This window comes from Prionailurus bengalensis, chromosome B1 (assembly GCF_016509475.1).
Source record: "Prionailurus bengalensis isolate Pbe53 chromosome B1, Fcat_Pben_1.1_paternal_pri, whole genome shotgun sequence".
Taxonomy (NCBI): domain Eukaryota; kingdom Metazoa; phylum Chordata; class Mammalia; order Carnivora; family Felidae; genus Prionailurus; species Prionailurus bengalensis.
Genome location: NC_057344.1, coordinates 16,332,776 through 16,404,864, shown reverse-complemented (window position 1 = coordinate 16,404,864; position 72,089 = coordinate 16,332,776). Strand labels below are relative to the sequence as shown.

The following is a 72,089-nucleotide window of genomic DNA, read 5'->3' as shown; positions in this document are numbered from 1 at the left end:
AAATGTTTTAGGAAGTAATGCCGCTTAAACATGAAGATACCACCCTTGAGTCAGGAAAGACAGAACCCTGCCTATAATAGCTGTGATTTGGAGAAAAATTTCTCTGTCATCACTTGATAAACAAGCCACACAAAACCTCTAGGAAATCGCAGAAGTCTTCAACATTAAAAGAGAAATAAATGGAATCTAGTCAGAGAGAATTCCTGAGAGCAGAAACACTATCACCTGAAAATAAGTGACACTATATTTAGACTGTTGTGAGCACAGTCATTATCATGTGGATACAACTCAAATCCCTTTGTTACCCTCATATAATGTAGAGCATGGCAAGATCTTGAGTCCTGCCGATCACTGGTAGAGGAAATAGATGTCACCTTCCATCAACACATCTATCTGCATTTCAGTCATTGACATTGCTGACTGCTGCCTTTCCCCATGTGTCACTTTGTAACCATATTCCTACAAAGGGGCAGAGGACCTAGAAGAAGAAGGGATTAGGAGCCTGATCCTTTCTGTTTAAGGGCCAAAGACTTCAAAATATACGTAATGAACTAGTATGATCCTATGTGAGACAAAGAACAGAAAAAGACAATAGAGACGTTTATCGTGATGATGAGATCAGGCTTCTGGAGGATGGACCCAGACACAATAGCAGGGCATACGTAGAAGAACTGTCAACCCTGGGCCAAGTGTGCAGCTGATGCTGGCATCGCATGTTCTAGTCGCTCTGTCACAGTGTATGTACTAAAAGGCAAATGGCTTTACATGGTAATGGAAAGAGATGCGCCACCAAAAGCTATTAGGTTTGGGATCTGAGAGTTTTGTTGTGGGATGTTCTTGGCTGAACGTGAGCATGGGAATAGAAAGTCCATTCAGTGCCCTTGCCCACCTGTAGGGAGGCAGGGACACTGGTGACCAGGGAGACCTGAAGGTGCAAGGCCAGATGTGAGCACTTGCGGCTCCGAGGCTCCATCTTCCCAGAAGCCGCCCCATGGGCTTCCCTGTCATGCAACTGTATCACCTAAGTAGCACTATCCCACTAAGAGGAAAACAGAAGCAGGTGCGCTCTCATCACCTGTATCTGGGCTACCTTCATGCTGAGAGGCGGAGACCCCAAAAGAGCAAATTGGGAAGATTAGTCCTATTGTGCTGAGTGTTAGTGTCTGAGGGAAAGAGACCCAGACCTATTGGAAAATAAATAACGTGGAAAACTTGCAGCCTGTCCTGCTCCCTGTTCTCCCAATGACAGAGGGCTGCTGCCATTTCTATCTAATTGGCTCCTCCCTGCAGCACATTCATGCCAACAGGGAAGGAAGGGTCCCAAGGTGCCCCAAACCAGGGAACCAAGGCACAGTCACTTCTGTACTTAGCATCAATACTGATTTCCCAAGGAATCTTGTGTCAGTGAAAAGTCACATATATCAATTAATTTTTAATACTGCATACTTGGAGTTTATGACTTTATTCTTGACTTATTCACAAGTACAGTCTGTGCTTAGCTGGCCGAGTAGGGGAAAAAAGGAATGTATGTACTTTCCAGCTTGGAAAGGAATGTGTACTTTGTGCACATTAGTCTTATTTATCATCTTTGCTCAGTTTTAAGCTTTTTGCTAGAAACCATAAGATGGGTTTAAATAAAGTAAAAAGGAAATTGGGCTCCATCCGTCAATACACTAAAACACCACCAAAATTAAATGTCATAAGTTTATGCCATTTCATCACTTGTAATTAATACTGTCTGTGTGGACCCCTTCTGAGAAAACATGTGTATAATGTTTAATTTCCTACAAAAAAAATTCATCTTCTGGCTTCCCCACAAACTGAAAAATTACATAGTGACTGGGTAAAAGAGAAAACTATGATACTCTCATTGGCTAATTTTAAAGTGACATTTATTATAGAAAAATATTCTCTCATGTAACTAGTCAGAAAATGAATTGTTTTGGGAGCTTTCTACTTTTAAAAAAAAAATGTCTGACTTGAGACTAGCTATAGTTTGTATATAGCCATGTAATTGTGCTTCTGCTCAAATCAAAATTCAGTGCTAATATATCTATCAGGAATAATTAAAAGAAAATGACTGAAGCAGTTTTTTTTCTTTTTCACTAGAATTTTTCAGGTCAGAAAAGATAGTTTTTGTTATGTTTCCCTCCTTCTGTGTCTTAAGTAGGGTCTTTTGATTCATTCAAAAAATTACAGCATTTAGCAAGGAGAGACCCAGGGACTGCGCAAAGATCCCAGGGAGCTGGAATAGAGCTCAAGAACTGAACGATGCTGGTGCCACCATCGTCCTGGGAGTGGCGGGCAGAATTCTAAGATGGTCCCCAAGATTCCCACCATTGGTGTATACCCACTGTGTAACCCCTCCCCTTGGATGTGGAGACACTGTGAGGATAGCGGGGTGGTTGCTCCTTGATTACGTTGTTCTAGAAGACACCACAGTAGAAAACTGGAATGAGATTCCCTGTTGGCCTTGAGCAGAGGACCAAGCTCAGCCATGGTTGGCCTTCTGACCCACAGAAATTGTGAGATAATAACCTTGTCTATCTTAAGCCACAAAGTTTGTGGTCATTTGTTATTCAGCCATAGAAAATGAATACATTGGGTTACCTTCTTGCCTTTCAGGGATAAAAATGTGACCATTCCCACCACTCTGGTGATAAACAGTTCACACCCTCCCTTCTCTGCCTTTTGGTTCTTCATACTCATGGCTCCCTCGTGGTTTCCTCAGGAACCTCCTGCTTCATGTCTCTGTGCTATTTCTATTTATGTTCCCGCTAATAAGTGAATGCCTCTCTCTGCCTCATAGAAGCCGGGCAGACAAATAAATAGATGTCCTTATAAGCAAATTACCTCGGTAAAGTATCTTTTTGGTGCCACCTAATCCTCACAACAACGCTTTGAGGTAAATACCAGTATTATTCTTAGTTTTGTGATAAATTGAGGAGTTAGGTGACTTGAGCAGGGAAGCCAGCCCCAAACCCAAGACACCCTGCGTTGTGTCTTCCGCTCTTTTCTCCTCTTCTGCACGGCTGCTAGCTTGAAATAACACGAGGTTCCCATGAATGTCACCCAGACAGCGAGAACTCTACCCTGGAGAGTACTGATCATATATCTTCAATCCTTTCCTCTTGAGACGAACCAAGGATAAACCCCTATGAAGCCATGTCCAGCTCCCCTAATTAGGTTGCTCTTGTTTCCCCAAGTAAAATCAGAGTCAAGAAGAGCTGAGTACAAAGATGTGCTGGCTCTGTGACCTTGGGCAAATTAGTTACCTCTGTGAGCTTTAGTTTTCAGCTGCAAAATGGAGATGTAGCAGTGAGTTGTAACTTAGTCCTAGGGATGCCACATAGAAGTTCACAAAATGGCAGTTTTGGTGCTGGTGGCACTGGTTATTCATCAAGGGCAACTATCATGTCTTATAACTCTATATCTTGACATTGGAGCAACCTCTAAGTAGGACTCAAACGAATATATTACTTAGTTAAATCATAGACTAATCTGAGTAGATGTCCATACTAGTGGAGGATTTTCCACAAAAAAAAAAAAAAAAAAAAAAAAAAGGAATAGCTCTTTTTTCTTACAGGAAATAATTTTTGAAGAATCGAAAAGCCTTCAGAAGTCCCTGCATGCTTACCAAGAATGGATTTACTCAAGACAAATGGCAATCTTGCTTTTTGGAACCCTCTGAATGGGCCAGATCATCACCAGGAGAAAACTGCCAGAAGTTTCAACATCATATGCAAATTCCACAGAATGAACCTGCAGAAAAAGGGTTAATTAAGACAAGAGCAGAGACTTCGGGTATCATGTCCTGGTTTGCTCATAAGTAAAATGAGGGTACTAATGATGTTTTCACGGTGTTACGGAAAGCATTGAATGAGTTCATATACACCCACAGTGCCTAGAACAATGTCTGGAAAGAATGTGATAAGCACCGGTAAATTTGACAGTTTGTATATCCAACCGAAGTTGTTGAGTTCCTACTATATACCAGGCTCTGTGTTGAGCACTGTGGATATGAATGGTGAGAAAAGAAGAAGAAAAAGCTTAATGTTTACTGAGTCTTTATGAATGAATCACTCTGACAGTTGTTTTACACACATGATCTTGGTTTTTAATTAGTAACCTTATTAGGCAGATATTATTTGCCCTATTTTATAAATGAAGTAAAGAGAGATTAACCATGTTTCTAAAATTCACAGAGCTAGGAAGTGGTAAAGCAGGGATTCGAAGCCAAGACTAGGCTCAATCTTGCTTTTGCTATAAATAAAACACAATCCCTGTCCTTGAATGAACCATCTACAGAGGAAATCCGCACATAAATGGCGAACTATGATAAGGTAAGTGCCAAAGTCGAGTTATATACAAAGTGGAGATAATTACCTATAGGAGTGAGGAATTACTCTGGGTACAAGAGAAGTGACATGTGAAGGATAAATAAGAGTTCTCCAGGAGAACAAGAGCATTCGGGGGGTGGAAGGGGATGTGAGGGAAACAGTCACAGATTCAGAGGCACAGAAAATGCCTGAAGCATTAGAGGATGCAAAGAAAATGACCAAGAATGCCAGCCCATGAGTGAGAACTTTGGTGGGCGTCCAGCCGCCTTCCCACACAGTTTTTCTCCAGCAACCCAAAACTAGGTCTGCTGCACACCTAAGCTTCACGGCGTCTTTACAGTACCTCTGCCTCCCTCCTTGTTCACTGGTGCCCATTGAAGTTTTTGTGACTGCATCTAGTCTGTTCTCATTGTGTCTGGATTGTTCTACAATAGCTTCTGTAGCCTACTCCATCAGTTTCATCTGCTTCCGATTTTTTTCCATCAGTTCCATCTGCTTAAGAACATATATTTTTCCAAGGTTTCTTAGCCTTGCCTCCATTCCAGGCAAAATTAATCCTTCTGCTTTGTCACCAGGCTACTTTCTACAGACCTCTTTAGAGCCATTATGTTATAGGGCTGTTTATGTGCCCCTTTTCCCTAATGTGACTTCCTTAGGGCATCAGTCCTGTTCATCCCCAATGTCTAGTCCAGTGCCAACAACTTGTATCAACAAGTGAATGAGTGAGTGATAACCCAAAGGCCCTTGAGAGACAGTTAAGAGCCTCCATCACATGGGTCCACACAACCTATCCAGTGCTTCCTTCCAACAACCTTAACAAGAACATTTTAGGCTGGTCTTATCTTTACTTGGTCTTTCTCCTACCACTCCAACCATTATCCAAGCTCCTCACTGCTTCTTCCTTTACCATTAATCCATACAGGGTGCTTTTTTCTACCTACATCGTTTTGCTGATGTTGACCAGCCTACAAAGCTAAATCCTCTCTTCTCTGCCGACTAAGATCAAACATTTTCTTTATCATGTGCAGAAAAATCAGACATCCTTCCCTGACTACTTCCCACCCCTGCAATTTTTTTTTTCAGAATTGTCTTTAACTTTTGAAACTGCTAACCCCCATTCTACCCGCGTATTACCTCAAGTTATTTTATACAAGCATGTCTTGTCTTCTCAAAGCCAGGGAATGTCATTTCTAGTTTCATTTTTATCTGCCATTACACAATGTTAGACACACAGAGGTTTATTCAGCAAATAAGTGGGAAGCTGGTAGATTCGTAATGGCTACTTAAGGGCTAATCTAACGCAATATTATCCAGAATATTTCTAGTAGTAATAGCAAATTACTGTTCCTATTATCATTACCACCACGTGTGACATATGGACAGGGAGTTTTATGAGAGACCAGGCTAATATTCCTCTGGTAGGAGAACTGAGATGTAACTGACCTTTGCCATGTGTAAGGATTTTCGGGGGATATGATGTAACATGCCTAGATCCAAGGCTGTGTGATTGTCTCATGATTGGATTTTGCTGGCTTGAGAGCTCAAAGTTTGAACCTTTACCACACAGAGTCCGAGTCTATAGGTTTCATCTACACTCCTGGGTCCACCTCACGAGGTGCACGTACTGCAGCCTTCGTTCTGATCCCCACAGCCCTGGCAGACAGCCACACTGTTCTCATCCAAACCTCATCTGGAATGAGTAGATCCATCTTTGCCAGAACAGGCTTTAGCCCTAAACCAAAGAGGGCAGCTGTTCGCCAAACTTGGAGATGACGTTTGATTCTAATGATCAACGTGGAGCTGAGCCACTGAGGAGTAAATGACAGAATGGAAAGTAGTGATGCTCAATTTCCAGAGTTAACAGCCACCATGTATTTTTAAAGGATCTGTCCAGTTGGCTCTGGCCTTTAGGGCTTTAATAAAACTCATCCTCATTATATTCCTTGCACATTTGTGGGAAGAATGCAAACGGAATGCTTACTTATACAAAGCTTCTCTTCCTGCAAAATTAAGCTGGAAATCTTGAAATAAAGGGAATAAAAAAAAAATCTTAACGTGAATTAAGAAACATGGAAAGAAAACCGAAAGGAAAGGAGTGCTTTACAATTCTCCTTTCTTGGTTATTTATTGGTTTCCTCTAAACACCTCACACTTCAAAACATCAGAATTTAAGCTGAGTATCTGGTCCAAAGTAATCAAATCTCATTCTCAGGTTGTCCTAACCTAGGATAAAGAGAAGGTCACAATTAAAGGCTAAAGACTGCAACACTGGCCCTGCCCCCCCCCAATTCTGGAGGACCTCCAACTTCCCTTGAATTTTCTAATTCTCCTCTACCTCACCAGGGGTATTTCACATGCGCTCCACTGTGCCCTCTTGCATGGCCCAGCTCCTACGACTGTTTACACCGAAAGTGGCAGCGTATGCCAATGACACATGATGAAGTCAAAATCACCAGGGCCCAGAGAAGCTGCCGTCACTTCTGTCTATGCCCACTGAAGTCACTGATCCTGAGAACAGTTCCCAGGAGAGTGGGCAACGGAACTACACCAATGGGGTCCCTCCCAGAGGCAATGATATTGCTGCTAATCTCTACTTACGTCCCAGGGCCACCAACCCCAGAAGCTAGCCGTGCCCAGGGTTGAGGGTGCTATTGGCTAAGGAAGTGGTCCTCTTAAGACACCAGTTGCTAGCACTAGAGTAACTAGCAGTGTGTGCGCTTACATCGCATAGATATTTTCATGAAATCACTCCTTGCCTTAGGCCTTAGATCCATTGATATGACCAATCTGGAATGATAACCACTGGATATACCCCTCTCCTTTTAAAGTGGTCCATCGACTCGCACCAGCTTTTGAGTATTTACCCAGCCTCTTACTCTCTCTTCCCTTACTATCAATTTCTTCAGAAGGGGTCACTCCTGTAACTGCTCTTCATTTAAACAGTCACTTCATACCCAGTGGGCTCACAAGCCCTTCATTCACCCTTGCCCAGATAATCATGAATTCCAAGGCATGCCTGCTGCAAATATGTGCTTTCTCTTTTATTGAGAGTATTTACTTCCAACACAATGAGAGCTGGTCTTATCGTTATTCATGCCACGTGGTAGAGATACCTAGAAAAATTCAAAACTTGAATGCAAAAAGCATAGGCGACCAGCTCTATTTGGGCTACTTGAGTGCTTTGGTTTTCTTTGTTTTCTTTGTGTCCCTAGAACGAACTGCATGATCTTCTTTAAATAAAGTAAAATCTGTGCCCTAACCCTGAGAGAGAGAGCCCATTAAAACCTTAGTAGAAGATGGTACAGGAGTCTAACATCAATAAAAGAAGTTGCCTGTTCCTGACAATTCATTTAAAGCTGCAGTCATTGATCAAACTTGAATTTCCTAACTGGGTAGAACAATGTAAATATCTTAAGACTCTCTAGACGCTTCTGTGATAAAGACAACTTTTCTTTCGAGGGCCCCAGTGAAAGACTCCTAAGAAGACATACCACTGAGGGCTCTGAAAGCACTGGTTGCCACTGTTCTGGCCTCCACATCACAGCTGGATGACCAGGCAATATTAAAGCTCCTAGACAGACTAATTCTGTGTCTTCTATTTTAAACTCCTTTGTAAAATGGACTCGGACATGCCTGCAATTCTAGGAATGCCTGCTAAGCCTCCCACCAACCTCTTGAGTCAATCCCCATCTCATCCACCTTCAAAAAATACTTAACTAAGAAGATATCTTGCTTCCATTGAGGCCCTGTGTTATTAAAAAGCACGTTTTAGGTTGGGAGGGAGGCTAAATTTAACCCACGAGAGAGACAAGACAGCATTTTCCTGGGACACAGGAGCATATCTCCACACATAGCACATGAAAGGCAGTCAGTCTTCATAGGCACTTCTCCGTGACGCCCATAGATACAAGTTTTTCTTTTTAATCTTGGCTTCTTTTAAATATCATACCACCAGGTAAATGTACAACTTATTATTTATGTTTCACTTGCCAATTAGCATAACGTTCAAACTATTTTGCTTATATTTTTAGGCAGCACACTACCTTCAGTTGTACATAACTAACATTTTTCAAAATATTTGAAACATCTCAAAATAGGTTTTAAATCATTTTACAGTCTAACTTTCAGGAAATTTGTAATTTGTAGCAGGTCAATTTTCCACTTGGAGAATGAATATTTTAAAAATGCAAATCAGGGGCGCCTGGGTGGCTCAGTCGGTGAAGCCTCCAACTCTTGGTTCTGGCTCAGGTCATGATCTCACAGTTTGTGAGTTCAAGCCCCTGTCAGGCTCCGTAGCACAGAGCCTGCATGGGATTCTTTGTCTCCCTCTCTCTCTGCCCCTCCCACACTTGTGCTTTATCTCTCTGTCTCACACAAATACATTTTTAAAAATGCAAATCAAAGGACTCATATTAACAAGCAGGTTTCAACGCATTTCACGCCCTCAGACCACAGCCATGAACCCAGTCAACCACCAAAAGGATTCATGTCCCTAGGTGGACATCTTTTTTGACAGACATTCATTTTTGCATCTAAAGGAATGTATAATTTAATTTCTCTACCTTTTCCAATTTTCTGAGAAGAGAGATGACCCCAAGAACATTACTTCCTCTCACTATCCCAGGAATTGAAAACACATACCAACTTCGTGTCCCCAGCTGACTTTCAGACAATCAGCTCCAAGAAGATATCACTCCATGACTGTAGCAATTCAGAAAAACTTCAGAGAAGACTACAAATTCCAGTTGAGTATCACAGTCATGAGCTTATCAAAACATGAAAGAACTCTGCTTGCCTTGCTGGACATACTCTGTAAGTGAATAGTTACATATGAATTATGGATCCAATTTCTTCCATGATTTAAGCTAATTTTTTTATTGTGGTAAGAACACTATGAGATCATCCTCTTAACAAAATTTTAAGTGTACAATACACCATTGTTAAATTAAATGTTTTATTGCAGATCCCTAGAATTTAATCATCTTGTAAAACTAAAACTTTATACCCATGGACGAATAGTATCTCATTTCCTCCTCCCCGCAGCCCCTTGCAATGACCATTCTGCTCTGCTTCTATGAGTTTGATTATTTTCAATACCTCATATAAGTGGAATTATGGGGGCGCCTGGGTGGCGCAGTCGGTTGAGCGTCCGACTTCAGCCAGGTCACGATCTCGCGGTCTGGGAGTTCGAGCCCCGCATCGGGCTCTGGGCTGATGGCTCAGAGCCTGGAGCCTGTTTCCGATTCTGTGTCTCCCTCTCTCTCTCTGCCCCTCCCCCGTTCATGCTCTGTCTCTCTCTGTCCCAAAAATAAATAAACGTTGAAAAAAAAATTAAAAAAAAAAATAAGTGGAATTATGTAGTATTTGTCCTTCTATGACTAGTTTATTTCCCTTAGCATAGTGTCCTCAAGGTTCATCCAAATTAGCACATATGGCAGGATTTCCTTCATTTTATTTTTTGTTTTTTAGGAAGACAGATTGAGGGTGCACAAGCGGGGAAAGGGGACAGAGAGAGAGAATCTTAAGCAGGCTGCACATGGAGCCTGATGCAGGGCTCAATCTCACGATCCTGGGATCATGACCTGGGCCGAAATCAAGAGTTGTATGCTCCAACAGCTGAGCCACCCAGGCGCCCCTCCTTTTAACAGGCTGAATAATATTTTGTTGTGTGTATATACCACATTTTCTTTATCCATTCGGCTGTCAATGGCCATTTAGATTGTTTCCATGACTTGGCTGTTGTGAATAATGCTGCAGTAAACACGGAAGTGCATATATCTCTTTGAGATCCTGATTACAATTATTTTGGTTATATACTCAGAAGTGAGATTATGGGATCATATGGTAGTTCCATTCTTAATTTTGGGAGGAACCACAATACTACTTTCCATAAGGGCTGCACCATGTTGTATTCTCACCAATAGGGCACAATGGTTCCAATTTCTCCACGTTCTCACCAACATTCGTCTTTTTTTTTTTTAATAACAGTCAACTATTTGATAGTAAGTTAACTTTTGATAGCAAGGAAGATTTGTAGACTTTATCTTCTCTGACTCTTTTGTAAAGAAAGGTGTTCAAGTGGCCTTTCCTCAGTTGCCTTCCACAGAGAGTGAGTGGGCTCTCTGGTATATCCTATCAAATCAGAGTCCCACCTATATAATCACATTTCACATTAATTACTTCCTTACCTCAAATACAGTCGTATTTGGGGTTAGCACTTCAATAACTTTTCTACTGTAACTGTGTATTCAACAAACATTTATTAAGCACCTACTGTGGGTCAGACATTGTACCAGCCATGGAAAATAGAAAGCAATTAAGATTGGCCTCCCATTTAAGCAGCTTAATGTCTTTAGAAGCCCTGCATTACAGTACATTACAATAGTATGAAATACAATGTGTATTTGGAATGCAGTGGCTTAATAATTATTAATCACTTAATAAGTGATTGCAGTATGGTTGGTATGTGCTAAGCAAGGAGAATGCACGTGGTCCTATAGAAAAACAGAAGAGAGGCACCCTAGAGAGTGGGGATGGTCAGGAAATACTTCCCAGAGAAAGTAATACGGAGCTGAGATTTGAAGGCTCTGTGGAGTAGGCTAAATGAGCCATAAAGATGGAAACAAAAATAGCACCTGCATTATGAGGAAGCTCATTAGAGAAACATATTTGGTTTGTAGTCGAGTGAACTTGCTAATACATTATGAACCGCCCCCCCCCCCCCCATCTCACCCTTATCTTGGCACTGACAGTGCTCCAGGGGAAATTTGGGGTCTACAGAATAGGATTACTATCTCACACTGGGCCTGACAACAGAGGGAAGAAAAGGCACAGGATCCCCAATCCTTAGAGTTTGTTAAGAGAATAACTCCACCCAATTAAGAAATGTGGACCAACGCCTTCAAATGCCATTATGGGAAAAGGAAGAGTAAGGGGTGGGGTAGGAAGACAGGGATAATAGAGAATCTCTCCTCACGAAAATAAGAAGGGCACAGGCTATGTATTCCTCTCTACCACCACCTTAAGACCAAATATCATCTCTCACTTGGATTACTGTACTAGCTTCTTAGCTAGTCTCCCTATTTTCACTAATCCAAGTTCCACGCAGTCACCAGAATATTTTTTCATTGTAAACATGCATAATGCTATGGACTGAATTGTGTCTCCCCGTTGCATTTATACATTGAAGTGCTAACCCCAAATATGACTGTATTAGAGGTAAAGAAGTAATTAATGTGAAATGCAATTATACAGGTGGGACCCTGATCTGATAGGATATATCAGAGAGCCCACTCACTCCCTCTCTGGAAGGCAACTGAGGAAAGGCCACTTAAGCACATGCAGAGAAGGCAGCTGTCTGCAACCCAAGGAGCGAGCACCAGACATCAGCCCTGTCGGCACCTTGATTTTAGATTTCCTAGTCTGCAGAACTGTGAGAAGATAAACTTCTGTTGTTTAAGTCACCCCGTCTGTGGTATTGTTATGGCGGCCCAAGTTTAACACACATGGGATAAAACTTAGCACCTTAACCATTTTTAAGTATACAATACAGTGGCATTGGGTGCATTCACAATGTTGTGCAACCATCACCACTCTCTAGTTTCAGAATCTTTTCACCACCTCCAAAAGGAAATCCCATTAAATAGTCTCTCCCCAGTTCCCACACCCCAAGCCCCTGACAACAACTATCTGCTTTATGTCTCTGTGGATTTGCCTACTCTGGACTTTCATATGAATGGAATCATACAATATGTGATCTTTTGTGTCTGTTTTCTTTCACTCAGCATATTATGTTCAAGGTCCCTCTATATTGTAGCATTTATCAGTACTGTCTTCGTTTTTAAGATGAAATAATATTCCATTGAATGGATATACCATATTTTTTTATTCATTCATTAGCGGATAGACATTCCAGTTGTTTCTATCTTTTGGCTATTTAAATAGTGCTGCTATGAACAAGTCATATACAAGTTTTTGTCTGAACACCAATTTTCAATTATTTGGGGTGTATACTTAGGAGTGCAATTGCTAGATCCTAAGGTAATTCTGTGAATTTAACTTACTGAAGAACCGTCTGTTTTCCTCCAGTGGCTGCACCATTTTACATTCCCACCAGCAGTGTGTGAGGTTTCCAATTTTTCTACATCCAGCCAACAGTTGTTATTTTAGAGGAATTTTTTAAAAATACAAACCTGATATCATTCCTCTGTTTGTAAAATAAAAGCTAGACTCTCCATCATGGCCTACAATGTCGAACACTATTTTGTGTCTGCCCCCTCTTCTCCCTCATCTCTTGTCATTCTCTCCCTCAACCTCTGAACTATAGCCACTTTGGGCTTCTTAATATCCAGTGAAAATGCCAAGGCCACTCTCACTCAGGACCTTTACACATGTTGTTCCTAGACCTAATGGCTGTTCTTGCCCAGCGAAGATCTGTGTTCAAATAGCCCTCCTCAGGAGAACATGCCCAGAGAACCCCATGTGAAGAAGTCCCACACATTCATATATACATTTTAGCACTTGTTTTCTCATTCCCTTGCTAGCTCCTTGCCTTCATAACTTTCAAAAACATCTCTAATTCATTGTCTATTTTATACTGTCTTCTCTCAATAGAATGTCAGTTTCATTAGAGCAGGATCTTTCTCTGTCATGTTCATGTTCACTGCTGTGTCCCCAGGAAGTGTCATGGTGCCTGGTACAGAACAGACACTCAACAGATATTTGTTGAATCAATTATTTAATCTTTGAATGAATAGATGAATTCTAGGCCAAAGAAGCATCATCGTTAAAGACTCCAGTGAGTTCTGCTAGCCATAAGAAGTGTTACTTGGTTGGAGAAAGCATGTCTGGTCGGGAGTATGGAGGTTGAGGACAGAGGTCTGGTTTGAGGCAGAGCATCTAGGCCCTGTGGGCTACGCTAAGGAGTCTGATATTTATCCTGGAAGCTACTGGAGAGTTGCTGAGGAATTTTTTAACAGATAAATAAGGGACATGGTTACTCTTACATTTTGGAAAAGATCACTTTAGCAGCAGTGTGCAGAATGAATTGGAGGTTATAAAACCAAGGACAAGGAAAGAAGTGAGGAGAGTTTGCTAGTCATGCCGGGAGGAATGTGGGGTAACTGAACTAAAGGAATGGACCTAGAGACAAGGGGCATGATATAAGAGCTGGTAATGTACTGAGGCAATCCATGAGATGTGGTCAGCAGTCATATATTAGGGGTGCTTGAGGGCAGGAGTGGAAGAGAACACTCAGACTTGAGCCTTCAATAACTGTCACGGTGGTGATGCTGCTCTTCACCAGAACAGAGGGGAGAGGAAGGAAAGAAGAAAAAGATTTGAACTTTGGACAAGTTGAGTTTGAGTTTCTCAGAAAGAAAAAGTTGAATAGACACCGGATCTCGTGTCCAAAAAATAAAAAATAGTAATAATTGGTAATAAATTTGATCGAGGGAGGTAGGCTTTAATTTCTCAATTTTCTTAAGTTTTTATTTATTCATTTTGAGAGAGACAGAGACATCATGAGTGGGGGAGGGGCAGAGAAAGAGAATCCCAGTAGGCTCCGCACTGCCAGTGCAGAGCCCGATGTGGGGCTTGAACTCATGAAGTGTGAGATCATGACCTCAGCCAAAATCAAGAGTCGGATGCTTAACTGACTGAGCCACCCAGGTGCCTCAGTCGGCTTTAATTTTGAAGCAGAAAAAAGCTTTGGGTTTTAATAAAAACACGTAATGAGATTCCAAAACATCACAGGAGAGTGGGAATCACTGACATTTAAGAGCAGCTATAGAAGAGGCCTTTTGAAAGAACTAAGAAGGAGCATTCCCGTGATCCATGTCAAAGAACAGCCAGAAATCTGTGGAATGACAGGATCCAAGGGATGAACGATTTTAACAGAATACCTAGGCTCAGAATCTTCATGGAGTTTGGTTTCAATCTGTATCATGAACATCCAAGGTTATGTCTAAAACTTAGCGATTTCATTATTCTAGGGGAACAGCAAGAGTATCTTCCTTGCAGATAGTTTCCTGTAGAGTGAAGACTTTCCCTCCAACCACTACCACCTGGGCCAGGATTTAGAATCTATAATGTTCATTTTCTTCCTGGTGTCACCAGAAAACTGAGGAAAATAGGGCAGAAGTACTATTTTCCTCCACTCCAGAATGTGTCTCCCATAAAAAAGGAGGCTCAGGATAATATTTTCCACATAATTTAAATATGGATTACATAAATTACTCATTAGTTGGTTATCCCTACTTTTCACCTTAAGTTAAAGAATTTTTTTTATTTTTTTTAACTTTTTTTTTATTTATTTTTGAGACAGAGAGAGACAGAGCATGAACAGGGTAGGGGCAGAGAGAGAGGGAGACACAGAATCGGAAGCAGGCTCCAGGCTCTGAGCCATCAGCCCAGAGCCCGATGCGGGGCTCGAACTCACGGACCGCGAGATCGTGACCTGAGCTGAAGTCGGCTGCTTAACCGACTGAGCCACCCAGGCGCCCCTAAAGAATTTTTTTTAAAAAAAAGAAAGAAAGAAAACTAGACACCATTAAGATGACTATACATGGGACCTAGTTCTCTCTTGACTTAATTGACATGTTGAGTACAGAACACACACGTTTTATTTGTTAGGAGACCAGCCATGACTCCCAGTGGTGAAACAGGTGGAAATGCTCAAGGAGATGGCCAAGACGTCTGTGATAGATTACATTCTAGCATTAGTGCTTTGCTTCAAACCTCCTGAGTGACTAAACCCAGGCCAGGCATCCAGCCATCCAAATCTACAGCTCCCTGTGCAGTCCCCAGGGTTTCCACTGACTCCATTCTCGTCTGAAATGTTTTCATAGTGATGATAAACTGACTCCAAATAGAAAAGCCCCAAAACACATGTTCTCTGTTACTCAAGAATGAGTTCGGTTGTGTTTTTATCGTAAATATGCATCCTGGCTCTTCTGACTGCTCACTAGTGTCACTAAAAATATGAAGGTACATCTACAGAAAACTGAGGGCAGTTAACTGTATCAAGTAAAACACCATTCAACTGAAGATTAGGTCTTTGATTTCCTGAGATGCATTTAGGCAGGAATTTCTAGGATCCTGAAAACAGCATTAACAGGCTATAGTGAGCAAGACTGATTTCAGTTTCTGGGGAATCTTTTTCCACAATGCTTTGTGACCTTACCTTAGTCCCCATGGAAAATGAAACTTCAGGGTGAACAGAGCTGCTGGCTTTTCAGTGACCTCAAAAGTGCACCCACCAGTCTAGAGAGGTTGTCAGACGCTCTCTGGGGTCAATAAACCTTAGCAAATGTGCCTTAAAGGGAAACATGGAATGGCAGAAGAATCAGGAAGACACAGAAAGAGGCAGATCCAGGTTTGAATCCAGTTCTGCCACTTACTAGATGTATGATCTCGGACAGATTCCATATCTTCTCACAGTCTCAATAGCCTAGGATAATAATATCTATTTTGCAGGGTTGTTTTAAGAATTAGAAATAATTGGCATGTAGGGGCACCTGGGTGGCTCAGTCAGTTAAGCCTCTGACTCTTGATTTTGGCTCAGGTCATGATCCCAGGGTCATGGGACTGAGCCCTGTGCCAGGCTCCACACTCTGTCTTCTCTAATAGAGATTATCTCTCTCTCCCCCTCTGTCCCTCTCCCCCACTAGCTCTCTCTCTCTCTCTCTCTCTAAAATAAATAAACCTTTTAAAATTTAAAAAAAGAAATAATTGGCACACGAAATGTTTAGCACAGCATCTGACACATCATGGTAGCTCTTCTGATCAAGTTCACTTTCCCAGAATAGGAAACAGGTAATTAGGGCATGAAGAAAGAAGCATCTTACTCAACCTGCCAGCGGCAGGAAGCAACATGCCCTCACTTAGTTTGAAGTCCACCCAGGAGACAATCCAGTAAGGATGAAAATGCCCACGTTAAGCTGCTTCTGTGGGAAAACATTTTTAAGATCTCCCTTACACTGACCAACAAATTCTCTCTCTCCCCTCTCTGTGTCTCCATCTGTCTCCATGACGCCGCGATTTGCAAAAGCACTAGCACTAAAATGGCAGCCACGGACAGTAACAGAGGCTGGTGCCCGAGAGAGTCCTTTATTTGATGCTCAGCCCACACTGCCTCAGTTCATGTTTCCAGCATACTAATGATTCCCTTGACTGTTATTAGTTAATTCAGTGCAAACAGTGGGAAAACTCAGTGACATTTCAGAGGGGAATACCAAATGAACTTGAGCTGAACCATCACATCGTCCCAAGGAGTGTGACGACGTGGGAATGAAACAATATAGGCTCCTGCCAGCACTGAGGGCAGACACAAAGCATGGAATTCAGTGTGGCTAATTCCCCAGAAGAGATTTCACAAGGGCCCAAATCCTCCAAAGCATGAAAATCACACGGACTCCTACCAAAGAGGAAGTCAGACACAAAGCGTGGAAGGGCTTGGGAGCACTGGCTGCCTGCCCAGGCCCTTGGATGTGTGGCTTTGCACAGCCAAACCAGCAAGTACATGCAAATACAGCCATAGCAAGGTGAAGCTGAGGGAGATAAAACTGTAAACAGTGGGCATAATGGCAATTGTCAAGGAAGGTGCTTCAGGGAGGACTACTTAGAGGAAAGGATCTGGAAGGAAGAACTAGCTTCCCCAACCGAACAGATCTCAAGACCAAAACCTGTTTCTACCTACCAATAATTACTGACCCCCTATTCGGTGCCCAGCACTGGATGGCAGTTGTGGTAGATTTTCAATAAATATAGCCCGTGTCCTAGAGGAGCCTATGGTCTGATGGGCAATGCAAAAATAGCTCCCTGAAAATGCCATCCTTGTAAGATTATGTGCCTCCCAAAGTTCAGATCCACGTTCCGTTGCTTCGTGTGACCCCAGCAGCCATCACGCCGTCTGGTGCTCGGTTAAACCGGAGAAGAGCTAAGTTTGAAATTGGGATATATCGACCAGAAATAAGAACTAAGTAAAAAGAAACTTTGATACAGATGCAGGTGGTCAATCATGTCTTCCCAGAAAATGTGAAAAGAGAGTGGGATGGGATACAGAAGAGAGAACATTCCAGAAAGGAAGAACAGCACATATAAAGATATAGTAGTTAATTACTTTTTCTAAACGTGTGGTCCAGACACCACCCACAATGGACTTGACTCCAGAAACAGAATTCAAATCTCTTGTGAGTGGAGCCCAGATTTGCATTTCTAATAAGCACCTAGGCTCTTTTAACGCTCATCAAAATTCAGAACCACTGACTAAGGTAATCTCAGATTTAAACAAAGACATATTCTTTCTTTAACGACAAGCATAAAGGAAGAGAGGTAGGGAAGGAAGAGAGGGAAGAAGAAAGGAAGGAAGAAAAAGAAAGGAAAAACAGTGAAATGTAGGAACCAAGACGGGAAGTGGAGTCAGAGTCCACTCGCCTGGCTCTGCAGTGACCGCTGTGTGATGAGGAAACCAAATCTGATACAACCACGCACATGTCACACGATAAAAGGCCCCTAAAGCCCTTCAGTAGCAGAACTGGCCTCTGTCCTAGGGATAATAAAGTGCTGTTGCAGGTTCCTAACCAAGACAGCGACAGTATTTCAATCCGACAGTAGTCTGCGAGGTGGAAAGAACGGGAGAGAGTTTTGGCAAGGAAGCAATCTCAGAACACTTGCCACAGTCGAGGTGAAGCCACTGAGTGCCTGAAACACTCAGGCAGAATTCTAAATGAAGACCTCAATTTATGGGAGCCCCGTCTACTCTCAGAAGAAAAGGGGTCTGTCCTCTTCAAGACTTAGACCTCCAGTGTCAATCCCCCGATCGACATTCCTCTCGGTTCTTCCAAATCTTCTTCCCTCTAACTTCAGCAAACATCACTAAGCTTTCCTTTTTTTTTTTTTAAAGGTCTTTCTCTTGGACTGCATCCCCCCAGCTGACCACCCAGGTCTCCCCGTTCCTTTTATTTAACAATTCCTTGACGAGAGGGTCTGTATTCATCACTCTTCCCGTTATTCTTCAAGCCACTCAGTCTGCTTCTGTCTCACCATTTCTGCTCCTGCTCCGATAATCTGGAGCATCACAACCACCAGATCTATCAGCACTCGCCATGGCAACTTTCACTCCACCTCCCAGTGATAGCTGCCTGCTCCTTGAATTCTTCTCCTCGTGTATCTTCCATGGCACTTTTAAGTGGTTTTCTTTAAATGCTTTATAAGAGCAAAACCACTTTTTCCTACTCCTGCCCCTTCATTGCTGCTGTTTCTGCTGTTCCTCAGAGTTTAATCACTAATCGTCTTTGCATTGCTTCACACACCTAATTTCCTTGGGTGATTTCACCCCGTATCAGTTACTATCGCCGTGTAACAAATTATCCTAAAGTTTAGAAGCTTAAAATAACCATTTTATTATCATGCATTATTTATTAATTTTTATTATTAATGTTAATAATTGTATCGTTTATTATTTATCACAGAATCTGTGGCCAACAATTTGGAAAGTGTACAAGCGAGGATGACTCCTCTCTGTTCCACAATGTCTACAGCCTGAGCTGGGAGGACTTGGAGGCTGGGGGTGACACAGCAGCTGGCGGCTGGAAGGAGGAATCCTCTTTTAAAAATCTTTTTTAAATGTGAGCATAGTTGACACACAATGTTACCTTAGTTTCAGGTATACAACACAGTGATTCAACTTCTCTACTCCTGATGCTGAGCTCGCCGCAAGTCTAGCTACCATCTGTCCTGAAACCTCACTTGCAAAATCATTGACGATATTCCTTAGGCCATGCCTTTTACTCCCGTGATTTAGCCATTCCGTAACTGGAAGCCTGTATTTACCACTCCCCTTCATCCATTCTGTCCTTCCTCCCTCTCTCCCCTCTGGCGGCCAGCAATTCATTTTCTATATTTGTAGGTCTGATTTTGCTTTTTGTTTGCTCATCTATTCATTTGTTTTTTAGATTCTGCATAGTGAAATCACACAGTGATTTTTTTCACAGTGTGAACACACACAGTGTCTTATCCAGTCTATCCTTTTATTTCACTATCTTCTAGGTCCATCCGTGTTGTCACCAATGACACGATCTCATCCTTTTTATGGCTGCCTAATACTCCATTGTGTGGGTGTGCATGTGTGATGTCACACACACACACCATTTCTTCATTATCCGTTTGTCTATCAGCGGACACTCAGGTGACCTCCGTATCTTGGCTATTATAAATAACACCGCAATAAACATAGCGAACACATATCTCTTCAAACTGGTGTTTTTGTTTTCTCTGGGTAAATATCTAGTAGTGACATTATTGGGTTATATGGTATTTCTGTTTTTATTTTATTTATTTTTTTTTTTGAGGAGCCCCCCATACTGTTTCCGCAGTAGCTATATCAGTTTACATTCCTACCAATAGGATATGAAAGTTCCTTTTTCTCCACATCCTCACCAGCATTTTATTTCTTGTCCTTTTTATTTTAGCCATTCTGACAGGGGTGAGGTAATATCTCTTTGTGGTTTTTGACTTGAATTTCCCTGATGATGAGTGATGTTGAGCATCTTTTCATGTGTCGGTTGGCCCTCTGTATGTCTACTTTGGAAAAACGTCTATTCAGGTCTTCTGCTCATTTTTTTAATCAAATTATTTATGGGGGGTTTTTTTGGTGTTTAGTTGCATGCATTACTTACATATTAACCCCTTAACAGATATATCATTTGCAAATATCTTCTCCCATTCAATAGGTTGCCTTTTTGTTTTGTTGATGGTTTCCTTTGCTGTGCAGAACCTTTTTGGTTTGATGTAGTCTCAATAGTTTATTTTGGCTGTTGCTTCCTTTGCCTTAGGAGACATATCTAGAAAAATGTTGCTATGGCCAATGTTAGAGAAATTACTGCCTGTGCTCTCTTGTAGGATATTTATGGTTTCAGATCTCACATTTAGGTCTTTAGTCCATTTTGAGTCTATTTTTGTGTATGGTGTTAGAAAGTAATCCAATTTTGGGGGCACCTGAGTGGCTCCCAGTTGGTTAAGCGACAGACTCTTGATTTCATCTCAGGTCATGATCTCATGGTTCATGAGTTCGAGCCCCACATTGGGCTCTTTGCTGACAGTGCAGAGCCTGCTTCTCCTTCTCTCTTTCAAAATATATAAATAAATTTTTTTAAGAAGTGATCCAATTTCATTCTTTTCACATAGCTGTCCAGTTTTCCCAGCACCACTTATTGAAGAGACTGTCTTGGGGTGCCTGGGTGGCTCAGTTGGTTAAGGGGCTATCTTCAGCTCAGGTCATGATCTCACAATCTGTGGGTTCAAGCCCCACATCAGGTTCTGTGCTGACAGCTCAGAACCTGGAGCCTGCTTCGTGTTCTGTGTCTCCCTCTGTCTCTGCCCCTCCCCTGCTCATGCTCTGCTCTCTCTCTCTTTCTCACTCTCGCTCTCTCAAAAATGAATAAACATTTAAAAAAATTTTTTTAAAGACACTGTCTTTTCCCAGTTGTACATTTTTGCCTCCTTTGTCATAGGTCAACTGACCATTTAAATATGGGTTTATTTCTGGGCTGTGTACTTGGTTCTATTGTTCTATGTGTCTGTTTTTGTCCCAGTACCATACTGTTTTGATTACCACAGCTTTGTAGTATATCTTGAAATCTGGAACTGTGATGACTCCAGTTTTGTTTTTCTTCCTCAGGGTCTCTGTGGTTCCATACAAATTTTAGTATCATTTGTTATAGTTCTGTGAAAAATGCTGTTGGTGTTTTGACAGGGATTGTATTGAATCTTTAGGTTGTTTTGGCAGTATGGACATTTTAACGACATGAATTCTTCCAATCCATGAGCATGGAATATCTTTCCATTTGTTTGTGTCATCTTCAATTTTTTTCATCATTGCTTTATGGTTTTCAGAGTACAGGTCTTTTCACATGTCCTACTTCTGGAGGCTTGGAAATGGAATTTCTTTTTAAATTTCTCTTTCTGCTACTTTGTTATTAGTGTATAGAAATGCTACAAAATTGGGGCACATGGCTCAGTCAGTTAAGTGTCCAACTTCACCTCAGGTCTCGCGGTCAGTGAGTTTGAGCCCCACATTGGGCTCTGTGATGACAGCTCAGAGCTTGGAGCCAGCTTCAGATTCTGTGTCTCCCTCTCTCTCTGCCCCTCCCCCACTCACACTCTGTCTCTCTCTGTCTCTCAAATATGAATAAATGTTAATTAATTGAAAAAAGAAATGCTACAAATTGCTGGGTATTATTTTGTATCCTGCAAATTTACTGAATTTGCTTATTAGTTCTAACAGATTTTTGATGGAGTCTTTAGGTTTTGTATGTATAGTGTCACAGTCATCTGAAAATAGTGACAGTTTAACTTCTTCTTTATCATTATATATGTCTCTTCTTTCTTTTTCTTATCTTATTGCTGTGGCTAGGACTTCCAGTACTATGTTCAATAGAATGGTGAGAGTGGACATCCTTGTCTTGTTCCTTACCTTAGGGGAAAAGCTCTCAGCTTTTCTGCATTAGGGATGATGTTAGCTGTGGGTTTTTCATAGCTAGACTGTATTATGTTGAGCCCACTCTAAGCCCACTTGGTTGAGAGTTTAGTTTTGTTTTTTATCATGAATGGATATTGAATTTTGTCAAATGTTTTTCCACATCTATTGAGATAATCACATGATTTTTAGCCTTTATTTTTAAATGGTATATTACATTGGATAATCTATGAATATTCAACCATCCTTGCATCTCCAGAATAAATTCTGCTTGATTGTGGTAAACGATCTTGTTGATTTATTGTTGAATACAGTTTGCTAATATTATGTATTTTTGCATCTATATTCAAGGATATTGGCCTGTAGTTTTCTTTTTTCATGGTGCCTTGGTCTGGTTTTGGTATCAGGGTAATGCTGGCCTTGTAGAATGTATTTGGAAGCTTTCCTTCCTATTCCATTTTTTGGAATAGTTTGAGGAGAATATGTATTAACTCTGTGAATACATCTGGACCTGGACTTTTATTTTTTGGTAGTTTTTGATGACTGATTCAATTTCATTACTAGTAATTAGTCTTCTCAGAGTTTCTATTTCTTCCTAGTTCAGTTTTGGAAGATTGTTTCTAAAAATTTATCCATTTTGGAAGATGGAATCTTAACTCACTTGTCTGGTGCCTGGTCTGGGACTACCAACAATAGCACCAACATGTGACCTCTCCATGTAGCTTGGCCTTCCTCACAGCATGGCACCTCAGAGCTTTCACATGGCAGCTGAAGGTGTCGGTCCCAAATGTTAGAATCAATAAGACAGCAGTTAAATCACCTTTCCTGACCTAGCCTCAGAAGGCACACTGTCATTTCCACCATATTTTGTTGGTAATCTAAGAGTTATACATCTGTACAAGTTCAAATGGATGGGATATAAACTCCACCTCTCAAAATGAAGAATGTCAGGGGCACCTGGGTGGCTCAGTCAGTTAAGCAACTGACTTTGGCTCAGGTCATGATCTCATGGTTTGTGGGTTCAAGCCCCACACTGGACTCTGTGCTGACAGCTCAGAGCCTGGAGCCCACTTCGGATTCTGTGTCTCCCTGTCTCTCTGTTCCTCCCCTGTTCACTCTCTGTCTCTCTCTGTCTCTCAAAAATAAATAAACATTAAAAAAATTTTTTTAAATGAGGAATGTCAAAAATATTTGCAACCATTTTTTTAAAAACTCTAGCATTCATAGCTACATAGCTCTAAAATATTTATCTCAAGCCCAGATCTCTAGACTTTTATATCCAATTGCTCTATATTTATATATCAATTGCGTATTGTACTATCATCACTACTAATAATAGCAAATGAAGAAGTAAAACTGTCACTATTTGCACATGATATATATTACACATAGAAAACCTAAAAGACTCCATCAAAAAACTGTTCAAAGTAATAAGCGAATTCAGTTGTTACAGGATACAAAATCAATACACAAAAATCTGCTGTATTTCTTTACACTAATAATTTGAACGATCAGAAAGAGAAATTAAGAAAATAATCCCATTTACAATCACATCAAAAAGAAGTAATACTTAGGAATAAATGTAACAAAGGAAGTGAAAGACCTGCATATTGAAAGCCACAAGACAATAATAAAAGAAACTGAAGAAGACACAAATAGATGGGAAGATATTCCATGCTTGTGGATTAGAAGAATTAATACTTTTTAAATGTCCATACCACCCAAAACAATCTAGAGATTCAATGAAATCTCTATCACAATTCCAATGGTATTTTTCACAGAAATAGAATAAACAAATTTTAAATTGGTATGGAACCATAAAAGACCCGGAATAGCCAAAGCAATCTTGAGAGAAAGGAGAACAAAGTAAGAGGCATCATATTCCTTGATTTCAAACTGTATTACAAAGCTATCATAATTAAAACAGTATGGTGTTGGGGCGCCAGGGTGGCTCAGTCGGTTGGGCATCCAACTTCAGCTCAGGTCATGATCTCACAGTCCGTGAGTTCTAGCCCTGCTTTGGGCTCTATGCTGACAGCTCAGAGCCTGGAACCTGCTTCAGATTCTGTGTCTCCCTCTCTCTCTGCCCCTTCCCTGCTCATGCTCTGTCTCTGTCTCAAAAATAAATAAAAACATTTTAAAAAATTAAAAAACACTATGGTGTTGGCAAAAGAAACAAGCACATAGATCATTGGAACACAATACAGTCCAGAGATAAACCCATATATGTATGGCCAATTGGCGTACAACATAAGAGCCAAGAATATACAATGAGGAAAGGACACTTTCTTCAATAAATGGTGCTGAGAAACCCAGACAGTGACATGTAAAAGAAAAAAACTGGACCACTACCTTAAACCATATACAAAAATTAACTCCAAGTGGATTAAATGCTTGAACACAAGACCTGAAACCATAAAACTCCTGGAAGAAAATATAGGCAGTAAGCTCCTTGACATGGATCTTGGCAATGATGCTTTAACCAAAGGCAAAGCAACAAAAGCAAAAATAAACAAGTGGGACTACATCAAACCAAAAAAACTTCTGCACAGCAAAGGAAACTATTAGCAAAATGAAAAGGCAGGCTACTGAATGGGAGAAAATAACTGCAAATTATATATCTGATAAGAAGCTAATGTCCAGGAGCACCTGGGTGGCTCAGTCAGTTAAGCATCCAACTCTTGATTTCAGCTCAGGTCATGATCTTACAGTTCCTGGGATTGAGCCCCACAATAGGCTTCATGCTGACAGCACAGAGTCTGCTTGGGATTCTTTCCCTCTGTCCCTCCCTCACACACACACACACACACACACACACACACACAGTCTCTGTCTCTCTCTAAAAATAAATAAATAAACATATAAAAAAGAAGCTAATATCCAAAACATATGAAGAATTCATACAACTCAATGGTAAAAAAAAAAAAAACAAACAAGTAATCAAATTAAAAGTGGGCAGATCTGAAAGGACATTTTTTTAAAAGAAGACATATAGATAGATGGTCAACAGTTCTATGAAAAGATGCTAAACATCAATAACCACCTGGGAATTACAATTCAAAACCACAGTGAAATATCACCTCACACCATTCAGAATGGGTAACATCAAAAGGACAAGAAATAACAAGTGTTGGTGAAATTGTGGAGAAAAGGAAACCTTTGCACACTGTTGGTGGAATGTAAATTGGTCCAACTCTTAAGTGTGTAGGTTCCTCAAAAAATTGAAAATAGAACTACCTTATGATCTAGAAATTCCATGTCTGGCTATTCATCTGAAGAAAACAAAAATGCTACTTTGAAAAGATATCTGTACCTCCATGTTCACTGCAGCCTTATTTACCAGAGCCATGAGATGGAAACAATCTAAGTGTCCATCGATGGATGAATGAATAAAAGAAATTGTGATGTGTGATGTGTGTGTGTGTGTAATATTATTAAGCCATAAAAAATAATGAAACCTTGCCATTTGTGACAAAATGGATGGACCTTAAGAGCATTATGCTAAGTGAAATAAGTCAGAGAAACACAAATACCATATGATCTCTCTTATATGTGGAACTGAAAGAAAGAAAGAAAGAAAGAAAGAAAGAAAGAAAGAAAAGGAAAGAAAAGAAAAGAAAAGAAAAGAAAAGAAAAGAAAAGAAAAGAAAAAGAAAAAGAAAAGAAAAAAGAAAGGAGAAAAGAAAAGAAAAAAGAAAATCCAACTCAATTTGGTGATTGCCAGAGGCAGGGAGTGGGGAGGTAAGGGAGAACAGATGAAATAGCTTTGGGTGTTTTTTTTTTTTTTTAAGTTAAAAAAAAAATTAAATGAAACAAGTGTTAGAGACCCGACATGTGCCTAAACTTCCCAGCAATCAGGACAAAATACAAATTAAAGAGATAAAAGGTTAAATGCATTAATCTCTTCACCCTGGGTTCCAAAGGCTGAAGTTGGGAATTTAGGTGAGCTGGGGATACTGTGGAATGTCCTTAATTATTTATCATCAGAGATGTGCTTACTGCACATGACTACCTCTGCGACATGATACACACCATATTTCTATATTATATATAGTCAGTTCTCATTATTCCCATTAGTTATGTTCTATAAAGCTGCCAAAAACACCAAATACTGGCAGCAAATACTGAACCATTGTTCCTAGGGGAGATACAAGGTTAGGTTCCTATGAGCTTCTGGTCACAACATTTTCATCAACCAATCAATACATAACCTTGTAAAAACCTAATAATAGCAAATGATGATATGCATTTAACATGTGACAGGAACACTTGTAAGCATTTTATACTTGTTAACTCATATAATCCTTACAATAACTCTAGGAGGCAAGTACTATGATTGTCATCATTTTAATAAAGATGTTAAATAATCTGCCTAAGATCATGCAGCAAGGATATAATTCAGGCAGTCTGGCTCCAAATTTTAGTTTTATACCCAGTACACTATACAGCAGATATTCTATAGGTATTTCAAATTCAGCATTACCAAAACTGTGCTTTAATCTGCCACAGCCTCATTAAAACAAAAATATCTTACTGTACTTCCTATATATTTCCTCCTTGTTAATAATTTCAACATCCACATAATACCCAAATGAAGAAGTCTCAGAACCATCCAATCTCCTAACCTCACTGATTCCCCATGTGAGATCTGTCCTCAGACTGTGTCAATTATCCTTCTAAATGATTCCTCTAACTTCCCCATTCGTCTCCACCCCCCACTGCCCAAATCAACATCTTCTTCTGTAAGTTTTAAACCGACTCCCTGTTTCCTATCCCTTACAACTGTGATTCATCCTCCCAACGCCCAAAATAATGCTTGTAAAATGCAAATATGATTATTATACATGTTGCTTAAAACTCTTCAAAGGTTGCTGACAAGATAAAATCAAAATGTTTGTGTAACAGACAATATCCCTTGATATAGTCCCTGACTACTATGTCCCTTGTCTCCTGTTCCTACCCAGTGTGCTAATATCTATCCACACCAAATTACTTGCCCATCTGTTTCTTGCCTCCCTGCCACTGCACATCCTATACACGTTTTTTTTTTTTTTCTACTTTAAATGTCCTCCTTCCTTGTCCCCTTTCAATTCCCAGTCACCTAGAAAATTCTTATTTACCCTTCAAAATCCAGCCCTAATATCCCTTCTTCTGGTAACACTCCTTGACACCTTCCCCAAGAAGACTTGATTACCTCATTTTTCATCAGTGTATAGAATGCTGACTCGGCACTCATCACATAACGCAATCACATTTCACATCTCCAGGCTCCCTTGTTTATTAGTGGCTCCTAGAGGACAGAAAGTGGACCTTGTTTATCATTGTATTCCCAGTGCCTGGCATGTCATAGATGCCCAGTGAATGCTTGTTGAATGAACAAATGAGTGACTGAATAAAACCACAATACACAGTGACATTTGACATATAGGAAATAAAGAAGAGGCAAAATTTACAGCATCTATCCTACAAACCATTTACAATAGTAGACAAATGAACAGAAATGAGGAAATTGGGAGGCATAGGAACGAGGAAACCAGCTTAAGGTGAGTAAAGAAAATGATGGATTTGGGTTTGAATAGGTTGGATTGTATATGTACCATTAAGTGGTTAGAAAAACAAGATCAGAAAATAGATGAGAGTTCTAGGTTAAAATTATAGGTTTGAGAATTTAAAAAGAAGAGATAATTTTTTTTACCAACAGAAGAGTTTTCCAGTTATGTAAGAGGAGAATGAACAATTTTACCTACTTTCTCTCTTTTTTTAAGTTTACTTATTTTGAGAGAGAGAGCGAGAGAGAGAGCACATGCACAAGTGAGGAAGGGGCAGAGAGAAAGAGGGAGAGAGAGAATCCCAAGAAAGACAATCTGATAGCACAGAGTCTGATGAGGGGCTCGATCTCATGAACTGTGAGATCAGACCTGAGTCGAAATCAAGAGTCGGATGCTTAACCAACTGAACCACTCAGGTGCCCCTTTACTGACCCTTTTCTAAAAAGAAAATGTTAAAGGACTCTCTAAACATGGTTTATAACAATAATCACAAAAGTCATATTTAACAGAACCATAAATAGTTTATCATAATTTTTTTTCCAACTGGTTCTTCTGTTTTTATCTCTACTATCATAATCCTTTAAGAAGGGAGATACAAAAAGAAAATTATGAAAGGGTCATCCAGAAAGCACTTTTCTTAGAATAGGACCCAACCAAAAGCAGAAACCTCTAGGAGTGATTAGGGTCAGGCCACTGCTTCTTCCTTAGAATTGTCCCTCACAGCTGTTCTCAGCCCTACTCTGACAGTCACCTCTGAACACTTCCTCACTGACCTCAGTAAACAGTAGGATAGAGAAAAACTGCCCATTTCATGTCCCTGCTTCCCATTTTATCGGCCTTAAGAACTAATGAAGTATTATATTGATGTCGTACAGATGTTGCTTATATCTAAATGATGCCAAAATGACATGTAAAAAGGCAGAAAGCAAAAAGCGTATAATCAACTGGTTATATAAGCCAACTCAGCAGGTGAGGTATAAATAATTGGTTATTACAATTACACTATGCCAAATATCTTGTGTGATTTTTTTCTTTCTGAATTCACTGCTGGCTGTGTGGGCGTACCATGCAGACACAATCAGTGACTGACAGAGGAAATGTGATTTGCAACAACATAGCCAGCCCGAACCAGCAAAATCAACAAGAATATATGATGCTTATTTCCCGTCTAACCCAATATAGGTGGGGCCCTGGAAAATGTTTGAGACCAGAAAACACCTATCCCCTGGGACTTTTTTTTTTTTAATGTTTATTTATTTTTGAGAGAGACAGAGAGAGACAGAGTGCGAGAGAGGAGACATAGAATCCAGAGCAGGCTCCAGGCTCTGAGCTGTCAGCACAGAGCCCAACGTGGGACTTGAACTCAAAACCGTGAGATCATGACCAGAGCTGAAGTTGATGCTTAACCGACTGAGCCACCCAGGCGCCCCTCCCCTGGGACTTTTATATAATTCACCACAGTGGGCAGAGTAGTGCCAATGCTGGTTTTGTGGTTTACACTATCCCCAGGCTGCTATACTTGGCTTATAGCTTCCTGAATCTCTTCGTTATCAGTCAGTCTTCAAACCACTTCCAAAGAAACTACTCTATTAAAGGTAAGGTACTGCTCTGGTCTCCAGGACTGATTATGGCCCTATCATATTGGGCATGAAGTCCCGGATCCTCATTCTCACGTTTTTAAAGCATTTCATACTTGTCTGCCCTCCTCCCTCTCGCCTGCCTTGTGAATGGGAACATCCTGGGTTCTAACGCCAGAAACACTCAATTCCACACTGAGGAAGGAAACTATGCCTGGACCCTCCCCAGACTCTCCTGGCCTTGACATCTACACCAGGCAGACAACGGTGGCAGGCGGACCTGGGTTTGTGATCTTACACAAGTTACTCAACTTCTAAGAAATTTTCTTACCTAAAAAAAAAGAAAAGGAATTATAAGAACATTCTAATGGATTCGGCCTGAGGACGAAGTAAGGGCACGTCAGTACAGCAATCACTACAGCACCTGAACCCTGGTGATATTCCATGAAGGTTTGTCCCCACTTTTCCTCCATGCAGTTTCATCTGGCTTGGGGATCCTCTTGATCCACGGCACTCCACTCAGCACCCTCACTCTGGCTGCAAAGCCCACACAGGACACTCTCAATTCCTAGGTTTCTATTATACTCACCTCCTACGTGTGTCAAAAAATAAGTGTAGAGACCTCATTTGAGGGAGTTGACAACTGCTCCAGTCAAAATTAAACTATATTTTCAGTATAGTGATGAATCATCTTCTCGTGTATACTCTTAAATATTTATTTTCGAGAGCGAGTGGGAAAGGGCAGCCTGCACTGTGAGCACAGAGCCCTACAGAGGGATCGATCCCATGAACCATGAAATCATGACTTGAGCCGAGGTAGGGGCTTAACTGACTGAGCCACCCAGGTGCTCACATATACTTTTAAACGCTCACTGGACTGAGTATGTTTGCATGACATTTTCACTTGTATATTTCTTTGTTTTAAAAAATAGGTTTTGAATATATGTGTATATATGTTAATGTATATCATATATACCCATCAATAAATGTGACTATGTGTACTTAATTGCAGAAATGCTTAATAATTATTGATGCTGTGCCAGCCATTAGGCAGAAATAGCTTATTTAATTCTCAAGATAACTTGAGAGAAGTACAATTATGACTCCTATTTTACAGATGAAGAAACTGAGACTTAAGGACGTTAGGTAACTTAACCAAGGTCACACAGCTAATAAGTAAATATTAGCGCACTCAAAATTGCTAAACAACTAACTGCATTTATGAAGCTTTTGTTTCACTTTCACTGGAAGCCTAGAAGCTGTGCTTTAAGTGCGTTTAACTCCGAATGAAGCGCACTGCTGAGCTCCGCGTCGAAGATAAACAGGAGGACAGGTGTTACTTTAAGAGACCACTGGAGGTTGTAACCCGAAGCCTCCTCCAGCGCCGGCCAGAGTGGTCTGGGAGGCTGCACCCAGCCGGTGCGCGTCTGTAAACTCCCGCGGGTCTGGCGCGTCTCTTTCTTCCAAAGTTGGAGCTCTCCTTGGTGGGAGGGGGTGGGGACGCGGGTAGGCCAGTGACGTCACTCGGGAGCGGGGATAAAGCTCCCCGGCCGCAATCGGGGCGAGGGCACTTTCTGGGGAGCGGAGTGGCTGTCCTGCTCGGGGACACTTGCCGCGGGCAGGGCCACCCCTCGCTGCGCCCCGGTCCCTGGGAGCCAAGGCCACCACGCTAAGAGCACCATGCCCCAGAACGTGGTTCTTCCGGGCCCCGCGCCCTGGGGCTTCAGACTCTCGGGGGGCATAGACTTCAACCAGCCTTTGGTCATCACCAGGGTAGGTGTTTTCGGTTCTTTCGCTGCGAGTCGGGGGCTGGCGTGCGGCGGGTTGCCCAGGAGCGGAGAGTGGCCAGCAAGCCCCGGGTGTGCTGGGTGTGGGTCCTCCGCTTCGGGCTCACAGTTCGAGGGGCGGCAGCAACTTGGCAAAGCAGGTGGGAGGATGCAGGGCAACTCAGGAGAATTTACAAAGTCCGCTCCTATGGTCTCTGCATCCTCTCGGTCCCCAGCAACTTTCCAGGAGAGGTGAACTGACAGCGTGATTCCCCTGGGCTCCGAGAAGGCTAGGCTGCGAGGGGTGGGGGCGTGGGGGCTTCTGCTCTCGAACCCCCGTTTCCTTTCAGCAACAAAAGAAATGAGGTCCCAGGAAGGAGGGAGGGATGACTGACATTGGCGGTGGTTCCTCAGAGCCAAACGCGCACCTGAGCGCTTTTCTCCTATGGATGAAAACTTAGGCACAGCGCTGATCGCAGGGCACAACCTGGGTCGGCCAAGTTGGAACCGCTCATATCAGCCCAGACGGGGAAAATATTATGAATGTGTTTTCCTAGGTTTCCAGGCATTTTGAATAAATATTTTCCAAAGCTGGGAATTTGGCTTAGGAATCATCACCTTATAACTCAAACTACAAAGAAAACCCGTCAGATAGTTTAGTTTACCTGATGGAAAGTCACATTCAGCCTAGTAACTCTGAAAATAATACTTTATTATCAGAGCCCAGCTTTCCTTACTTAATATTCCCTGGAGTATTGTCTAATTTGAAAAAAAAAAAAGAAAGAAAGAGAAAGGAAATTTGGGGATTTCTGCCCTGTCAGTAAATAAGTGATTTGTCTAGTTGATTTTTTTTCTAACACAAGTGTCTGTCTTAATAGAAAATTATTACTTCAGTTACCAATATAAGGTATATTAAACATAATCAAAAAGCATAAACTTTCAGAATATTATACTCTTCTTATGTTTTCTTCTTTACTGCTTATAGTGTATTTTATAAACGTATACTTTATAATCTGACTTACTCCTATAGAGTTTTAAACAAGGTAATACCTTTTAAATTCTGCTTTACTTATATATCTATGAGTTTTGGGAACCAATGTCTTTTTAAAATATCTCACAACATGTACCATACATATATACATACGCATACCATGGAACATTTCAAGCTTTGTTTTACATTGTTTGAAAACATATAAACACATCTGACATGTGTTTTTGTATGAGACATGAAAACTTAACATACCTCCAAAAAAGTTCCTAAGTAAATTAAGCAGAAAATGGTTCAGTGATCTGGGCCAAGCAATGAATGCCTTTTATGGATTTACCAACCAAAACGGTTTCCATTATCTCTACTAAGAAATATTTTTAAACTTTCTGAAGCAGTTTTCATTTGTTTAGATGAAAGGAAATAAGCTCTTGAATCTTAACAAAGGATAACTCATAGTAAACACTAAAGAAATAATTTCGTCACCAAAATCTTTTAAGTGATTTATAAAAGAATTATCTTGCTATTACTAAGTAACACATCAATATGATTAATCTTATGTTTGAAATTTTGCATTGTTGACATTATAAATAACGTTTATTTTAAAGCAGTACTTATATTTTGCCACTGGACTACAGGAGCTATTGGCAAATGTAGTTGACATGACAATTATTATTTGGGAAGCCAATTCGTACTTGAATTTTTGATTCATTACTAATTTGTATCACTCATTTTCACGTGGCTCAATAACAATGTGTGACCATAAATGATTATTTCATTTGACTCTGCCTTTTGTCTTCAATTAATTTAATTCAAGAATAGCAGGTAAAATTCAGCTATTCTGTATTCCAAGTGCTCCCCAAACCATGCACATGACAGATTCATATTGAGTAAATGAAAATATATTCACTTGAAATTTTTTGCCATCATGAACACCTGAGAATATTTCCATTAAAATTATAAGAACAGTAAAAATCACTTGTAACAACACTAAAAGGTATTACACAAAACGAATTATCAGTGTTCTAATTAAACAGTAAAATTCGGGGTGCCTGGGTGGCTCAGTCAGTTGAGCATCCGACTTCGGCTCAGGTCATGAACTCACATCCCCTCATCAGGCTCTGTGCTGACAGCTCAGAGCCTAGAGCCCGGTTTGGATCCTGTGTCTCCTTCTCTCTCTGTTGCTCCCCTCCCCCTCAAAAATAAATAAAGATCTCAAAAAAAAAAAAAAACACAGTAAAATTCTATTGCTTGTATCATTTTTGTATTATACGGACAGGTATTGGTATGATTGTATGTGTGTTAGTGCACTCCTTTGCTTCCTGGGCATGCTCCTTAGCCCTTTATATGCACTAACTCACTTAAATCTCATAATAATCCTGTAAGAGAAGTAGTAGTGATACCTTTTTGCACATGAGAGAATGCAGCTTCAAGAATTTCATTAACCTGCTGACGATCACAAGTGGAGGGAACTTGACACTAGCCCTGCCTGCCTCCAAAGCCTGCATTCTGAAGTCCACACATTTAAGAAGAATCTTGCTTGTTGTGCAGATCTTTGCCAACAGGTGTTTTGCGCCATCCGCTTCATTGCCTGGTCCTACTGGTTCCCAATCTTTAACATCTACCATGTCCCTTTTTTTCCACCACTGTCCCTCTTCAAGCTTCCATGACCTCACACCGAGCTCTTTGTCTCCCCTCCCAGACTCACTCTGTATCTTCCTACCAGCTGCCTTGGGGAGGGCTTCTCTCTTCGCCCTTCTTAAAAATCCTTCAATGGCGACACCAGTTTAGAGAGAATAAAATATGTGGTCTTTGCTCACATTCCCGGCCTCCGCCCTCTTCCCAACTCAAGTTTCCAACTTCATTTCCTCCCTCTCTCTTCCTTCTCTCTCCCTTTCCTCCTCGCCCTGCATAGGTTGACCGGCATTTGTGTCACTGCCCTGGACGACGTAGATTTCTCTACCACATCTACACCCATCATTTTTCTCCAGATTTCTCCTCCTCACTCTACCCCACTGTCCTCTGTGCCTATGGAAACCCAATCAAATACCACTCCCATAGTATTCTTGTAATAACAAGCATTTCATCCATTTGATTGCCATAGCTTTTGCCCTACAACCTCTCCTTTATATCATGCTTTGTGCCACAGATGTTTCAGTACATCTGTATCCCACAAGTTGCATGCTCCCCGAAGGCAGGAACTTCTAAAATTTAGGGGCCACTCAGTGCTGAGCACGGAATATAGACATGATATGAATGATTGTTTCAATTGTTCGCTTTTTATGTAACTATTATTATCACAATAGATGCAGATTGTATGCTCAAAATATTCTACAATAAAGATAAGTGAGAATTGTTTTACTGTTAATTGTTCTGTCTGTGTGAGATAAGTTCTTGAGTATGCAAAGAATTGAGAAACCAATGCCTAAACTTAATACCACCAAAATTCCTATAAATGAGACACGTGCCTCAAGTCAAATCGGCTTTTGTCTTGCAGCAAGCTATGGCCTTCCCTCCTTGCTCCGCACTCTGCAAATGCAAATGCCCCTAGACGGTGGGCCTCTACTCCACTAGAGTTGGGGCAGGGGGTTTACCAATGTAACTCTCTCTAGCAATTGATACTACAATTCACAGAATTAGGTAGGGCAAAGGGTCCCCACTCCAGAAATCATTGGCAATCCAATTAGTCAGCCGGGTTGATTTGTATCATAAAAGACATCAGAAGTAAGGTAAACCAAACTCCAGGCATTCTTGACAAAAAATTAGCAGTGGGTTGTGATATGCACAATTTGTAGGAAAATAGTTTGTAGGCAATAGGTGTGCTATACCAGGTGCAATATGAATTTCCGTTGTGTATGTGGAAGGGTTGTTACTGCAAACACCATACATTACTGGCCTCTGCATTTCACAGAATAAATCTGAGGCTCACATCTCTAAGTGAGCAGCTTTTGTTTTTCTGGCAAGAAGATTCTAAGGAGTCTCTTTCTTTTTTTAAATGTTTGGACCACCCAGAAGGTGGATCTGCTGTCACAGCCAAGTTACAGATGGTTTGTTTGCACAAATGGTCCAATTTGGAATAAAGTACAAGTTTCTTTTGTGTATGAGATGTAAAATTATTGTATACATCTGAGGCTGGTATGTCCTTTCCCACTCAATGCCTCTCCCTCCCCCTCCTCCTCCCTCCTTCCTATTCAGAGCACAGTCCGGCCAAGATCACGGCTAACTGAGAACACTATATGGACGTGGGTACCAATAGAGAAAATGTTACTATATTCTTAAGTTTTGCAGGCTTGAACATAGAAAAGTATGTTACTCCAATATAAACTATGTTTGAAATTTGAGTTGTTAGAAAGAAATTTTTACAGTTGAATGCAATCCTTTACCAGGATTTCAAGTGCAGTAGGAAGGTCAATGGGAAAACCTGTTGAATTTTATTCTACCAAAGACATGTCTGCATGGAAGTGCTGGTTCATATGTTCATAACATTCATTATTAATTATCTATTAATTGCAGAAATATCTATTAATTGCACAAATATCCCACAAATATCTATTAATTGCAGAATGTACTGTATGTGGAAGGCACTGTGGGGGATACAGTTATAACGTAATGGGTTTCTACGCCCCTGAGACGCTCGAATAGGAGAAGGGACATATACATACATACCACAGCCTGTCCAGGATTCTATGACACAGCCTGTCCAGGATTCCATGCGAAAAGTATGGCCAAGGGTAGGAGGAGTCAGGGCAAAGACTGCCTGCAGGAGGGGCCTTGTAGGATGGTGAGAGAACTTGAGCTACAGAGTTAGACCTACCAGGAATTACAGATTTTCACAGGATGTGTGGCCCTAAGCAAGCTTCTTCTACTCTGAGAGCATCAGTTTTCTCATCTTAAAAGAGTGTCTTGAGAATTCAGTGAGATAATAGTTCTCAGTAATACGATACCAATAATAGTTCTCAACCCCGGCTGCACAGTAGATTCACCCATATAACTTGTGAAAATACTCATGCCCAGGCGCTATGTATAGAGGTTCTGATGTGATTGGTCTGAGGTATGGCCCTAGAAATGTAGATTACAGCCAGGCACCAGAGGGCTTTAGATGCCAGGTAGGGCACTGGAGTTTATTTGTAGGCAACAGAGAACAACTGAACAATGGGCTCTCTCACTATTTTGACTCATACCCCACAGCACAGCCCTTTAGTATATACTTGCCTTGTTCATAACTATTTTAATCATTTTTATTCTTAACATAAACGTGTCACCACGGCCATATCTTGTGCTTCCCTCCTGTCTCCTGCAGTAAGTAGAATATTATAGATGCTTTACCTGTGATTTAAATTCGTTTTTTTCCAAATGGACCCAAACAATACATTGATATGAAGAATGGAAATCACCCGAGGCATTTGTTGAAACACAAATTCCCTCGTTCCTCTCCTAGAGTGCATGATTTGTGATTCCAGGCATTTAGGGTATGATGGGAGTCTTTATGACAAGCAAGAACCCCAGGTTCTAACATGTTTTAACTCAAAGAAAAGACTTCTGGTCTTAGGAGTTTAAAAATAGATAGTACTGATTTTGACAAAGTATAGCTAGAGAAAATTAAAAGTTTAATATTATTTTTATCCCTGCAAGTCACACTAGGGATGGAAACTTTTATTCTTCTAACAGTTCTGGGTCTGGGAGAATTTCCAAGTGGAAAACAGCTATGAAATGTCTCCCAAAGGCTGAGATCTCATAATCCCCATTGTCTTCACCAAGCTTCTATTAACTGTTCCTATCAGAAAATGATGACAATCACTACAGTGACATGATCACAGAACTGAAGTGAGTACAACAAATATTTTAGTGATGAGACTGAAGATCTCAAAGTATGAGAATTTATTACCTCAGCAATTTCATTTATTTAGATGAAACTTGGATATCCCTCAGAGCAACAATGTTAAACAGAATTGATAGCTAGATTAAGTAAATAGAGAAAAAAAATGAATTAATGACTATCCTCAAGTAAAATATTAAGAACAACCTAGTTTATTCCTGGAGCAGCTAGAGGTTTAAGTCAAGTCCTACGCATTCTTCTGCTCTAAACAGTGGAAATTTGCAGATGTAACAATGATGGGTTGACATTAATAGCTATAATCTTTGGTTCTGTAGAGAGTAGGTCTTTTTGTTCCATGAGCTTATTTAAATATCCACTTCATTCATTTTTAATTATCCATTAATTCTAAACACCGGAATATACACTGCAATGTATTAGAAATATACATGCTACTATAGATATTCTCAAGAACTTCCAGTCTGGTTGCCAAGACAATACACAAGTAAATAAACAAACATTAAAATACAAATTGTCTTCAGGAAGGAAGTGAATAAAATGTAATGGTGGAGAATGATGGGGGAGGGTCTGGAGAAGCTACTTCAGATGTTTGGGGAAGTCTCTTTGAGAATGTGATATTTAAGTCTAGACCTAAAGGATGAGGAGAAGCAACTGGGTGAAGAGTGGGGGAAACACTTTGGGCGAAAAGAACAGTGCATGTGAAGCCCTGAAGAGGGTACACCCTTGCCCTATTTGAGGAACTAAAAGGAAACTGCAATAGCTAAAGCACAGTGGGTGACGGGAGCAGGAATGGTATAAGATGATGTTAGAGAAAGAAGTAGGTAGGATAAGACCAGGTAAGGACTATTAGGTGGTTGTAAATAATTGGGATTTACCCAGAAAGATTAGGAGTAGGTATAGCAATCAAACACCGAATACTCAACATGGTAATAATTTCAAATTTGCTATCTCTTAAACATTTCATAACCATATGTTTCCCATTAAGTATTCCTTTCATTCCCCCCCCCCCAGCCCACCCTCCCAAAAAAGAAATCCATGTGGGTTTCTTGTAGACAGCATAAAACTGGATATTTTTTTTTTACCTAGTTTGACAATCGCTGTTAAAATATCCGAATATGGTTAGACCATTTACATTTAATGTAATTACTGATAAGGTTCAATTAAAATTTAGCATCTTGTTAGTTGTTTTCATTTGTTCAATCTGTTTTTCATTCATGGAGAAGAGATTGTTTATGGATGCAAACTTCCCTGTGTCTGCCATCCCCAAGGGTTCTCGGATCTCAATGCTAACTTTAGTAATTTGTTCATAATTTTGGCTGAATTCTTCTTTATGGCTAAAATGGTGGTCCCATGTTCCTCTATGCTCTGATACAGTGATACGAGTTGCTTACTTTCCGTGGACGCACCTGTCTTTCCTTGGATCCCAGGCCAGTTGGTTGCCCTGCAGCTTTAGCTCTCTGAATAGTTCATTAAAGGTTATAATTTTGTATATTATATGGCTTCTTCTTATTAATGCAGGAGTCATTCTCTTTCTAGCTTTCTATAGCCTAGATCCCCCTTCATGTGAATTTCAAAGATCATTACTTACAGGGATGCTACAGTAGTTTCAATTCAAATATAAAAGCTCCCTAATTTGGGGGAGTTGTATTCCCAAATAGAGAGTTATGGGTGAAATAATACCTAAAGAATGAACTGTTTAGTTTAAAGCAAAGAAAATATGATTCAAGCAGGGATTTAAGGAAGATGTTTTAAAAGAGAATAAGAGAGGTCATTATAGATGACATGTCATTAGTAAAAAACAAAAATATTTAGCATGGTGGAAAAACAGAGCTAACACAATTGACCAATTAAGAGTTATTTTAAGTTAGATTTAAAATTCCCTGCCCAGCTTGTACCCCAATGTTTATAGCAGCACTCTCAACAATAGCCAAATTGTGGAAAGAGCTTAAATGTCCATCAACTGATGAATGGATAAAGAAATTGTGGTTTATATACACAATGGAGTACTACGTGGCAATGAGAAAGAATGAAATATGGCCCTTTGTAGCAACGTGGATGGAACTGGAGAGTATGATGCTAAGTGAAATAAGTCATACAGAGAAAGACAGATACCATATGTTTTCACTCTTATGCGGATCCTGAGAAATTTAACAGAAACCCATGCGGGAGGGGAAGGAAAAAAAAAAAGAGTTAGAGTGGAAGAGAGCCAAAGCATAAGAGACTCTTAAAAACTGAGAACCAACTGAGGGTTGATGGGGGGTGGGAGGGAGGAGAGGGTGGGTGATGGGTATTGAGGAGGGCACCTTTTGGGATGAGCACTGGGTGTTGTATGGAAACCAATTTGACAATAAATTTCATATATTAAAAAATAAAATAAATAAAACAAATAAAATTCCCTGCCCAGTGAAACATTTAAAATGTTACCAAGCTGAAAACATAAATGTCAGTCACAAAACTCAAGATAGTGCAGAATGTTGGTTTTTAAATGATGCCATGATTTCTTCCAGATTACTCCAGGAAGCAAGGCGGCAGCTGCCCACCTGTGTCCGGGAGATGTCATCCTGGCTATTGATGGCTTTGGTACAGAGTCCATGACTCACGCGGATGCACAGGACAGGATTAAAGCAGCAGGCCACCAGCTGTGCCTCAAAATTGACAGGTGCTCTTTAATTAATGGTGTTAAAATATGATCTGTTTTGCAGGAGAACCTGAACTAGAACTAGAAATGATTTCATCCTCCCAGTGCAAAGGAGTGTCACAGGGCCTAGAATTTTGACTGGCTTTTTTTAAACATATCAGCTACTTTGGTCTGTTCTTCACTGATGTCAGTCAGCCTAGTAGTTGCTAACAAACTATTTCTGAAAAGAATTCTTTGGAATGTCACAATAACGAAAGAAGCTAAAAGAATTCTTTTTCCTGTTAATAGCACCATTAAAGGTACTGGCCACAGAAACAATGTACAGGACAGCTACTTGTACTGTTGTTCTAAATGCAGTAGAGAATGGGATGGAATTTAAAGATTCTCCAGAAGAATCTCTTGACTTACCAAAATGTGATCATGTTGAAAACCAGTTGCTAATACCCTGTATGCCATTGGCTGTTTTGTACAGAATTCAGCCCAGAAGAATCTGACCAGGTATAAGAGTGCCTGTGGAGTGAGAGCATTAGAGAATGAGACATTTCTAACAACAACAACAACAAAACAAAAAAAAAAAATTAGGAAATTGAACCTGATCTCTTGCCATAACCCATTGTGAAAATAATGTTTTCACATTAAATAGTGGTTGTCAGTGTGTGTTTATCCTGCTGTTATTGTATTCCCAACTTTCCCTGCTGTGGTTCAGAAGGCACAATCAATCAGCCAATTGCCATTTCAGGGGTGAGATTGACTCTTTTCCTATTTACCCACGACCTGTGTTCCTGCCAAGCACACAGTCCCTTAGGAGCACATGGTCCCAAACAGATACATGAGAAGGACATGAGATTGGACAAAGCTCATTTCCTTGATGCCAACAGTAAATCCCCCTGGCAAACCACTCAGTGTCTCCTGCAGTGGCCTGGGTAGGAAGGAGGGAAGGAGGGAAACCTAGAGCATTTGCCCTGTGGTCATCTGCCTCCAGGGTCTTCCTCTCCTGTACTGTTGCCTGCAGGTACTGGCAACCTACTTTCTCCAGAAACTTTACAATGTCTTTTCCTTCATTCAGGCTCCTATAACAAAAATACCATAGATTGGGTGGCTTAAACAACAAAAATTTATTTCTCACAGTTCTAGAGGCTAGAAGTCTGAGACCAGGGTGCCAGCACGGTCAGGTTCCTGATTATATCCTCACATGGCCTTTCTTGGTGCATGCACACAGAGACAAGAGATCTCAGATCTCTTCCTCTTTATGTAAGGACATTGATCCTATCATGACAGCTCTACCCTCATGACCTACTCTAATCCTAATTACCTCCCAGAAACCTCACCTACAAATACCATCACACTGGGGCCTGGGGCTTCAACACGGGGACTTGGGGGGGGGGACCCAAACTTCAGTCTATAGTAGTCCTCCATGCAATTTTTATCCACTCAAGTTTCCCCAAAAGTATGCAAAAAACTAATTAGATGGGAGAATACAGAATAATGACCAGGGAACATTGCTTTTGCTTAAACTATCAAGGTTTGATAGTATCTCGATAAATATTATGGGAGATTAAAGTATACTATAACTGAAAGTACCATTAGAATTTGGAGCTTACAAAATTTCTTTTATTTACAGGGCAGAAACTCGCTTATGGTCTCCACAGGTATCTGAAGATGGGAAGGCTCATCCTTTCAAAATCAACTTGGAATCAGAACCACAGGTATGAATTTTAGAGTAAATGATATTCACATTCTATTTCCTTTTAAATGATGTGGACACCTTCCAAGAGGAAGAAGTGGCAAATACAAAAAACTTAGAATGAGCCACCTGATGGAGCCATTGTGTGTCTTTACTCTGTGAGATTAATTTATATTATCCATGTGTTTTTTCCATCAGGAAAAAAAAAGAAGTATGCCCAGACAAGCACCTTGTTAAAAGATAGATATGTTCTCTGGAAAAATTTGGCTGTATCTATGTACGGTCCACTTATTTTTTCATTCTTTTTGATGGACTTCTGCCATATGACCATGACATAATCCAAGAAGTTTAAAATGTTAAAACAAAGCTAAACAAAATTAGGGTCTAGCATTTGAAACAGGTGTCTCTAATTTAATAATTATTGTGAACTTCAATTCTTCCAGGTCTTCACCCAGATTTTATTTTACATTCTTCTTTAATTCTCAGTTCTGGAGTTCTATAATTAAGTTTACTCGACAAAAAAGGGTTTGCATTATGTAATCATGGTGATATTCTGCCCATGCAGGAGAATTACAAAAGACAGAGGATTTTTCCTTGAGGCAATTCTAATGAGCTAAATTAATCTAATAATCTGATGCTTATCTGACCATGTCTATTTTCAAAAGCTCCAAAAACACTGAAATTAAACTAACCCTCAATCGTGCCGTATGCAAAATGTAATTAAGGAAAGGATTTTAGAACCTCTCCTTAGCCAGAGGTTTCCCAAGTTTAGAGAGACAGCTACATAAACTGGGTATCCCTTTTTAAAAAAATTTTTTTAATGTTTATTCATTTTTGAGAGACAGAGAGAGACAGAGCGTGAGCAGGGGAGGGGCAGAGAGAGAGGGAGACAGACACAGAATCCGAAGCAGGCTCCAGGATCCAAGCTATCAGCACAGAGCCCGACGCTGGGCTCGAACCCACGGATCGTGAGATCATGACCTGAGCGAAGTCGGACGCCCAACCGACTGAGCCATCCGGGCACCCCTGGGTATCCCTTTTTAAACAAGTATTCCTACTAAACTGATTAAATATTCCCAAACTGTAGTTTTCCTATATAACTGCTACAAATGCATTGAAAACATATTTGTAATTTATGCTTTAGCAACATCTGCCTTTTCAGGATCAACTCCTGCATTTGTCCCTTCCAGTTTTCCACTTTCTTCATAAGCCTCCATTTTCTCCTCGGTAAAAACACGTTCAGAGTAACGTGTACCTGTGTCTCATAGGGCTTCTCAAAGACCTAAATAAAACACTGTAGAAAAAGAACTTGGCACATCGAATTGTTTATAGAGATTTCAATTTAGTGGGAGCTCTTGGTGGGACTGGTATGGTACCCGCCTCCCACCAGGCTGTGATCAGAAGGCCTCTGGCCTCTCCTGACAGTGAGGTGGGAGCTGCCCACGAGATAGGACTTCCTGGACACCAGGACTGCCTTCCACATCACCATTACAAGGGTCATTAGAAACTGCTCTGGATTAAAACTATGTTTTCAGTTCAAATACAATCCCCCCAGGAGAAGAAACATCCTGAGTAGTTTAACCTTTAGAGAGCATGAGTTTATTAGATCCTTGCCCTAGACCTTTGACTGGAAGAAAGGAAGAGCCTGAGCCTAAAAATCATTAAGAGCAAAGGAGGAGAAAACAGGCCCCAAAGGCAGGGAGCGTGATCTGGGCTATCCATGAAGGTGAGGACTGCTGTGTCTGTTCTCTTTACTCTGAGCCTCCCGGGCAGAGCACACAGCAAGCGCTCAATAAATACCTGACAAATGAATGAAAGGAAATGGATAAACTGCCTCTTCTACCACCGCCCAGGACCAAACCTGGGAACCAATTCTCAGAATGGTGCTTGGCTGCCCCCAGCCCCGGCTGCTGCAGGGTAAAAGTGGTCATGCAAGTTGAATGCGATTTGGGTCAGGCGAGAGCTCAGCTCTTCAGAGAAGGGATCTGAATGCTGGTGGTGGCTTAGCCCCTGGCCTCCGAGGTGGATTGGTGAAGAATAATACCTGTCATCAACATTACCTTAGATAGAAGACAAGACTGCAGGAGGAAAAAACAAGGTTCCCAGGCAGAGCCGTCCCTTGTAGATAGTCCTTTGCAGGAATGCCTGAGCGTGGTCCCACCTCCAGTTCATCCCTTAGAGGCAACACATGAGAAAAAGAGATCATGTGGTGCTTTAAAAAGCAACAGGAAGAAAGGAAAGTTTAAGGCTCACACATATGCATTTATTGACCACCCAATCTCTTATTGTCACCAGGACGAAACGGATAAAATTCTGAATTTCCTTTTCAGTATATAGTACACATCCAAAATTGTACTGCACCCTTCCGCAAGTTAATTTTCCATTCCAGACTTCTCCTAATGTTTAAAATCTGATCTCACCAATATGAGCTGCTAAGATATGGGGTCAGGGGCACCTGTTGGCTCCCTCGGTGGAGCATCCGACTTCAGCTCAGGTCATAATCTCACGGTTTGTGAGTTGGAGCCCTACATCGGGCTCTCTGCTTTCAGGGCAGAGCCTGCTTCAGATCCTCTCTCTCTCTCTCTCTCTCTCTCTCTCTCTCTCTCTCTGTGCCCCTTTTCCACTTGTACCCTCTCTTTCAAAAATACATAAACATTTTTAAAAATTAATAAAAAAAAAAAAATAGATACGACCAAAGTACCAAATCCCCAGTGATCCCTCACCATGTACCTGCCCTGGCATGCGGGTGCCTCAGCCAGTATTTAGTAAGCACAGGCTGAGCTCAGACCAAAATGGGAGGCTGTGTTTTGCTAACATCTGTCCAGAAGTGGAGTTTAAGGGAAATTGTCTGAGTTTTCGTTCTAGAAGAAGCCCCTTTTATAAATCTACAAGTTTGAATTTATGACCATAATTATTACAAAAACTGGACTTTTTTAAATAACCCTAATTTTAAATACTCTGGCCTCTCCTCGATCATATATTAGTGCATGTGTCCTACATCTTGGGGTTAAGCAATATGGATATTTAGGATAGCACAAATGGGGGAAACATAGAGAACGAGATAGGTTTAAAAAAAAAAGAACGAAAGGTGAAGCTTGGGTTAAAGGCTCCAGAAGCCAGTCAGATGGAGCCTCTGAACATTCCTTTACTTTGAGTCATGGCTCATTCTTACTGGCACCCTCTCAGGGAGGCCGGTGTTCGGTGTTCGAAGGTCTCAGAGATAAGAACCATTTCAGTTCTCCCCTTAATGGGCCAGAGGCCTCCTACCCTGATGATCCTCAGGCCAGATTTCTGCATGATCGGTTCACGTAACTTGGCACTTCAGGACGGACATTCCCTACAAACATAGCTCAGCTTTAGCACAACCCCTGCGATCTGAAACGCCAAAGCATAAACTGAACAAAATGCAATGATTGAAAGAAAATGATAAGCAGTGAGTTTAACTTGGAGCATGAGTGTGGAGGAAAGCTAAACGGAGGTTATGTTTGTCTTCTTATTTTATTTTTTTAATTAACACGACGCCATGCAAAACGATGTCTTGCAAAGAGAGGTCTTCCCCCCACGCACACACCCAAAATAGGAACTCTGCAAATACGGCAACTTTATGGACAACAAAGATGTGTCTGTCTGAGAAATAAATGCTGTTGATATATCATGCTTCAAGACGCCGCTGTAGATGAGTAGAAAATGCCATCGAGCAAAACAGTATTTGAGTTCTTATTTCTCAAGCCAAGTGAAACTTTCACTGTAAATTCTGTGACCTTGGCTATTAGAATAAAATACTTTTCATTTTAAAAGTAATGTATATTCGGGGCGCCTGGGTGGCTCAGTCGGTTAAGCGTCCGACTTCAGCTCAGGTCATGATCTCACGGTCCGTGAGTCCGAGCCCTGCGACGGGCTGGCTCTGTGCTGACAGCTCGGAGCCTGGAGCCTGCTTCAGATCTGTGTCTCCCTTTTTCTCTGCCCCTCCCCCACTCACGCTTTATCTCTATCAAAAAATGAATAAACGTTAAAAAAATTAAAAGTAATATATATTCATTGAGGGGGAAAAATATTACATCCTACCACACAAGCCCTGCCACAATTAAGAAAATGTTAGTGTATTTACTTCCAGTCTTTTCCCTATGCATAGATTCAGGCTTTGGGGACTTTCCTTTTACAGTTATAGTAACAACTGACATGAAATTTTAATGCCTAGGTTTTTTTTTTCATTCGTTCATGCTATTATTAAATAGTTAAATTTTGTTTTTTGAATTTAGACTTGAATCTTAGACTTAAAAAGAACCTTAGAAGTTGTTTAGATCAACCCGCAGCCATTGAATAAAAGCCTTCCATCCACACTGAACATGGCCTGGGAGCAGATATGCATTTTCCTATACAAAGCATTATATTAGCATTAGCTGTAGGCTAATGGTATGTTGTTAGAGGTCTGTGTCCTTCAAAGCTGGCATTCTCAAATAAGACATTATGCTTATCTTTGTTTAATGTTAGTTGAACAACTCAAAATTATAATGTAGCTATCACAACACAGGAAAGATGCTTTTCAGAAGCAAACATCATTCATTTCTAAATGAGAAGATAACTGTTTCTGTCTCCATAAAAGAATTGCATCCTTGGCCCCAGAAGATCTGATAATAAAGATGTATAGGAACTATACACACAATCAAGTGAGGTATGGGTTGGAGTTGTTTATATTTTCAAAAGATAGCTTTAGTCTACAATTTTGTGATGACTGGAAGGCGGCCCATTCAAAACAAGCTTTCTTAATCCCCAAACTGTTCCCTACTATACACGGGAAACACTTGAAACAGATCACTGAAAAAAATTTGCAGGGGTGACTATTTTTCTTTTGAGGGGTGAGCATGAGGTCAGGTGGTGATTGTTCATAAATCCCAAATATGACAAAATACCATTAGTTCTTCAGCGTGCCTTGATCGAAGGTATGATCCCTTGTTTTCCTTATCTCCCCACCACTTTTTTTAGTAAGTACATACATACGTCTATGTATGTACCATGAAACATGTTGTTTCTTTTGGAGCTGGTAATAGCCTCAGTTCTTGGGCTGAATCTTTATCTATGGACAACTCCTTCAAGTAGCAAGTTGAAAGGTGCAACTGTCTTGGAATGCTGTCACTGCTGAGGTCATCCTAAGGGCTTGGAGATGTTGTCACCAGCGGCATTCTCCCCAATATCAGCAGGTCTCCATCTAGCTGCCTAGCTTTTACTCTGTCGGCTCTAGCACTTTATTAATTCAAACTATTATTCCTTAGTATAAGCTCCTAATATTTAAAAATGACATTTAAAATGCATTCATTAACTGCAGTGGTTACTTATTGAATTCCTAAGAGAGGAGAATCATTTGGATGCTTTTGTCTGGGTAAAATAAACACAAGAGCTGGACTGTATTGACTGCTGTATAATTTTTTACTGATTTTTATAATTTTTTACGGTATTACTGTTACGAATGATTTTCCAGAAAATGTAAGAAGAAATTAATGTGGAATACCAAACTTGTCATTGGCTTTGTCTTTTGATTCTGTTTGACCATCAACAAGGATGGAAGACTTGGATACAATGTTGCCTCCCCGTGCCATACTTAAATTTGTTTACCTTTGATGTATACAACTTCATTGTGCTTTTCTGGAATGACTCTAGCAGCCCATAAACTAACGCTTTGCAAAGCCTAAATACAAATGTTTGAAGCCTATATTAGATTGAAGCCTATATTCTTTTATATCCTCTTATGATTATGTGCAGAAAGTAAGGTTTTTTTTTATTTTAACAAATTACACATTTATGACCTTTGCAATATATAACCAAAACTGAAAGCAAAGAAAAAGGTTGGAGCTGATTAACTCAAATGCTGCTTTTCGGAAGCACTACTAGAAATTATTAGTGCACAAATATTTTCAGTGAAGATGCCTCATTTACAGGACAATCACCACCCGTGTTTATTAATCATTTTAAGACTAAGAAGAAATAAGGGCAGCGACTTTTTTCCCCATAAAACCATCATATTACATTAACTAATTTTTATAAATTCAATTCTATTTATCAAGATCTTTAAGGCGTATCATACTTTGTTAAAAAAAAAAAAAATTCCACAAAGCTTGAGTCCTTCAGTTCTGCCTGATTCACTCTTTTTTTTTTTTATTTTTTTTTAAAAAATTTTTTTTTTCAACGTTTATTTATTTTTGGGACAGAGAGAGACAGAGCATGAACGGGGGAGGGGCAGAGAGAGAGGGAGACACAGAATCGGAAACAGGCTCCAGGCTCTGAGCCATCAGCCCAGAGCCCGACGCGGGGCTCGAACTCACGGACCGCGAGAACGTGACCTGGCTGAAGTCGGACGCTTAACCGACTGCGCCACCCAGGCGCCCCCTGATTCACTCTTTTAATTAGCCTGAGAAATTAATAATTTACCAAAACTAAATGAGGCAATTAGCCTTCTTCTTTCATTTCAAAAAGAGTAACAAAGGCTTGAATCATCACCACTGGCATTACCTACAATTATTTCCAATTCACTTTTTTCCTGCGCTAATAATGGCTAATCAGAAATCATAAAAAAAAAAAAAAAAACCCAAGCAGAATTCATCATTAAATCAGCCAAAACAATCACATGGTGGCACTGTATAAATGTGTGACTACACACATTTTCCCATATTCTGGGACTCAGCATTTTTCTAAAGTCACATTTGGTGATTTCAGTCATTCTGCTGCCTAACAGCAGCAACCCTACTGTCCCCCAACGAACTCCTAGGCAGCGAGCCATTATTCTGGAGGTAAAACTAATGAATCAGTGAGAGGCCAGTCAATCCAATCACACTATAGGATCACAGCCTGTTGTATTCAACTCAGATCTTCTCAAGTTTAAGAGGCTATTATAATACGCGGCCCAAGGTTGATGAGAGAAAAGTTGCTCTCTGCCACATCCCCGATTTTCAGGCGCCAGGAGATTTGGGGTAGCTGGAGTCACAGACTCAGTACAGCTAGTATTTGAAGCTGCACCCCATTCGCCTGTTACAACTCTTAAAATTTTAAGTGAACTTTTCCAAGAAACCTAGATGGGGGAATAGGGACTTCGTGTGAAGAGTGGCTGCTCAGAATCAAAACACCGAAGCATCATGTGGCGTGGGTCCCTAAAGGAAGCTGTCGGTATGTTCTCAGGCACAAGAACCTCTGTGCAAAACTCTGGTTCCTCCCCTAAGAAACGAAGACAGTCTCTTTTTCTAACAACAACCAAAAAAAAGCGGCATCCCACGATTTACTCATTTGTAATGACAAGAAGAGAAAAAAATGACATGAGCAAGAATATTACAAGACCTTCTTTCTTTTTTTTTTTTAATAATAACAGCCTCCTTTCAGTAACGTTCCAAAGAATCATAAATGTTTGTGCTAGTTGAAATCTGTGTGAAAAATTGGTGGCACATTCACCAAAGTAAGTGAAGTCGATGTGAATGCGTGAGTGAAAATATTGGAAAGATTTATCTCACTGATTCTGCCAAATGAAAAGATCTGGAAAGAGAATCAGCTTGTGTATATTTTAGCCTTCCCTCCTGGTTTTCTTCTGTCGCTTAGGAGAAAAAGATATTTAATGACTTTACGAAATTACAAATCTCTGTAAAAATTGGAAAACCGGATTCCTACATTAAAAAAATAATAACATAGAGTTTCCAATCATTCAGGCATGTTTCAGAGTTTGGGACTCGAATGTTTGATCCTTTTCTCCAAGCAATAAAGTGGAGATCCTCTTGTGAGTCTTATACATTAGCTATCTGAATTGTTGACTTTAGTCCTTCTGGGACTAAAAGAAACATGAAAAGTTCTTTAAACACACAACGTGCAATCATCACAAAAAAAAAAAAAAAGGGAAAGAAAAGAAAAGAAAGTTTCCATATACATGGTATCCCTGCTCTCATAAGGAAAAAATAGTCTTTTAATGCCTATTATTTGTTCTAAATTTAAAGTTAGAACATAATGCAAAATAAGAATTTTTTTGTGGTAGGCATAAAGAAAAAATAAAACTTTTACTTGGATTAGTTAAAATGATTCGGTACACGTATTCATAAATGCTCCCTCTCTCTGATTGTTTTGCCCCTCCTTTTCCTAAAATGGAGGAAGCTGTAATAAGATATTCATAGAAGAGAAAGTGTATATAAGTTCTTCCTGAGAAAAAGTTAACTATGATAATTCTTCTAAGCCACAAATCTCATTTCTGACATCGAATTTCAGTATCCAAATGAGTCATATGAGAATTTCTTAACAACTACAGCCGTGAAAGTCAGTAGGGCCAAACAAAAAGAATAACGTTCTAATTCTTTTATGATATTTTAAAGAAGGTCAATTCATCTGCACCTTAAACGTGGCTGAATACAGCACATGTAAGTTTCACAGAAAATGTAGAAAGGTTTATGCGTAACTCCTCCTTTAACCTTGCCGTTAATCTTGCAGTGGGGTGAAGAAGCCTTGATTAACAACAGCGATGCTCTAGGTTTGCTCATTAATGGCTTTGTTGTGCGTTCTGTGGCTCTGTGTATCTTGTCTGCCATTGTACAGGAGTTCAAACCCATTGGTACCGCGCACAACAGAAGGGCCCAACCTTTCGTTGCAGCAGCAAACATTGATGACAAAAGACAGGTAGTGAGCGCTTCCTATAACTCACCCATTGGGCTCTATTCAACTAGCAATATACAAGACGCGCTCCACGGACAGCTGCGGGGTCTCATTCCTAGTTCACCTCAAAAGTAAGTATCCGACTTGCCTTCCGGCCACCATGCTCTTAACAGTGATAGTACGGTTTCTTTGCCTTTCCAAAGTCCAGCTCTTGCTGTTTTATTTCTACTTTCCTGAAGGCACAGTCAGATGTTTAGTTTAAAGACAAGCGTCTAGCACAGATCCAGAATGTTCTGGAGTCCAGTCTGCCAGTTCCTGAACATTTAGTGAACAGATGCTTAAAGTGAAGAAATCGCTCGGTTCCATCATCCCCCTTCTTAGTCATGTCAATATTTGGTGGTAAATAATCTTCTCTGTGCAATTATCATTCATTTACTTTTATCTCAAAAAAAAAAAAACCACAAAAACTATCTTCCACTGAGGAACTTTTTAACCCTTTGTTTTTACAGGATGTGAACTACTTTGAACACAAGCACAATATTCGGCCCAAACCTTTCATAATCCCAGGCCGAAGCAGGTCATAAGCTCTGAGATTGTGATGTCTGGAGTGCATGCTTCTCTAATAAATCCTTACTAATCACTAAGAAGAGTAACCCTTAAGGGTTTGGAGTGACTCTGCTCATTTTGAAGCCTATTTCAAAAGCAAAAGAAACAAACTCACTTTTAGCAGAGAACAGTAGGTAACTAACGTCCATTTCTGAGAGTAAATACTGACCAGATTATAGAGCTGTGAAATGTTAGGCAATCACCACATATATTTATAACTAATACCCCTGCTGCTCTGAGGATCCCATCAGAACACAGTGACCTTTGAGGCAGGCAGATATACCCCATTCCCAGGGCATGAGAGCCCAGCCAGCAGGAACAAATATGGACACCGGCACCCTATCAAAAATCAGGAGACAGGCGGGGCCCAGTGGGAACGCTGGTGCAGCTTTCTATGTTTCACAGGCTGTGAGTAGCCCACCTCAGCCCTTGTTTCTCACAGCACCATTAGCCTGCTGTGTAATCCCACTCATTCTAGCTCTTACATAAAAATAAATGTGGGGGCACCCGGGTGGCTTAGTCGGTTAAGTGTCCGACTTTGGCTCAGGTCATAATCTTCTGGTTCCTGAGTTTGAGCCCCACAAAGGGCTCTGTGCTGACAGCTCATAGCCTGAAGCCTGCTTGGGATTCTCTCTCTCTCTCCCTCTCTCTCTGTCCCTCCCCTGCTCACGCTCTGTCTCTCAAAAATAAATAAACATTTAAAAAAAATTTTAATAACAAAAAATAAATCTTCATCCTTATGGACACTTGCAAAAAAAAGAGGCCACTTGAAAAGGAACTTTGCCACACAGAGGAGAGCAGTATAAGGAAAGAGCTGGGAGAGAGGGAGGTATGTTTGTTACCCTCACAGATATAACTGTGTCCACACTGCAGTAAGAACAGGCCAGCTCTTCAGTGCTGTCCATCAGAGAAACATATCGTCATCTTCAGTCAGATGATCCTTTTCAAATAAATATCTTCTCTAGAAATTGTACTCCAACCTTGGGGGGGGGGGGGACGAATGCCTTGTGTTGGCACATTGGGAAGGAGTGACTTTAGGAAACCTCAAACCCATTCCTCTGACCTCAGCTACATTAGTCAGCCCAGAGGAAGGAAGTTGGCAGTTAGGATTATTGAATAATGATCTATATCCAGTGTCACAAACTAGAGGCCCATCCAACTTACAGAGGGTGTTTTACGTAACCCTTCTGTTGTTAAAAAACAAAAACAAAAACAAAAACTTAAGCAAATGCCTTAAGATGGAACATCTAGTCTGCATTCTGTCAAAATGCTCACCATTCCCAATACCTGGCCTATTTTTATGTAAGTGTAACCTGCTGGCCCCTGGGGGTGTCCAAGTTTATGATACCTACTCTGGATGGTCAATCATCGCTTGATATGTGATCTGTGATCTCCTTGTGCAGACCTTTCCATGAGCTAGAGTCAGGGCCAGAGGATTATCTCAAAATAAGCTGGCCGATTTTGTGAGATCAGACTCAGAAGCAGTAGAGTGGAAGAGCAGGAGACAAGGCTAAAAAGGCAGTGACTACCAAATACATTTTCCCCCAATAGAAGGGAGCGCCTTCTATCTTCCCAGCACCTGGACACAAGGCTGGGACAGACTAATGCTCCATAATGTTCTTAGATAAAGGAACGAAGTCCTAAGCGTGCCTAATAATACTTGAGTGGCAAGTAGAATCAAGAGCTACCACCCTACCTCATAGATGGAACTCTGCACAAGCCTTTCTTTACTTCGTTGTTCCCTGGTCCCCATTCTATTTGCTTGTATATCTTCTCCCTATTTCCCCACCTTCCACAGCTTCCCAGCCCCTCCCCCAAGATCATAACACTAGATAAAGAGTTAAGATGCTATGTTACTACTGAATACATACATATGCAACTTTCTAAAGAAGCATAGTGAGATTAATGCACTTGCATTCTTTTGAGGTTGGTTCAACTGGAAATTCACTAATCCAAACCCTAGGACTTTAGGCGATGAGTGAAATGACACATCAGAGTAACACAGATCTTGCCATGGCTAAAGACCAGTAACACATTTAATTTTATCAAAATTCAGGGAAAGTCAGAGGGATTCAGGTAGCTAATGGCCTTCTTTTATTTTCATTTTAACTCAAACATGGTGATAGTGACAAGCCACTCATGATTTTGTTATTGTAAGGTGCCTTTCAATATAGCTGAATTTGGGAGAGGAGAGACGAGAAACAAGGACAAAAGGGTTTGCTTTAAAGACAGGTACCCAGGGCGCCTGGGTGGCTCAGTGGGTTACGCATCTGACTTGGCCTCAGGTCATGATCTCATGGTTTGTGAGTTTGAGCCCCACATCGGGCTCTCTGCTGTCAGCACAGAGTCCTCTTCGGATCCTCTGTCCCCCTCACTCTGCCCCTCCCCTGTTCATTCTCTCCCTGCCCCCCCAAATAAACTCTAAAGACAGGTACCACATATAAATCTTAAAGAATTGTAAAAATGCCTCTACTATCTTTCCTTTCTTCCTGTGTCCCCTATTTGTTCTAGCTTCTGAATTTCTGGTTCTTACCAAATGATCCTTCATGAGGTGGAGTTTTAGGTGGCTATATACCAAGCTACAGCCAAATGAACAACTTTTTAATCCGAAGTGGGAGACGCTAAATTGTTAATATGTTAATCTCCCTCGGGCCTGACTGCTAGTTATGGTTCTTTTATTTCATAATTGAAGCATATTAAAAAATCAGTATTTTCATAGGCAAATATGTAAATTTTTAAAGCCAAATTTATACCTAAAAATATACACAAGATATTTTGGAGGTCCAAATGATAAAATAGAATCCTCTGTGTGGTTTTTGGACAGCTCACTTCCAGAAGTTCATCCCAAAAAGTCTGTACACAGGCCAGGGAAATTAGTTCTCTGTCTGATGATATGGAGGCATGAAGTAATTGAGTGTATCATCAAGCTTACACATGCCAAGTCACTAAGTCAAAGTCAAGAAATCTCATTAGTATCTACTTTTCTGGGTCACAGGATAGGTCATGGTGACCCATGATACTACCCACAGTGACCGGAGCTCATCAAAACTATTTATTTAGAGCATCAGTTCAAGAGATCTTTTAAAAATGTCCCAAAAATTTATAAAAAGGTCATTCTTGTTTGCTAAGGGTATATTCCCTATGTATTCAATAACCAGGGGCTCCTAAATAGAATGATAAAGAAATCAGGCAATAGAAGATACAATCTTTGCTTAAATAAAATTATGTACACAAGCATGCTATATACAAGAACACTAATAACAAAGATTACTAATTACAACTACAAAATAATGTCTATCTGTAAGTTCTGATTGCTCATAGCTTACCCATCTACTGTCTAGCTCTAGGCCTGGCACAGTCTTTTACCAACTACGGTCGATTTCAGGAGCAAAGAGAGTGTTGAGCCTACAAAAATGATAAAAATGCCACTCGGCATTTTGTAGATGATTAACCAATTTACAGACTGGGCTTTAAATAGGGTCTCAACAGCCAGGAAGTAAAGGAGCCCATCCATGTATACTCGCCTCATTTAGGTCATGCAGGTGGTCGAACTGGATAACACCAGACAAAAAAAATTTAAAAATCCATTTAGTGACATGAGTTGTTCACTCTAAGCAGGCTACAACATTGATGTAGTCAGCAGAATCGATGCCCGATATCCTTCTGGTTTTTGCCCTCTATATGAGGCTAAGGTTAGCATTAGTAGCCCTAGAGAGTAAATGCAAGAGCCATACCTAAGCCCTAAGAGAAAACAGACTTTGAGATAAACACATCATATAAATTGTTCTCTGCCTTGAGTTTATAGCAACACTAACCTGCAAGCATGAAAAAACTTACAAATACTAATTTTTTTTGGTTTAGTCTTAAATGATTGTGCTTAAAAAAAAAAACAATCAGTACATTCCATTTTCTTGTAAAATGCATTTCTCATGCTGCACTTAGAATGCATGTAGAAAATTACTTTTTAGTCACTGGCATGTCAGTTGTGACTAGCCTCCTATCCAGATTCAAAGAGAATATGAAATCTCCCTAGCTGTTTTTAAAACTGCATGAATGGCCTTTCTTGTGTTTTAATAATAAGTCCCCTCAATTGATCTTTAAAAGGAAATGAGAAATATGCATGGAAATATATGTGTACCTCCAAAATGTTACATGAAATAGTTACATATGATGCCCTGGGTGGCATCTAAAGAGTCCAAGACCACCTTACTTGCCCTCTAATCAACTAATTTCAAGGTGACAAGCATTTATTGGCTGTTTCTAGAGCCTGTATTAAATCACTGAACAATTTTTTGAAGTGTACTCTTCACAAAATTAAAGCACGAACGTAGAAAAAGTTAACATGGTAACAAGAAAACGTTCACAAAGTAGCTTTCAAACATAATCTTTATCACAGAACCTACGGAGAACCTATTCAAGGAACGTGTAACTGCATTTCTGAAACATCTGCTTCCTATTTTGAAATGTTTAGCCTAAATATCTGATTGACCTTCATGCTGCAAAGCCAGTTACCATTTGTGAAGGATCATTTATTAATGTTTTCATTTTAAACATTGCAGCTCATAAAGGTAAAAGGACATCCAGCCAATGTAATTTCCCTGCATCATGTGTTTGTGATGTTGGCAAGTTTAAAACTGTGTGGCCTGTTTTTAAAAAGTAAAGCGAGTTCCATCTTTTCTACTTTATGCACACAACTCTGTGTGTAACCCTCGGCTTAACATATTGCCTAGTAGAACAGAGCCAACAAATGCAATATCACCTGTACTTTTTAATTTTCTTGAACTTTTTTTCCATCATGAATTTTTAAATGTCTCCCCTTTTTAAAATATACTCTGGCTAGAAATAAACCTTTCATTTGAATTTGATTGAATTCACTTCTTACTTTCTGTCTTCAATTCCTTTTAACCTCTCTGTACTTGTTCTCTGTGTTCTCCTGTCTGGATTTTCTGATTCCTGTGTCACCTCTCTGTGTAACGTGGTCATTAACACAGTGGATGCAGTACTCCGTCCGGTATTGACGGTGGCAGTGGACGTAGCACCCCTTCTTCTGTCAGTACTCTTAGTACTATTTGCCCAGGTGACTTGAAAGTTGCTGCTAAGATGGCCCCTAACATTCCTTTGGAAATGGAACTTCCCGGTGTGAAGATTGTACATGCTCAGTTTAATACACCTATGCAGTTGTACTCAGATGACAATATTATGGAAACACTTCAGGGTCAGGTTTCAACAGCTCTAGGGGAAACACCCATAATGAGGTAATACGAGTCTTTTTGAATGATGGGCATATTAATTAAACACATGGGCAATGTCAACTTTACCAGTGTCTTTTAACGTTGTCTTAATTGGAAGAAGGTTATGTGGAAAGCTTTCAAGAGAAAAATGCTAAGGATGTATTGTAAATATCTAGACATAAAGATAAAAGTGACTTCCAGAATGAACTAAGTAGAGCTTAATGGGACAGATCGCAATAAAATGAAATCATTGAAGGACCAAATGGATGTATCTCTTGGAAAGCTACGATGTTCTTTACAAATGTCTGGTACAACACTTTTCAAAAGTGATTTCTAATCTGGTATACTCTATGCTTCTCCTTTGGAGGTCAAAATTTGGGAAAGGGATGGGAATTTCAGAGGAATTTTAAGAAATGACACCTCTTCTCCCTGTTAATGGTATCTTATGGAGAGGTAATTATTTTTTCATTTGGAATTTTTGCCATGAATAAAGTTTTATAAGCTCAAGCTAATACTGTAAATATTTAATTTCCATTGGTCTCTTATTTTGATGACTTTCTTCTTTATTATGAATATTTGTTCAAAGCACTTTTGCCATCAAGCTTTTCAATTAAAAAGATTTATTATAAGATAAAGTCTTATTACTTCTTTCAGTATTACATAACCGCTTTTTATAAATTAAAGTTTTATAATGTTTAAGAGTACTATGTATCAATTCCCAAAAATATCTCTTGGGATGAATGCAATGAGATAATAATCATGCAATGTATCTCAAAGCTTTTTTGCAAGGACGTTCAGATATATAAGATGATTTTCAAATAGGATATAGGTAGAAAAGTATGTGCAGATAGCAACTACTTTTCTAGATAATGCAGTTACATGACATAAAATAATAAAGCATTTAGTGCCTGGCATGTAGTATTATTATTGAGGCATTTTCTTAGATTTGAATTGTATTTGTAGAATATTAAAAATAAAGCTGCTATCATTGTTAGAAGTGAATTATAATGTGGCTATTAAAGAACATAATGTAGTCAATATAACTGAAAATTTCTACATTATGTACTTTCACATACGAGTTGAACATCTTCAATTTATAAGCAAAACGATACTTTTGCTGTTTTTCGAAGTTAACAAATTAATCTTAAAAACAAAATGAAGCCATACCTTTCAGTTTAATATCAGAAGTGAATCTGAATTTTATTGACCATTTTATGACCAAGAATAATCAAACTGGGGTCACTCCTGCACTTCCTACCACATGTTTTGTTGTCTTTTTTATGAGAAAAGTTAATTTTGTTCACATCATAATTATATATCCATCAGACACGAGTGTTATTTTTTTAATTGCTATTCCCTGACAATCACATTTTAGTTGCCCTCCAAAGTATTCTGTCAGATGGAGAAGTGCGGTGATGTAATTTAATGACATCTTCAAGGTGACCCATGTGAATTCATACCATATTTTTTAACTGTAATAGAGACTAACTTGAAAATACAGAGGCTTTGTTCAGGAGTTACTGCAAATATAGTGATCATTGCTTATTCATGCCTTGTAGCTTCTTGCACATCCCATGTGTCATGATGCTCCTGACACTGCTTTCCCTGCCACCCTGTGTTTCAGTGAACCCGTAGCCTCTGTGCCCCCCGAGTCAGATGTGTACCGGATGCTCCATGACAATCGGAATGAACCTACTCAGCCTCGCCAGTCGGGCTCCTTCAGAGTGCTCCAGGAATTAGTGAATGACGGCCCTGGTGAGCAGCCGTGAATGTCTTGCTGGGACAGCATTGATGGAGGCCCTTAGAAAAGTCAAGGGATGGGAGGGCAGTAAACATACGGGGAATGAAAGTCTAAAAATGTATTCAATTCAGTGATCTTTCCTCCAAAGGATTTGGGCGGTGCTTGGTTTAGGAAAGGAGCTTCCAGAATGTATCCAAATAGCCACCAACTTGGTGATAAAAGAGCACCACGACAAATTCCCTCCACGGTAATCCAGGGGCTAGTTCAGCTTCAGAATCGTAAAGTCCAACCTTCAATGGATATTGCAAGATTGCTCCATCTCCCCCCATACTCCACGGTATCATCATCGTCATTCAAATTTTAAAATAACACTGCAATGAACCCTTACTGTGTTCCAAACCCTGTGCTAAGTCCTTTGCATACTTTATCATTTAATCCTCACAATAACCTGTGAGATAGGACCTATTATTTTCTCTAACAAATGAGAAACTGAGGCATAGAGACAGCGGATTTGTACAAAGAGACGCAGCCAGTAAGAAGCAGGACTGAACCTCTAGCCACCCCTGCTGTCCTCGGGGCTCACACTCTTACCGATGTTTTTCCATCAACAAAAGACACACTGTCCTTTAAAAACCTGCACAGTATGCAAAATGCCCCACTAGGATAGCTAATATTTTTTTTAAAGGAAAAAACAAGTGTTGGTGGGCATGTGGAAAAACTGGAGCCCTTGTTCGTTGTTGGTGGGAATGCAAAATGGTGCAGCCACTGTGAACAACAGTATACGGGTTCCTCAAAAAGTTAAACATAGAATTAGCATATAATCCAACAATTACATTTCTGGGTCCATACCCAAAAACTTGAAAGCAGAGATTCAAACAGATACTTATACACCAATGTTCATAGCAGCATTATTCACAATAGCCAGAGAGTGAAAACAACGCATTTGTCTACCAACTGATCAATGGATAAACAAAATATGGTCTATCCACACAGAATATCATGCAGCCTTAAAAAATGAAGTTCTGATACATGCTGCAACATGGATGAACCTTGCAAACATGCTCAGTCAAACAGGCCAGACACAGAAGGGTAAATACTGTACCCTTCATAAGAGTACCTCATAAGAGGTACCTAGAATAGGCAAGTCTTAAGACAGAAAGTAGAATAGAGATTACCAGGATCTGGGAAGAAGAGAGAACGGGCCGTTACTGTTTAATGGATACAGGGTTTTTGTTTGGATGATGAAAGAGTCCTGGAAATAATCATTGGTGATGGTTGCACAACCCTGTGAATAGACTTACTGCTCCCGAATTACCCATCTTAAAATGGTGAAGATGGTCAATATTATGTTATGTATATTTTACCCCAATAAGAAGCAGGAAAACATGCAAAAGGTATTCTGCCTTTTTGAGCATTTTATAACAGCTCCCTATGACGACGACAAATGTTGACTAATTCTGTTTTCTAAGGCCATGCTTCAGAACAAGTTATGCTTGAACCGGTCCTACTCCTTTTGAAATGATAGCACCCGTGCAACTTAAGAATTCCTTAAGTTAAAGTGCACACCTTAAAATAGAAGCAAAGTAGGAACTAGCCAGTAGCCAGCTGTTCCCTTGCCATAAATGGAAACACTTTGTTTTTCAGATGACCGTCCGGCTGGAACTCGGAGTGTGAGAGCTCCAGTTACAAAAGTCCATGGTGGCCCTGGCAGCACACAGAAGATGCCACTCTGTGACAAATGTGGGAGTGGCATTGTGTAAGTTTCATTTTTAACCCAGGAATTCACTATGAATCTTGGTATCTGTTCTCTATTTCCAGTCAGTGACTTGAAATATATCCACAACATTCAGCACATTTGACCAGAATCCCTTCGACACACCCTAAAACTGGCATGTAACGTGAATCGGCATTCTGGACTTATAATTTCATATATTTTCCCATAAAAATTGTCTTAGAAGTATATTTTAAAAAATCACGTCCAAGAATCATAATTTCACTTCAAAAGCCTTCCCTTTGTTAATATACAGTCTTTAAATATTTTCTTTTCTGTATAAACTCAGGGAACCGAATACTAAGGTCATCGGGTTGTTCACTGAAACACATTATCTTTACTGGGTTTCTTAAGTTACACAAATACTGAAATATAATTTTTAAAAATGCAGTCAGCTTCCATTTCAAGGGCCCTTATGTTTGAATAGCCACTTGCTAGTTCAAATCTTCCAGTGAAGCAGCTCATTTCAATCTCTGCACTGCAAATGCCCCACGAGGCCACTTCTCCCACCCCTTTATTCTGTTCCTCTACTCTTAGCTCACACTGAGGCACCATCAGTCCAGTTTTCCAGGATTCATCCCAGGAGGGCGGTGGGAGCCAAGCCTGCTTAGAGCAAGTGGGGAATGTGACACAGAAAGAAAGAAGCGGGACACGGAGCTCTGGAGCAGAGAGGATCTCATAAAACACAAGCGTTTATAATGGTACCAAAAGCAGTTACCTCACCCAGGCTGAAGTAAGCTGTTTTGACAGGAGAGGTCAGTCGGCCCACCCACGGCAATCCCATCTCTGCTCTTGGGTCTGTTTTCTCTGTGCTCCATAGAATAAAGGCTGCACCACCAACACAGAAAGCAGTCAGAGGGACTTGCATCCCTGTAGGCAACCTTGGTCACAATCAGAATCCTGTGCAGGGGTGTTAGTCTCATTCATATCGTGTTTTCCTCTTTCAAAGAAACAATCGGCAAAGATCATGAGGTAAGATCCCATAACTTTTGTAGAAACGACTTGTTTGAAAACTCTGAAAACGAGGCACCCGAGAAACACGCGATGTGTTCCTGTGGTCCTCAGGGATCTGGCTGACAATGACGTCAGTTTCACAGCCTTGCTGGTTTTACAGCTGGAGGCTGTTTCCTGAATGTGAAACAGATAACACCTGCCAGAAGGCAGTGTTATCTCCCTTTGTAGCATGTTTTCCGCTTTGTGGGTTTTGTTTGTTTGTTTGACTTGATCTCCCTTTTCTCTACAGCGGTGCTGTTGTGAAGGCGCGGGATAAGTACCGGCATCCGGAGTGCTTCGTGTGTGCCGACTGCAACCTCAACCTCAAACAGAAGGGCTACTTCTTCGTGGAGGGCGAGCTGTACTGCGAAACGCATGCAAGAGCTCGCATGCGGCCCCCAGAGGGCTACGACACAGTTACTCTTTATCCCAAAGCTTAATTGAGTCTCACGCAGACCAGAGCACGCAAGCCCTCACGCGCACTTAACGCAGGAAGACATCAATGGCTTTGGGCAGAAGTATAGCCAACTGTCGACTCCAAATCTAAAACCAAGGCTTTTAGACGTTTATCTTATTGTTACTGAAGAAAAGGAGTGGGAGACAAATGCCTGCCATAAACGTATGTGTAAACATACAGTAGCTACGTTTTGCAGCTCTTTTTCTCTCTCTGGGGCTAGCAGTAACTGACATTTAAAGCAATAATTTTTTTGTATGTCCTACTCCACAATTTACATATGTATTATGACATCAAGATATTTGGGGAAGTCTAATTATTTTTCCTTAACAAGCTGTTTTTGCAATTGTAGTAAATACCAAATGACAATCTTGTATTCTAACACAACTTGCAGTTGTCTGTTACTGTTTTAAATTATAGTGCATGTCAGAAAGAAATTCCCTAGATTTCTCTAGTTTCATATTCAATTATACCACCAGATGCAACATACATAATAAATACATAAAATATTTTTAAAATACCTAATGAAGTGGCACGCAGTGAATTCAGATAAAATCAACATTCCAACAAGAAGTCCGATCATATCTTGACACATACACTAACAACTCAGGTATTTTAAGAAAAATGTGGTTTGTTTAGTTTTTATAAGTCCTTCACTCTTTCTTATGAGCCCACAATTTCTGCTGATAGGAGGAACATTTAAATTTGCTAATTAAAGATAATTCATTCCCTTTCCATTAAAATAGTTGCTTATGCTTTGAAATGGTCTCTTTCATTTTAAATGCTTCTCTCAGATAAACTATTCAGTCAAATTCAAGGCTCAGACCTCCCTCAAGGCTGTCTCTTCATGCCCTAAATTTCACCATTGCTGCTTCCTCCTTCCCAAGATGGCATCTCCCAGATGAGACAGTTTCAAGACCCTCGAGAGGAAGGGAGGGGCTGCTGGCCTCCTGGGGCCCTATTGTACCCACTGCTAAAATCCATGGTTTCACTTGTGGTTTGTGTTCTCCACATGGTTGGCAGCAGGCAACAAACCTACCCCCAGCATCATCTCCAGAAATCTCAGCTCAGCCTTCTCTGGAGTCATGGATCCATCTCAGACCTGAATTCCATCTGGCCCCTGTTTTGTCAACTTGCCTCCCACTATGGTGGCCACTTGGCAATGTCCTTAACTTACATGTCTTACCTACTTCCTATGCTCCTCATTGGGGATACATGGGAAGCTTCTGAAACTGTCCCCTCTGCATACAAACCAAGGCAAACTGGTAGGGTGTGGAGGTGGGGAGGTAGGGACTGTCTTACGCCCTCCGTCTCACTGCTTGGTCACAAAGTCATCTTTACCCTATTACAGCCACTGCCAATGAGCCTGGGGCAGGTAATCTCCTATTGTCCCAATGGAAAACAGAGCACATGTTGTATTGCTCTGGGATTCCCCCAAACTTAACCAATTATTTCTGACCCTGACCTGTCTGAGGTTTCGATCTAGTCAGAGAAGCCAGAACACCAGCCTGGCCCCTTAGGCATTTGAGATTGCAACTGGAGTCCCTGTACCAAAACAAATTCATTACCAGAGGCATTCAGATAAAATAAATAAAAAACATAGAGATCAAGGAAATGAATGTACCCAAAGTAGATGACTTTTTTTAGATGTTATTTTAAAATATTTTGGTCTGGGAAGGATATTAACTTAGAAGATCGGAAGCTATAGAACAAATAAATGGTAACTGACTTCGAAAACTCAAGAAAGTGGCACAAAAACAGACACATAGACCAATGGAATAGAATAGAAACCCCAGAACTAGATCCACAAACGTATGGCCAACTCATCTTTGACAAAGCAGGAAAGAACATCCAATGGAAAAAAGACAGCCTCTTTAACAAATGGTGCTGGGAGAACTGGACAGCAACATGCAGAAGGTTGAAACTAGACCACTTTCTCACAACATTCACAAAAATAAACTCAAAATGGATAAAGGACCTAAATGTGAGACAGGAAACCATCAAAATCTTAGAGGAGAAAGCAGGAAAAGACCTCTCTGACCTCAGCTGTAGCAATCTCTTACTCGACACATCCCCAAAGGCAAGGGAATTAAAAGCAAAAGTGAATTACTGGGACCTTATGAAGATAAAAAGCTTCTGCACAGCAAAGGAAACAACCAACAAAACTAAAAGGCAACCAACGGAATGGGAAAAGATATTTGCAAATGACATATCGGACAAAGGGCTAGTATCCAAAATCTATAAAGAGCTCACCAAACTCCACACCCGAAAGACAAATAACCCAGTGAAGAAATGGGCAGAAAACATGAATAGACACTTCTCTAAAGAAGACATCCGGATGGCCAACAGGCACATGAAAAGATGTTCAGCGTCGCTCCTTACCAGGGAAATACAAATCAAAACCACACTCAGGTATCACCTCACGCCAGTCAGAGTGGCCAAAATGAACAAATCAGGAGACTATAGATGCTGGAGAGGATGCGGAGAAACGGGAACCCTCTTGCACTGTTGGTGGGAATGCAAATTGGTGCAGCCGCTCTGGAAAGCAGTATGGAGGTTCCTCAGAAAATTAAAAATAGACCTACCCTATGACCCAGCAATAGCACTGCTAGGAATTTATCCAAGGGATACAGGAGTACTGATGCATAGGGCCACTTGTACCCCAATGTTCATAGCAGCACTCTCAACAATAGCCAAATGATGGAAAGAGCCTAAATGTCCATCAACTGATGAATGGATAAAGAAATTGTGGTTTATATACACAATGGAATATTACGTGGCAATGAGAAAAAATGAAATATGGCCTTTTGTAGCAACATGGATGGAACTAGAGAGTGTGATGCTAAGTGAAATAAGCCATACAGAGAAAGACAGATACCATATGGTTTCACTCTTATGTGGATCCTGAGAAACTTAACAGGAACCCATGGGGGAGGGGAAGGAAAAAAAAAAAAAGAGGTAGAATGGGAGAGAGCCAAAGCATAAGAGACTGTTAAAAACTGAGAACAAACTGAGGGTTGATGGGGGGTGGGAGGGAGGAGAGGGTGGGTGATGGGTATTGAGGAGGGCACCTTTTGGGATGAGCACTGGGTGTTGTATGGAAACCAATTTGTCAATAAATTTCATTAAAAAAAATTAATAAAGATATTCTAGACCTAAAAAAAAAAAAAAGAAAACTCAAGAAAGTTGATATCCAAAGCAGCAGTGGAGAAAACTGAAAACCAACCCAATACACCCTCCAGAATCTTGCCAACGTGTGGAAATGATCAGTGCTGGCATTTCTGGACTAAGGGATAAAGGTGGCATGACTATCAGGTGGAGCAAATAGAAGCCGTTTGAGAAATATTTAATCCCCCCAGCTGTCCCCTCTCTTATAGCTCATGGCCCTTTCCAGTGGAAGTCCTCTAGGTATTATCTGTAGTAGGTAAAACAACATCTCAGTTGGAATCAGGAAGCACAGCTGAGGATATGTGTACTGTACTAAAAAGAGGTTAAATTAAGAATGAAAGATTTCATGATAAAAGTGTACATTAGACATTATATTGTACATTAATGGCCATTGTATATCAGTGTCAGTATATAGAATAATCAGTATATCAGTATATAGAATATCAGTATATGTCAGTATATAGAATAATAACGAATAACTTCACATGTTTAATAACAACAAAAAAGTATATGGTTTTTTTCATAGTATAGTTCTAATCCAAAATTCAAGAGAGACAAAGCTTAAATCTGGTAATTCAGACTATGTGACCAAGGCTCGTGAAGTATGCCCTGAAGTTGCATGTTCATTATATTTAATAAAAATTATTCTTTTGACAATGAAATCTAGAAATTTCAACATGGAAAGAATTAATAAATATAAATGAATGCAATAATTTATATATAGCTTTGCACTCACAGTGTAGAGCCTGCTTGGGATTCTCTGTCTCCCTCTTTCTCTGCTCTTCCCCTGCTCAAGTTCTCTCTCTCTCTCTCTCTCTCTCTCTCTCCCTCAAAAATAAACATTAAAAAAATAAAATAAAAATGGCCTGAAGACATGAACAGACATTTCCCCAAAGATACCCAGATAGCCAACAGACACATGAAAAGATACTCAGCATCACTTATCATCGGGGAAATGAAAATCAAAATACAATGAGGTATCACTTCACGCCTGTAGGAATAGCTAAAATCAACAACACAAGAAACAAAAGGTGTTTTCCAGGATGCGGAGAAAAAGGAACTCTTGTGCACTGTTGGTGGGAATGCAAAATGGTGCAGCCACTCTGGAAAACAGTGTAGAGGGTTCTCAAAAAGTTAAAAATAGAATTTCTTTATGATCCAGCAATTGCACTACTGGGTATTTACCCAAAGAATACAAAACACTAATTCAAAGGGACACATACACCTCTGTGCTTAAAGCAGCATTATTTACACTAGCCAAGATATGGAAGCAGTCCAAGTGTCCATCGATTGATGAATGGATAAAGAAGATGTGGTATGTATATACAATGGAGTACTATTCAGCCATAAAAAAAGAATGAAATCTTGCCATTTGCAATGACATGAATGGAACTAGAGAGTGTAATGCTAAGCAAAATAAGTCCGAGAAAGACAAATACCATATGATTTCACGCATATGGGGAACTTAAGAAATAAAACAAACAAGCAAAGGGGAAAAAATGAAAGAGAGAAAGAGAGAGTAAGAAACAGATCTCCTAATTATTGAGAATAATCTGTGGGAAGACGGTGGAGGATGGGTAAAACAGGTGATGGGGATTAAGGAGTGCACGCGTGGTGATGAGCGCCAGGTGTTGTAGAGAAGTGTTGAATCACTATATTGTACACCTGAAACTAATATGACACTGTATGTTAGCTCACTGGAATTAAAAGTTACATAAAAAAATGAATGCAATATGAACATTGTTTTTAAATATATAAAGTACAAAATAAACATAGCAGTGTTCAAATGGAAAGGAATTAAAATAAAAAAAAATGAGAAAGCAGTATGTCCCCCCCCCCATATCAGCATTTTGTCTCTCAATAAGTTCACACCAGATTCTACATAGGAATTCATGCCATGAACAAAGACTGCCAACCGATTTTGATTTCGCTCACAGAATAACGTATCTCCTTAGTAAACAGACTAGTCACTGTGTTTATATTCACAAGCTTATTAAAGCTAACATTGATCAATGAAATTATGCATTAGGATTAAGAATTCGGCATTTATGAACTTTGGACTCATGATTAACTAAATTATAGGGTTTTTCTTTTTTTTTTTCAGAGTAAACCTAGGGTGGAGTTGCTATGCTCTCTACCAATAGGATGAAACATTGAATAAAAAGCAGTCCTAGTTATCACATATGTTTGCACCTGTGTGAGCGGAGTAAAACATAATGGTTAATGTGACACACAGGCAGTTTACTCATCTCCGTGGAAGATTATCTCCCATTTGTCCAACATGAGAACACTCCAAGATAAACAGAATGGATCTCTGGGTTTCTTCTATTAACAACTTCAGTTCTAAGTCTGTCAGGTCGACCTTTGAACAGATTGGATTTCTGCCCTACAAGACTGCTACTTATAACCAGTACTCTTTATTATCATGTCATCATAACCTGATGTTCTTTTATTATTTATGCCGTGCCAAAAAAGGCAATTCAAGAAAGAACGAGATATTCAGATAATTCAAGTAAATAAACCATTCAGCTCCTCTATGACCACTTCGATAGTCCTCTCAAGTCTGTTCATTTTTGAGAGCACCCGATAAATATTGATTTGAAAACCTACCAAGTAAGAGATGTTGAATACAGGCATAACAATACGGATTTTTGAATATTTTTCTCTACAGTTACAAATTAACATTTTTAAGCTAATTAGAATGCTTCATGTGATTAATTTTAAAACAAAGCCCGTATAAGAAGTGGTTGCTTATAATTATTTCCTTCCAAATTTTTTAGTAGTATTATCAATCATTCATTTCAGAAGAACACAAAATCAGGTATCAACATTGCCTTTTTAGTTACCTGAAAACTTTGTCTAAATATACAAAGAATGTCCAACAACATGTTTTCCTTTCTCTAGGAATAAGGCATTTCAGCACGTCTTAATTTATGCAAATCCAAAGCACAATTCCATTGTCCATTATTCAAAGAATAATACAGTATCTGCTCTTAAAACCTAATTGCCACCCCTGTCATAAGTATTAACCAAAAATGGGCTTTAAACTAAGAATATATTAAATGCCAAATATTTGGGGGTGACAATTATTCCATTCCTTTATTTGTTCAATTTTTCACCTGATGGAATATGTGCAAGTTATTATTTCTGCACCAAAAACAAAACTATGTTGTGAGTTTGAGAGCTACCTCTCAGGAGGCCAAGTTCCAATTATATATCCTTTTCTGGAGTATAGGTGTTGAAAAACACAGGTATGTGTATTAGCCATCATACGTATATGTGCCCAGACATGCACATATCTCTGTTTCACAAAAGCACGGAGGTTATGCAACGAATGTCATATGTAAGAACTGCTTTAGGCACTGTTATGCCCACAGGTGCACTGGTTGCTCAGCCTGTCCTTTCACGCATCTGGGCTCCAGTTGCTGCTGTCTGACTTCCCAAAGCTCCCAACCATGACCCTTTCAGAACACTGCTTCATGTCACAGAGCTTTTCACGCCTCCTCATGAATACATTTGTATTTCACCCCAGTCTTTCTGATCGATGCTGGATCTGCCATCGGATAGACTCATCTGTGCTAACAAGTACTAAAAGTCTTCTACTGCCCCCATTTATGTCAAGTATTTGTGTTTTGTGGATTTTGAAATGCCTTCAATGGTACAAATTCTAGATAGAGAAAAATAAGTTGGAAGAGAACTAGAGGAATAGGTAATGGGCAGGATTCGGACCAAGAAAAAGACATGTGCAGGTTTCACATTTGGAGGGATGACATAGAGCTTTCCTCCCTCTGACAGAGCCCAAAGCAATGGGCATTGCACTTTCTCTGGACCAAAGCACTTAGCTCAGATAAGTGCTCTGTTTATGAAACTTGCAGAGGCTGAGTGGGTGTTTACCAGTTTGAGTAAATTTAAAGGTAGTGGTCCCTATAGTCTCCGTTAGACTGAGAAGTCTAATTCAGCTCACACAACTCTGTGAATTTACTAAGAGCCACTGAATTATACTTTATTTTTTTAACAATATGTTCTATTGTTTTTTTAAAAAAATTTTAGTTAGTTAATATGCAGTACAATATTGGTTTCAGGAGTAGAGTTGAGTGATTCATCATTTACATTCATCACCCAGTGCTCATTATTACAAGTACCCTCCTTAATACCCATCACCCATCTAGCCCATCTCCCACCCACCTCCCTCCATCAACCCTTAATCTGTTCTCTCACTCAGAATCTCTTGTGGTTTGTTTCCCTCTCTCCTCTTTTCCCCCACACTTCCTATATGTTTGTCTGTTTCATTTCTTAAATTCCACATACGAGTGAAACCATAGGGTATTCACCTTTCTCTGATTGACATTTCGCTTAGCATAATACATTCTACCTCCAGCCACATCACTGCAAATGGCAAGATTTCATTATTTTTGATGGCTGAGTAATATTCCTGTGTGTGTGTGTGTGTGTGTGTGTGTGTGTGTGTGTGTGTGTACACACCACATCTTCTCTATATGTTCATCAGTCAATGGACCTTTGGGCTCTTCATAGTTTGGCTATTGTTGATAATCCTGTATAAACATTGGGATGCATGCACACCTCTGAATCTGTATTTTTGTAAACTTTGGATGAATACCTAATAATGCAATTGCTGGGTCACAGGCTAGTTCTATTTGTAGTTTTTTGAGGAACCTTCATACTATTCTGAAGAATGGCTGCACCAGTTTGCATTCCCACCAGCAGTGCAAGAGGGTTCCCTTTTCTCTACATCCTTGCCAACACCTGTTGTTTCTTGTGTTGTTAATTTTAGTCGTTCTGACAGGCATGAGGTGGGATCTCTCATCACAGTTTTGATTTGTATTTCCCTGATGATGAGTGATGTTGAGCATCTTTTCATGTGTCTGTTAACCATCGGGATGTCTTCTTTGGAAAATGTCTATTCATGTCTTCTGTCCATTTCTTAACTGGGTTGTTTTTTGGGTGTTGAGTTTGATAAATTCTTTATAGATTTTGGATACTAACCCTTTACCTGATATATCATTTACAAATATCTTCTCCCATTCTGTAGGCTGCCTTTTAGTTTTGTTGATTGTTTCCTTTCCTGTGCAGAAGCTTTTTATCTTGATGAGGTCCCAATAGTTCATATTTGCTTTTGTTTCCCTTGCCTTCAGCAATGTGCCTAGTAAGAAGTTGCTCCGGCCAAGGTCAAAGAGGTTGCTGCCAGTGTTCTCCTCTAGGATTTGATGGTTTCCTGTCTCACATTTAGGCATTTCATCCATTTTGAATTTATTTGTGTGTATGGTGTGAGAAAGTGGTCCAGTTTCATTCTTCCACATGTCGCCATCCCAGTTTTCCCAACACCTTTTGTTGAAGACACTGTCTTTTTTCCATTGGATATTTTTTCCTGCTTTGTCAAAGATTAGTTGACCATATAGTTGTTGGTCCATTTTGGGGTTTTCTATTCTGTTCCATTGATCTATGTGTCTATTTTTCCGCCAGTACTGTACTGTCTTGATGACTATAGTTTTGTAATATAGCTTGAAATCTGTAATTGTGATGCGTCCAGTTTTGTTTTCCTTTTTCAGGATTGCTTTGGCTATTGAGGGTCTTTTGTGGCTCCATACACATTTTAGGATTGTTTGTTCCACTCCTGTGAAAAATTCTGGTGCGATTTTGATAGGGATTCCATTAAATGTGTAGATTATTTTGGGTAGTGTAGACATTTTAACATTGTTTTTCCAATCCATAAGCATGGAATGCTTTTCCATTTCTTTGTGCCCTCTTCAATGTCTTTCATCAGTGTTTATAGTTTTCAGAGTACAGACCTTTTACCTCTTTAGTTAGGTTTATTCCGAGGTGTCTTATTGTTTTTGGTGCAATTGTAAATGGGATAAATTTCTTGATGTCTTTTTCTGCTACTTCATTACTGGTGTATAGAAATGCAACAGATTTCTGTACATTGATTTTATATCCTGAGACTTTGCTGAATTCATGCATTAGTTCTAGCAGTTTTTTTTGTGGAGTCTTTCAGGTTTTCTACATAGAGTATCATGTCAACTGCAAAGAGTGAAAGTTTGACCTCTTCCTTACCAATATTTATGCCTTTTATTTCCTTTTGTTGTCTGATTGCTGAGGCTAAGGCTTCCAGTACTATGTTAAATAGTAATGATAAGAGTGGACCTCCTTGTCTTGTTCTTGACTTTAGGGGAGAGGGTCTCGGTTTTTCCCCACTGAGGATATTAGCTGTGAGTCTTTCATATATGGCCTTTATTATGTTGAGCTACGTTACCTTTGCTTTGTTGAGGGTTTTTATCAAGAATGGATGTTGTATTTTGTCAAATGCTTTTTCTGCATCTATTGACAGGATCATATGGTTCTTATTCTTTTGTTTTTATTAACATGGTAGATCACATTGATTTGTGAAAACTTAATCAGCACTGCAGCCCAGGAATAAATCCCACTTGATTGTGATGAATAATTCTTTTAATGTACTGTTGAATTCAATTTGCTAGTATCTTGTTGAGAATGTTTGCATCCAGGTTCATCAAGGAGGTTGGCCTGTAATTCTCCTGTTTAGTGGGGTCTTTGTTTGGTTTGGGAATCAAAGTTATGCTGGCTTCATAGAATGAATCTAGAAGCTTTCTTTCCATTTCTACTTTTTGGAACAATTTGAGAAGAATAGGTATTAACTCTTCTTTAAATGTCTGGTAGAATTCCCCTGGGAAGCCATCTGGCACAGTACTCTTGTTTGTTGGGAGATTTTTTATTACTGATTCAATTTCTTTGCTGGTTATAGGTCTGTTCAAATTTTCTATTTCTTTCTGTTTCGATTTTGGTAGTTCTTGAGTTTTTAAGAATTTGTCAGTTCCTTCCAGATTGCCCAGTTTGTTGGCATTTTGAATTATACTTTAAAGGAGTGAATTATTGATATGTAAATTATATCTCAAAAAAGCTATTCTTTTTAAAATAACACTTAATATAAACATGTATTTGTCACTAATCTGTTAAACAGACAGATTCATAAGATGAGAAATGGTTAGGACCAAAAGAAACAACATTAGTAGAAATGTTCCTTCTTATTTAGATGATTCACAAATTCACATTTTCTGGAAAATGCTTGATCGATGCTAAAATAATAGCAATAGCTAACACTTAACATGGCTCTTGCTATGTATCAAGAACTGTTCTAAGTGCTTGACATGTATGAACTCATTCAATCTTCACAGCAGTGCTGTGAGGCAGGCATTACTTTTCTTCCCATTTTACCGACAAGGAAACTGAAATACAAAGAAGTTAGCTAAGGTTTCTCCTGTAGTAAATGACAGAAACAGAATTTGAACCTGGGTAGTTTGGTTTTAGAATCCATGCTCTTGAGTCCCGTCTCTCCTGCTTCACATTATTTCTGCACAAGAGATTTAATAGCTTTTAGTTTAGAGTAATTATAAAGCTTCCACGGGACAACAAAGCCCTCAGTGAGCTTTATAAAAATTGTCTCCTAGATTCCATTTCAATACAACTTACTCCAAGTTGTTGGTTACAAAACGGTGGTTACAGAAATGAGCTCTGGACATTGGCAAACCTGAACCAAAACTAGCTCCACTATCTTCTGGCTGTAAGCTAGGGAGAAATCATGAAATCTCCCCAGACCTCAGTTTCATCAGCCATAAAATTAGGATGATAATCTCTACTTTACAAGGTTGTTGTAAGGACTAAATTAAGATAATTCATATAAAAATATCTGACATGTTTCCTACTAAGTAATGTGTAAACTCCTAAAAACTACTATTATGTATACTTTTCACCATTCAATACCAGATTCAAAATGGTGTTTCTACGCCTTCTAATTGTTCTTGGTGTCCAAAATCGAGGGCCAATCAAATGAGCACAAAGGTATCAAGCTAGAAGATTCCCAGAACTAGATGCCTATTCCTGGCAATCCCAGGAGAGTTGACATTTCGCACTGAGAACAGATCAGATTCATGAAGTTCACTGGAAGTTTTCTTCATTGAGGAGGATAATTTTAAAAGTCTGATTTCATGCAACCTGACTCCCCCAAAGACTCACTGGCAATATTCTGTTATCCCCAATGGTAAGTTCAAAGAAGTTCTTATATACTTTAAGGATTTAGAGGACTAACAGAATTTCAGTGAATCCAAGTAAAAATTCCAGTTGCTCAAACAAAGGCAAAGAATGGCAACAACAACAAAACCTATAGGTTATAATCTTGTAGCTATAAAGAGGACTAAGGTCCCTTTATTGACTACATGTATTTTATTTGAGTGTATAGACTCTTAATTGAATGCTTATAAAATTTTTGACATAATACTGGTCACATTTATACATTATTTCTAATCCTTATGACTTTGCCAAATAGATGTTTTACAGATGAGGAAAAGTATCAGAGAGCTTAACTTTTGTACAAGGCCAAACAATTAAAGAAAAAAAAACATTTAAACTCACTAATATTCCCTAGCAATAAGTAATATGTTTTGAAAATCTTTAAACCTATAAATTCTAAATACCATTATAATTCTTCCTCTCTATAGTTTTATTTACATCAGTCTTAACTTGCAGTCCATATTTATTCTCTTTATAATAAGAGACATATCTTCCATAAGTGCTAGGAAAAGTAGTGTGGAATGATAAAAATATTAAGTAATGAGACAGTAAGGAGATTGTCA

The 72,089-nt window shown here is 39.9% G+C and overlaps 1 protein-coding gene across 3 annotated transcripts; it reads left to right on the top strand.

Moving 5' to 3' along the window:
• Window positions 1-30,496: 30,496 nt before the first annotated feature.
• On the top strand, window positions 30,497-61,021 carry PDLIM3 (PDZ and LIM domain 3). 3 transcript variants are annotated; one of them, XM_043558837.1, is made up of 8 exons: window positions 30,498-30,715; window positions 39,035-39,186; window positions 40,787-40,871; window positions 49,972-50,039; window positions 55,060-55,323; window positions 56,924-57,054; window positions 58,685-58,796; window positions 60,055-61,021. In XM_043558837.1, the coding sequence occupies exons 1-8, from the start codon at window positions 30,623-30,625 to the stop codon at window positions 60,242-60,244; spliced, it is 1,095 nt and encodes a 364-aa protein (XP_043414772.1). In that variant the 5' UTR covers window positions 30,498-30,622; the 3' UTR covers window positions 60,245-61,021. The 3 variants fall into 3 exon arrangements, with proteins under 3 accessions (XP_043414790.1, XP_043414781.1, XP_043414772.1); XM_043558855.1 differs by lacking the exon at window positions 55,060-55,323 and having other exon boundaries at window positions 30,497-30,715; XM_043558846.1 differs by lacking the exons at window positions 49,972-50,039; window positions 55,060-55,323 and adding an exon at window positions 49,406-49,593 and having other exon boundaries at window positions 30,497-30,715.
• Window positions 61,022-72,089: the final 11,068 nt, after the last annotated feature.

Coding starts and splice junctions, on each gene's coding strand:
- PDLIM3 (XM_043558837.1), top strand. CDS start 30,623: ATGCCCCAGAACGTGGTTCTTCCGGGCCCCGCGCCCTGGGGCTTCAGA. Junction 40,872..49,971: donor ACTTGGAATCAGAACCACAG/GTATGAATTTTA, acceptor TTGTTTTTACAG/GATGTGAACTACTTTGAACA. Junction 55,324..56,923: donor GGGGAAACACCCATAATGAG/GTAATACGAGTC, acceptor CCTGTGTTTCAG/TGAACCCGTAGCCTCTGTGC.